This window comes from Nuphar pumila, chromosome 12 (assembly GCF_984573655.1).
Source record: "Nuphar pumila chromosome 12, dmNupPumi1.hap1.1, whole genome shotgun sequence".
Taxonomy (NCBI): domain Eukaryota; kingdom Viridiplantae; phylum Streptophyta; class Magnoliopsida; order Nymphaeales; family Nymphaeaceae; genus Nuphar; species Nuphar pumila.
This window is the reverse complement of record NC_143260.1, coordinates 35,998,289-36,056,525: the sequence shown is the minus strand read 5'-3', so window position 1 is coordinate 36,056,525 and position 58,237 is coordinate 35,998,289. Positions and strand designations below refer to the sequence as shown.

General features: G+C 35.8%; 3 protein-coding genes across 4 annotated transcripts in view; 2 read left to right on the top strand and 1 right to left on the bottom strand.

Moving 5' to 3' along the window:
* Positions 1 to 26,032: 26,032 nt before the first annotated feature.
* Positions 26,033 to 28,417, bottom strand: LOC149820688 (uncharacterized). The gene is made up of 5 exons (XM_089981844.1): positions 28,227 to 28,417; positions 27,332 to 27,425; positions 27,013 to 27,223; positions 26,309 to 26,490; positions 26,033 to 26,197 (listed from the first exon to the last, which is right to left on the bottom strand). Exons 1-5 carry the CDS (start codon positions 28,415 to 28,417, stop codon positions 26,033 to 26,035), a joined length of 843 nt encoding a protein of 280 aa, XP_089837970.1.
* Positions 28,418 to 31,219: 2,802 nt separating this feature from the next.
* Positions 31,220 to 36,731, top strand: LOC149820687 (universal stress protein PHOS34-like). Of its 2 annotated transcripts, XM_089982515.1 has the most exons (5): positions 31,220 to 31,605; positions 33,051 to 33,080; positions 33,164 to 33,267; positions 34,057 to 34,175; positions 36,431 to 36,731. In XM_089982515.1, the coding sequence occupies exons 1-5, from the start codon at positions 31,416 to 31,418 to the stop codon at positions 36,516 to 36,518; spliced, it is 531 nt and encodes a 176-aa protein (XP_089838641.1). In that variant the 5' UTR covers positions 31,220 to 31,415; the 3' UTR covers positions 36,519 to 36,731. The 2 variants fall into 2 exon arrangements, with proteins under 2 accessions (XP_089838641.1, XP_089838642.1); XM_089982516.1 differs by lacking the exon at positions 33,051 to 33,080 and having other exon boundaries at positions 31,224 to 31,605.
* Positions 36,732 to 42,533: 5,802 nt separating this feature from the next.
* Positions 42,534 to 58,237, top strand: part of LOC149820686 (dihydrolipoyl dehydrogenase 2, chloroplastic-like) — a 16,777-nt gene continuing 1,073 nt past the window's right edge. The window contains exons 1-13 of the mRNA XM_089981973.1: positions 42,534 to 42,935; positions 44,397 to 44,543; positions 44,887 to 45,021; positions 46,344 to 46,461; positions 49,494 to 49,618; positions 50,769 to 50,894; positions 50,993 to 51,073; positions 51,708 to 51,770; positions 51,860 to 51,934; positions 52,108 to 52,186; positions 56,013 to 56,113; positions 57,209 to 57,322; positions 57,950 to 58,063. Coding sequence (XP_089838099.1) covers positions 42,609 to 42,935; positions 44,397 to 44,543; positions 44,887 to 45,021; positions 46,344 to 46,461; positions 49,494 to 49,618; positions 50,769 to 50,894; positions 50,993 to 51,073; positions 51,708 to 51,770; positions 51,860 to 51,934; positions 52,108 to 52,186; positions 56,013 to 56,113; positions 57,209 to 57,322; positions 57,950 to 58,063 — 1,605 coding nt within the window. The 5' untranslated portion in view covers positions 42,534 to 42,608. The remainder of the gene's footprint in view (positions 42,936 to 44,396; positions 44,544 to 44,886; positions 45,022 to 46,343; positions 46,462 to 49,493; positions 49,619 to 50,768; positions 50,895 to 50,992; positions 51,074 to 51,707; positions 51,771 to 51,859; positions 51,935 to 52,107; positions 52,187 to 56,012; positions 56,114 to 57,208; positions 57,323 to 57,949; positions 58,064 to 58,237) is intronic.

Genomic DNA, 58,237 nt, shown 5'->3' with positions numbered 1-58,237 from the left:
TATTTAATTTTTTTAAGTAATGTCTACTAACTTTCTGAAAATATTTGTAGGCTTCGGATCGCTTCGCAACTACGGTGGAAGAAAATGATGCAAGGAAGGTGTGGCAGAAGGTGGCTGCCAATCGATTTGCAGACATGCTGCACAATATGAAGACTGCATCAAAAAAGCATATGGCGTAATAGATTATCCACTACAGTGGAAGGGCCATGGCCCTATTACTATCAGGAGAGATTATTGGGATGAAATATGCGATAAGTGGGCGGGAGATGCATTTCGAAATCGCTCTGCGAAGGCTGCACAAAATCGAGCGAAAATGCTCGAAGCCCATCTACACACAGGTGGATCTAAGACATTTGGGAGCCACCTGAAGAAAATGGTAACTCATCAATATATAATATTAATTTTATAAGTATTGTTGCAAACTTGTGAACTAAATCTTTTATTTTTTAACTTCGCAGAAAGCAGAAAAAAGAGGCATTGTACCATATAAGGATGTGTTTGTTGAAACACATAAACGGAAGACCACGGGAGTCTTCGTATCAGAGAAGGCAAGAACGACAATGGTATATATTTATTCTATTAATAATCATTGCAATATGCAAGTTATCATAATGTTATCATTAATTATTAATGCATACTTTAAACATTATTTTGTAGGAGGCATATGAGCAACATATGGTAGAGCGATATGGCGATGACGCTACTCAGCATCCATCATTTGATCTTGCAGGATGGGTGACTGCAGCAGGTGAACCCAAGAAAGGTCGCGTGTTCGGGTTTGTGAGTAATATGAACACTTCACAAGTTATTGCTTCTTCCAGTTACGGCTCACAGACTTCTTCCGCCGACATAAGCTCCAAGCAACAACCTATTCTTTCCGGTGATGATGTACGTTAGATCATTAAGGACACACTGAATGACTACTTTCATGACATCGTCACCCCCTTTCTCCGAGATGAGTTCAACAATTTTGTGCTGAACAGGGGATCTTCGATTGCAGGTCCCTCTCAGGTATAATCACATATTCAGTTTTTTGTCTGTCTTAGAACACATATGAGCATAATCGAATCACATATATAACTTTTTGCCTGCCTTAGAGCACATATGAGCATGATAGAATCACATATAGAGTTTTTTGCCTGCCTTAGAGACATATGAGCATGCTATAATCACATATAAAGTTTTTTGCCTGCCTTAGAGCACATATGAGCATGATAGAATCACATATAAAGTTTTTTTGACTGTCTTAGAACACATATGAACATGCTATAATCACATATTCAGTTTTTTGACTGCCTTAGAACACATATGAGCATGTTATAATCACATATTCAGTTTTTTGACTACCTTAAAACACATATGAGCATGCCAAAATCACATATAGAGTTTTTTTACTGCCTTAGAAGATATATCATTCATGATAGAATCACATATAAAGCTTTTTGCCTTGCCTGCCTTAGAGCACATATGAGCATGATAGAATCACATATAGAGTTTTTCTGTCTGCCTTAGAACACATATGAGCATGCTATAATCACATATTCAATTTTTTGACTACTTTAGCACACATATGAGCATGATCGAATCACATATATAGCTTTTTGTTTGCCTTAGAGCACATATGAGCATGGTAGAATCACATATAGAGTTTTTCTAGCTGCCTTAGAACTCATCTGAGCATGATATAATCGCATATAAAAAAAATTAATGCCTTAAAACACATATAATTCATGATAGAATCACATATAGAGTTTTTTTGCCTGCCTTAGAGCACATATGAGCATGATAGAATCACATATAAAGTTTTTTTATTGCCTTAGAACACATATGAGCACATGATAGATTCACATATAGTGTGTAATTTATTTCATTATATTTTGTTTATCAATACTGACAGTTCTTTTCTTGTGTAGGCTGCTAGCGATAATCAGCGTAGCGGAGCTGAAGGGACAGATAAAGGCAATGAACAAGAAGATGCACAAAATCTTGGCGATGATTAGAGAACTATGTTGAAGAAGTTCTATTTTTTTTGTTTCCAAATTGTAATTGTTGAATTGTAAATAATTAAACTTGTTAATTTTAAGGTGGAACGATTAATTGTTGTAGATTCCTTTTATATGAAATTTTATGTGTAGTTTGTTTTTTATTTACAGGAAATATAAATTGTACAGAAAATATAAATTGTACCGTTCTCGGTATTTAATTTTCAAATATTTTTTTTTTCGTGTTTGCGACGGATGTTTCCGTCGCTATGCATATAAATCTAGCGACGACTTAGCGACAGACGTAAATTCGTCGCCAAGCCGAGGTCGCCATTTAGTATTAGCGGATTGGCGATGGAATACATCGCTCATTATTCTGTCGCAATTAGCGACGAATTTATTCCGTCGCCAGTTAGCGTCGAAAAATCCGCGACGTAAGCATACCGTCGCCTCGTCATCGCTAATCCAGTTAGCGACGGAATGTGGTCGTTGCTAATCCACTGCTTTGTTGTGGTGATTCTTAACATCTGAAATTCTCTTTTAAGAAATATAATCCTGGCCTGAGAAACCTGTGAATATGTCTGAACTAGTCTGTCCCAAAGTTGCATGGTTGTACAGTCATCTGGAATTGCCACAAGCACCTCTTGTGACAACGTAGAGGTAATATAAGAAAATAATGCATGGTCTCTTTTCATCCAAGTTACAAATTCTGGATTTCTAACATATGCTGTGGTAGATGCTCCTTTATTGTCATTTTCTTCTCGTGAAATAAACTTTACAGAGACTGAAACAGATCCATCCAGATGTCCAGAAAGATCCTGACTCCTAATGAAAGGAATGATTTGCCTCTTTCAAGTCAGGGAATTGGAATTGTTTAGTTTTTCATACATGAGTTGACTAAGTAAGCTTGAAGAAAGACTAGACTGAGAATGAAATGAATCCATGTTTCACAATAATAAGAATATATCCAGCACACAACCCGATAATAGCTAAAGAAATCAGTATATCGAAAGGCAACTTTCAACCTCAAAGAAATTCCTGCAGCCTCTTACTCTTTTTTTTTTGCTGACAGAATAGTCATGTAGATGACTGAAGTGACTGGAATCTTCTCTCTTTTTTTCGCAGAATAGACTATATCAGGCTATGTGAAGGATAATAGACAATAAAAAAAAACTGAAACAAAATCCTACATCTGGTATCTAATTTAGATCAGATATTAAATTCTAATTAGATATGTAATTATCCAGATTTGAATAAAAAGGTAAGCACTAAGTACGAAAATTTAAAAAGAACACATAAGTAAAGCCCAGATCTGATATTGATTTAGAGTTGTTCAAAGATGAAAATAATGAAAATGTCAAATGGCAAATGAAGCTAGATCTGAATCTAATAAGATTTGATCAAGAAAGGATTAACGAGATTGATAGACAACCGATTATGTGATCAGATATGATTCTGATCAAATCTGATTAACAAGATGGTTTAGAACTAGGTCGAAAATTAAGAAGACAACACAAAATCTATTAATAACAGAGAAACGTAATCAAATCTGATCAAGAAGGTGATACAAAAATATTCTGGGAATTAAGGAGGCGAGACAGAATGGGTTAATGACAGAAAACGTGATCAGGTATGATCAAGGTTGAGAAGCAGAGAGATATTGGAAATCAATTTTCTGACTTGGAAGACTGAACGATCTTTCTAGACATACCTTTTGGAAGCAATCCCAGATCCAGCTCTAGCGTGGCTCTGATACCATGTTAGATTTTATAACATCCAAAGTTTTACTATGCGTGAAGGGTAAGGATCAGAGAGAGAGAGAAGGAATTGCAGAGAAATCCTTATTCCACACTACAGGAATCGACTGCTAATCTCCTCATTATATGTTGTTACTAATATAAAATTTTAGGGTACTAAGATACCCTTCTACAATAAAGATTAATTATATATGTCATTAATGAAAGGAATACATGATTACGGGTCTGGACCCTGGCCCGTGACCCGATATGATAAAAAACACGTCATGTCATTTTAGGGGGGGGGGGGGGGGGACATGGTGGCCCATCTCACTCTGTTCGTACCAGGGATGAAGGACATGAAATGGGGATGGAGGATGAAGGACATGAAACGGTGATGGATGCGGAGACAAAGGTTAAAATAAAAAATCGTGCGAAGATGGAGGCGGAGATGGACTTATGCTTTCCTTCACTCTGTCTTTGTCCTGATCCCCGCCTTGCCTTGCCCCACCCCGTCACCGATCCTTCTAAGGAATGGCAATGGACCGAGGAGAAACAGGGATGAATTCGGTTAGGACTATCAATAGGTTGTGTTTGTACTGGATACCTAACTCGAACCCAAATTCTCAAGTATGGGCATGAAAAGTGCCTAGCCAAATAATATTTAAGTCGACCCGAACCTGACTTAAATAATATTTTGGTTGGTTTTGGGTGTAAAAACCCATAAATTTTTTAAAATATTATGAATATAAATTTTATTTGAAATAATGGTTTGAATTTAGTTTGTATTTAATCTTAATTAATGTTAAATTAATGTTTAGATTTTAGTTAGAATTTAATTTAGTTTAGTGTTTTATTTTAAGTTAAATATTCATTTAAGTTGAATTTAAATTTGGGTTTAATTTAAAATTTAATTTGGAGTGGATTTAGATTGTTATAATTTTAATACCTGGGCCTAATAAATAAACTTTAATTTGAATTTAAATTGGTATATTGGACCCATAGGATGGGACACCTCGAACAACATCATTACTTTTTGGGTAAAATTTCAGTCGATCAGCTCACCGATTAAATCAGAGTGAACCTTGACATTTCTCATCTTGAGCGCATCAAGATCAACTATCTATATGTCCAAATTAGTGGTGATTTGAATGTTCTATAGTTGGCTGAAATTCATACCTAATTGTAGGCCAAAAATCAACATTTTTTGGCATTAATTATTTTTCTTAGTCAATCCATGTATATACAATTAAATCGAAGACCACTAAAATCTATATTTTGAGGGCTATTGAAGTAACTATTTAAACGTCAAATTCGATTGAGTCTTCATGTCTATAAATGTCTTGTAAGAATAGAGTTCTCATAGAGGTATGAGTCAACTTGTGATATAGATTCTAGAAAAATCTATAAAAAGAGAGGAGGAGACCCCTCACTCAATTTTGACCCTTACTTTCTCTCTCTACCCTCTTCTTCTTCTTCTTCAAACTTTAGGTTCAGACCTTCATTGGAGCTTGGAGGTGGGGTTATACATTCATTGGTGGTGAAGAAGTCCAACACCTAACGATTTATGAGATTTGCTTATTCTAGATGATTTTCAACTAGGATTTCATTGACTTGTGTGTATGCATAGCACCAAGGGTGCATATGTGTAAGATCCGCAAAATTTATGAAATCTTAAATAATGAAAAGGAAAATTTCACGTGGCAAAGTAAATTGATATTTAACTGATAATGTTGGTGTTTACGTATTATTTTGCTAATTTGAGTTTATTATCATTTATTGGTAAAATACTAAACATTTTTTATTAATTAAAAAGAAATTATTGCTAATTAACAAGCTATTGAGATAAATCATGATTAATTAGTAAATAAATTATTACATCCTATTCATAAGTGTAATTTTAGAATTTAACCTGATGTAAAGTTTATTTACACACTTTAAAATAAATATAGGTATGTAGAAATATATATATATATATATATATATATATATATATATATATATATATATATACACTCTTATTTAATTTGGATCCACATTGGGTTGGATCTCAACTAGATGTGGACTAAATCGGTTGGGGATCCAAAGGAGCCCTGTGAAATCCAAATTTTGGAAAGAGTCAGTGGGGCGTACTTCACCTCATCCCCTCTTTTATGGCTAAAGTACCCAAGGGAGAGTGAGAGTGACATTCGAATGGCCATGAGAGACTTCTTTTTTAGGAAAGCTCAAAATGAAAGTCCTCCCAAAAGGCTTTTCTCTTGCTTTTCGCTTTTTTTCCATTTTTATGTAAGCACAAAAGGGCTTCATAAGTAAACATTGTTGTATAATTTAACAAACTTAACACTACAAGAATTCTGAGGATTAGCGATGGACACTATCCGACGCTAATCTGTCATAAATCCATCGTTGAACTGTTTAGCAATGGCTTGGTGATGGATAACGTTCATCGCAATTTCTTGGTCGCTAATTAGCGGCAGAACTGATTGGTCGCTACTTTCATCACTAATTCACGATAGATTAGCGAATGTCATGATCCGTCGCTAAATATGCACTGATTTGGTTTTGCGATAGCTACATATCTGTCGCTAAAATTTAACAATGAATACGTATCCATCTCTAATATTTGTCACCAATTTAGCGATAGATTACATTTCGTCGCAAAACATCGGTTGATTCAATTTTTGAGACAGGTAAATGTTCGTCCCTAATTTATCGCTAAATTGGTGACGAATATTATTCATCGCTAAATACCGTCGCCATTTTGTGACTGAATTTCTTCAGAAAATCCATCGCTGAATATTAGCGATGGATAATATCCATTGCAAAATTTTTAAAAAATAAAACAATTTTGTTCGAAATATAAATATCGAGAAAAAATTTCTTGTTATACAATTTATATAACCTGTGTATAAAAAATAAAGTACACATAAAAAATATATATACAAAGTAGGTGAAACAAATTTAACACAAGTTATAAGTGAAGCAAATTTAACAACCCAGTATAATCCTTGCCAAGTTCTAATTAGTTATAAGTGAACATATACAAATAGTTTTGCTTGAAACAACAAGTACGTGAAATAAATTCAAGACATGAAGCTAATCCTCTCCAAGATTTGAAGCATCATCCTCTTCATTGTCTTGATCTGCCCCTCCATCCATGCCTCTATCAGCTCATCTACGCTGATCATCTCCAGCATCCTACAAGAGAACCGAAATGTTAGTATTGATAAACAAAATATAATGAAATAAATTATATGCAATACACCAAATCTAATACAATCAAAGTAACATTGTTGAATGACACATAGACTAGCAATAAAGTGAAGGACATTAACATAATTCAGAGGTTGTAAAAAACAATCATAGTGAAAAAATCATGCTTATATGTGTTCTAAGGTTGTCAAAAAACTTTCATAGTGATTCAATCATGCATATATGTGTTACAAGGCAGTCAAAAAATTTCATAGTGATTCAATCATGCATATTTGTGTTCTAAGGTTGTCAATTTTTTTTTTATAGTGATTCAATCATGTATATATATGTTCTAAGGCTGTCAAAAAAATTTCATATTGATTTAATCATTGATATATTTGTTCTATGGCAGACAAAAAAAATTCACAGTGATTCATTCATGCAGATATGTATTCTAAGGTTGTCAAAAAAATGCCATAGTGATTCAAGCATGCATATATGTTTTTTAAGGTTGTCAAATAAATTTCATAGTGATTCAATCATGTATATATGTGTTCTAAGGCTGTCATAGAAATTGTATAGTGATACGATCATGCATATATGTGTTCTAAAGGTGTCAAAAAAATTTATAGTGATTTAATCATGCATATATGTGTTCTAAGGTTGTCAAAAAACATTATAGTGATTCAATCGTGCATATATGTGTTCTAAGGGTGTCATAAATTTTTTATAGTGATTCAATCAAGCATATATGTGTTCTAAGGTTGTAAAAAAAAAATCATAGTGATTCAATCATGCATATATGTGTTTTAAGGTTGTCAAATAAAATTCATAGTGATTCAATCATGCATATTTGTGTTCTAAGGCTATCATAAAAATTGTATAATGATTCAATCATGCATATATGTGTTTTAAAGGTGTCAAAAAAATTTATACTGATTCAATCATGCATATATGCGTTCTAAGGTTGTCAAATAAAATTTATAGTGATTCAATCATACATATATGTAGTCTAAGGTTGTCAAAAAAAATTCATAGTGATTCAATCATGCATATATGTGTTCTAAGGTTCTAAAAACAAAATCATAGTGATAAAATCATGCTTATATGTGTTCTAAGGTTGTCATAAAAATTATATAGTGATGATGCATATATGTGTTCTAAAGGTGTCAAAAAATTTATAGTGATTCAATCACGCATATATGTGTTCTAAGGTTGTCAAAAAAAAAATTATAGTGATGAAATCATACATATATGTGGTCTAAGGTTTCCAAAAAACTTTCATAGTGATTCAATCATGCATATATGTGTTATAAGGCAGTCAAAAAAATTTCATAGCGATTCAAACATGCATATATGTGTTCTAAGGTTGTTAAAAAAAATTATAGTGATTCAATCATGCATATATGTGTTCTAAGGCTGCCAAACAAAATTTATACTGATTCAATCATTTATATATTTGTTTTAAGGCAGACAAAAAAAATTCATAGTGATTCAATCATGTAGATATGTATTCTAAGGTTGTCAAAAAAATGTCATAGTGATTCAAGCATGCATATATATTTTTTAAGGTTGTCAAATAAATTTTATAGTGATTCAATCATGCATACATGTGTTCTAAAGGTGTCAAAAAAATTTATAGTGATTCAATCATGCATATATGTATTCTAAGGTTTTCAAAAAAAATCATAGTGATTCAATCATGCATATATGCGTTATAAGAGTGTCATAAAAATTTTATAGTGATTCAATCATGCATATATGTGTTCAAAAGGTGTCAAAAAAATTTATAGTGATTCAATCATACATATATGTGTTCTAAGGTTGTCAAAACATTTCATAGTGATTCAATCATGCATATATGTGTTCTAAGGTTGTCAAATAAAATTCATCGTGATTCAATCATGCATATATGTGTTCTAAGGCTGTCATAAAAATTGTATAGTGATTCAATCATGCATATATGTGGTCTAAAGGTGTCAAAAAAATTTATAGTGATTCAATCATGCATATATGTGTTCTAAGGTTGTCAAATAAAATTTATAGTGATTCAATCATACATATATATGGTCTAAGATTGTCAAAAAAAATTCATAGTGATTCAATCATGCATGTATGTGTTCTAAGGTTGTTAAAAAAATTTTATAGTGATGAAATCATGCTTATATGTGTTCTAAGTTTGTCAAAAAACTTTCATAGTGATTCAATCATGCATATATGTAACATGAAACTTTAGATATGTATTGAAATAAATGTTATACATACCTGACAGACACCGAAATTTAAGTTGAAGGCAGACGAAGTTTCTCTGTCCCGAAAAAAGTTGCATAACTCATTATGGATAAGGTTGAGAATGACTTCATGTAAAAAGTCATGCATTGTGTCCTAAAGAAGCTGGCGGACACTATCCCAAGAAATAACAGGGTCAATCGGACGCTAGGAGTTGATGCTGGCGGGAGAACTCTGAGAGACCTGGCTACAGGTGACAACGACTGTTGTGATATTTATATTACTCTCAAACCTGAATACATGACCTTTTTTGGGTTCACCGGTTGAAGTCACCCATGTTGCAGGATCAAAAGCTGGATGTTGAGTGGAGACATCGTCATATCGCTCTACCATCTGTTGCTCGTATGACTCCTACAAAGTAATAATTATAATATAAATTAATAATTAAGAATTATAATATTTATGATAATGTAATTCATGATAACTTATATATTATAATATTTATTAATACAATAAATATATACCGTTGTTGCTCTCGCCTTTTCTGATACAAACACTCCCATGCTCTTACATTTATGTGTTTTAACAAACACAACCTTGTAAGGCACAGGCCTCCTTTTTCGGTTTCCTGCAAGGTTAAATGATAAAAAAATTAATTAGAAAGTATGCAGAAATACTTATAGATTTGACAATATATATATATATATTTATATATATGTATATATATATATATATTGACGAGTTACTATTTTCTTCTGATGACTCCCAAAAGTCCTAGAACCACCTGTGTGTAGATGCGTATCGGGCATCTTCGCTCAGTTTTGTGCAGTCTTTGCTGAGCAGTTTCAAAATTCATGGCTCGCCCACTTGTTGCACATTGCATCCCAATAATCTGACCTAATAGTAGAAGGGCCATGGCCCTTCCACTATAGTGGATCATCTATCCCACCAGCTGCTTTTATTGTTGCAGTCTTCATATTGTGAAGTATGTCGGCAAATCGACTGGCAGCCACCTTCTGTCATACTAGCCTCGCATCCTGCTCCTCATTCGCAGTCACGAAGCTATTCAAAGCCTAAAAATAATTTTAGAAAGTTAGTATACATGACTATAACAAAAAATTAAATATGAAACACATTAGCTATGATAAATGATTATATACCATGAATGAGGACCATAATCTGTCTAACACCTCCTTCGGGTACTCTTTTCATTGAGCGTCCTAGTGACTTCCTAATTTCTTGAATCACTTTTTGTGGCTCGAACCTCGTGCTGCATGTGAATTGATACACATTAACAATCGACTATCGATATACACTATTTATAAAATAAGTATTAGACAAGTGATAATGAAATACTTACGGTCGACTATCGATATACACTATTTGAATGAGTCATTGTATGTCAGACTGAGAAGGCCCAACATCCAGCATTGTCTCGTGATGTGTATGAGTAACTGATATAGGTGGGTCATGTGCAGGCGAAACATCATCTATAGAATAATGAGTTAAAAATTCACACAATCCACATTTAAACTAATCAAGTATACAATTATTTAAATGATATACCTATCAAAACATTACGTGAAGACGAAGGTTGAGACTGGCTATCACTGAGCTGAGATCCTATAAAGACGATTTACAAGTAACAGTTTTTATATCAACATATAAGTAAAAATATAATGAATGCTTATATTTAAATATAACACAAATACATCTACCTAATGTTGTCTCATAACTTCCACTTGGTCCTCGACCACTATGACCTCCACGAACCATATTCTAACAAATAAAAATGTTATTTGGATCAGTTACATAACTCTTAATCTTAGCATGAACATAACATATGCATGAAATATAAAGATTTAAAGGTCCTACATGAATCAATTTTATAACTATGCATGAATTGTGCATGTACATGCTAAGTATGCATAGAATGTAACATGATATGCAAGATATACTGTGCATATGAGAAAGTGATGTATGTATTACAAGATATATTTTACTAGCTTGATTTTGCTCAAATTTTGCTTTAATTTAAAAGTAAAAAATAAAACTCTTTATCTTGCTTCGATTGGCTAGTTACAACCTTGTCGATGAGAGCTGGGCCAAGCCCAGACTCAAAGACATTAGTCTAAAAATCGAGCCTCAAACGGTTTTTCTCCCAAACTTAGTCAAATTTTTGACAAAATATAAAAATAATTAAGTATGAAAATGTGTGACATTACATCCCTACCCTCCTTAAAAGAATTTTGTCCTCAAAATTTGAACATACCGAATAGGTGTGGGTAGTGTTGATGCATATCTGCCTCAGGTTTCCAAATGCACTCATCCAACTCGTGATGCTGCCTACGCCCTTTCATGAATGAAATTGTCCTACTCCACAGCATCTTCTCCTGACGATCCATAATCTCAACAGATTTTTTCTCCGTCGTCAAGTTAGGTTGTACCTCAACCGCCTTATAGTGAATCACATGTGAGGAGTCAGGTACATACTTTATCAATATCTTGATATAGAACACATTGTGGATTTGCGAAAACTGAGGAGGAAGTACCACTCGGTACGCGGTCTCCCCAACTCGACCAAGAACCTGAAAGGGTCTGACATACCGAGAACTCAACTTCTCCTTTCTCAACCGAAAGACACTCTTTGTAGGTGAGATCTGAACAAACACGTGATCGTCTGCCATAAAACTAAGCTCTCTATGTTGTTGATCGGCATAGCTCGTTTGCCTGCTCTGTGTTGTGACCAACCTTTATCGGATCAAATGCACTTGATCAGCATAATGCTGGATAATCTCTGGAGACTCCACAACTCTCACTCCAACCTTATTCCAGCACACAGAGGATCTACATGATCGACCATAGCTAGCTTCATACGAGGCCATATCAATACCAGCATAAAAGTTCTTGTTGTATGAAAACTCTGCAAGCTTCACATGATTGTTCCAATCACCTGCCCAATCCAAAGCACTCCTCTCAACATATCCTCAAGCATCTGGATCATATACTCTGACTGCCCATCCGTCTGTGGATGGAAAGTTGTGCTGAACTTCAACGTAGTGCCTAAGGCCTTGTATAATTGGCACCAGAATCGAAACATAAAACGTAGATCTCGATCTGATACTATCGAATGTGGCACCTTATAAAGTCTAACGATCTCATCCGCATAGAGATCGACCAAGCTTTGACTCATTTTGATCAAAAGAAAGTGGGCATCCATATTTAAAGTCCAATGATCCCAACTCATACCCAAGGCTTGGCTTGTATGCTGACACGGAAGAAACTTCGGGCACAAGGCACTTCCCACTCGTTGAAAGTTCATGGTCAATAAGCTGTGATTCTCGAATTAGACACAGACACAAATGGCGAACGGGGTTCTTAGCCTTTCCTTGAAAGAAGGGTGTTGGTCCATTGATTCTATTCAAATTTCATGGAGTAAGATTTTTTCTAGAATGGTTGTCAAGAAGGATAGCCTCATTGCTTGAACTATTTATGATGTTTTCTTGGATGTCAGCATCCATTTTGTGGAAGTTGGGTCATATCGTGGATGTACATAATGTTAGATGGTTGTCCTACTCCTTCACTTCGCTTATACTCTGCAAAGGTATAACCTTTTCTCCAACTCAATATCACTGCAATATTTTTTCTGAAATAAGTTACCTTGGGAACCCTACTAGACTTCGAGAATTCTTACCCGTTTTGTGTATCCATGGACAATGATAATAATAAAAAGAGAAACTTAAATGTGTATGCATCCTAACAGGGACATGCATAAGAAAAAAAAACTCTGATAAAAGATAATAATAATTTATTCATGCATTATACTAAAATCATGCATATTCCTCCTATGTATTAGATCATGCATATTTTCTTATTCTCTTAACTATAATAAATTGATGAATGCTTGATATTTGTTCTTTAATGCATGTTAAATGTCTTTATTGCTAAAATTTGTGGTCTCTATTATTTATTAAATTATTTTCTTATGCTTAATAATTGTTCTCTATTGCATGAATGGTTAATCGAAATATGAATTTATTATAATTGTATCCTTTTAAAATATTGCACAAATCTTATTTATATTTTTTTACTTATTTGTTTTATTAGAGGGATTCATACACAGGATTCTTTGGATTCTGACACCATACTTTTTGTATTTTTTGTAGCCTCAGATGCCTAGTGGGGTGGCTTGCTTTTGAGAGAAGTCATGATGGGACTACATGATTGCCTGACATATTCTTCTGGACAACGTGACTCTTTTTTTTCTTTATTTATAATTAATTTACTTATGTTTCAAACTATATGCATTGAAATAAATAAAGTTTGGTTTGCTTTGATATGAAAGATCAGTATAAGATCCCTTGTGGTGGTTGTATTTTAACTGTAACGCCCCAGGTCATTGGGAATGTTTCTGCACTTGTTTAAAAAAAATGTCACTTTTTCACGGGTATGAATTATAGTCGTTACAGGTTTGGTATCAGAGTTTCACATGAAAGTGGTGGTAGTATGAAGTCTAACAATCTCAAATAAAAGTTGTGGTCGTTACATGTTTGAGACTCTGATACCAAACCTATAACGACCCCAACTCATACCCTTTGAAAATGCATATTTTTTTTAAAAAATAATTGCGAAAATAATCTCAGAGATCGAGAACCTTTACAGTTCTATTCTTAATTGGATAACCAAACACACCACAAGGGATCTTACATTTATCACCCTAAACCATAAAAACTCATTATTTATTAATTATGAAAGAAAGAGTGTTTAAACAGTAATTACAAGAGACATATCAAAGTTATTTAAATAACATAAAAGTAAAAAAAAAACTGAGTCACATTGCCCCTTTGTAAAAATTGTCTAGCAATAGTATGGCACTCGTAACTCTCCAAAAAATGAGTCACTTCACTGATCTCCCGCGATTGCGAAAATCGTAAAATAGGGGTATCAGAAATCTGAGTAAATTCGGTATACAAATCCATTTAATAAAATAAATGAGCATAAAGAATACATATAAAAATTCATAAAATAATTAAAAAAAATACATTTATGACAATTTCATAATTTAGGCAATCATATAAGTGACATGAAACAATTGCTAAATAAGAGGAAACATCTTATATCAGCAGGAAACATTAACTAAGCATTAAAAACATACTATTATGCGAAAAAAAATCACATTTCATGCATTTATTTAAAACATATTTAACTAAGTAAATATATGTTAATGTACGTAAATATTTGCATGAGTGTTTACATGCTTTAATTGAAATGATTCATGAATAAAAACATGCATTGGTTCTCATGTATATTTGAATTGGTTCATGAATGAAAGTATGCATTGGGCATGATCATGTAAACACATGCATTAAAAAAGTGAATACATGCATTTTAATATTGTTGTTTCATGCACATCTCTGAATGAACATGCATGATTGTGCATTGAAAAGCATGCGATATGAAAAGAATATATTGGCATATTCCTAATGATTTTTGCATATGAATGTGTGGGTGATCAAAGTGGATCATCATGGGTTGTGGGATGCCTTGGGCCGGTGTGCTCATTGCTTTACTGCTTATGCATTGAAAAGATCATATTTGATATTATGGTTTTAATTGCACTATTATATTGTTGCCATGGGTGGTAGACCATGAAGTGTTGCGCATGCTGATTTGTGAGCTTATGTTTGCATGTTGATTTACAAATTTATAGAATTGATATTAACAAGATAAAAAAGAGAACAATATAATTAATGTTCCTTAAGCGAAAAGGTAATCTTGGGCTTTGCGGTTTAGAGACTGTGAGGATACTAAAACTTCGTGTGCGTTGTTGTTTCTCTTAAACCCGATATTGATGTTTTTTCTCCTGACCACGGTTTTAGGAAGAGTCCACCACTTTACCAGGGGGTGGTGTGTAGACACAACTATTGTTTTGATATACCAAGAAAGTGACACTTGTGGATGTTGATATCTTTAGTGGCCCGACATTAGATGTTAATTTCTAATGTTCTGATGAATAATGTAATTTTCTGATATTGAACGAGGACTAAGTTTGAAACTAAGTAATAAAATACAACTTGTTTACTAAGTGACCTTGAAAACCCTACTTGACCTCAAGAATTCTTACCCATTTTAAGTATCTACGAGCAATTGTAATAATAAAAAGAGGAACTTAAATGTGTATGCATCCTAATAGAGACATGCATAAGAAAAGAAAACTCTGATAAAAAATAGTAATAATTTATTCATGCATTACATTGAAATCATTCATATTCTTGCTACGTATTAGATCATGCATATTTTCTTTTTTCCTTAACTGTAATATAGTGGTGAATGCTTGATATTTGTTTCCTAATGCATGTTAAATATCTTTATTGCTAAAACTTGTGGTCTCTATTGTTTATTAAATTGTTCCCTCATGTTTAATAATTGTTATCTATTGCATGAATGGTTAATTGAATTATAAATTTGTCATAATTGTATCTCTCTAAAATATTGCATGAATCTTATTTATATTCTTTTTACTTATTTGTTTTATTAGAGGGATTCATACGCAGGATTCTTTGAATTCTAACCAAGGTTGTTAAATGCGATAGGGCGAAGCGAGACATTGGGCCTGTTATGAAGCGAGGTGTAAGCCTCAAGGCGTTGAAGAGTAAGCTTTATGATCAAAATAATAAAATATATAATATTAATAAAATAATAAAAATTTTAAATAAGAACTACTAATAAACGATAATATAAAATAAATACTACTTTCCTATAATTAATTCATATTATTCATTTTCGTATATGCATGCACATGTAAAGCACAATTAAGTTAGACTCATAGTGCAAGATAAAACAAGTTATATCTATAATCATGAAATCATATTGAATACATTTGGGGCCATCTCCAAATCGACTTGTTCTAGAAATACCTTCTATGCATAGAATTTTTGTTGTAATAATAGAGTTTAAATGCATAATTAATATAAAATAAGTTAATTCCTCAACTATTGTATAAAACTAGACCATGATAGAAATCAGTGTTTGGATCTTGTTATTCTAACATGTATGTAAGTTTTTACAAAGGTTAAAGCAACATCTTATAATGTAACAAAGTTTCAACTCTTATAAAATCGTATTTTACTTTAAAAAATCATAATTCAATAGTCAATTAGCTGATTCTTACTATTTTGACCATGCTATGGGTTGGGTATGACCCAATTTGGACCCGTTCTGAATTTGATAGGGTCAAGGTTTGGTAACAAAGAAATGAGTCTGATTAACTATTCAGGTCAGACCGATGAAGTTCAATATGGTTTATGAAATTTTATACCAAAATCAGATCCATCCCGAGTTCCATCCACAATTTTCAATGTAAAAAAATATTATTTTATCTGGTTTGGTTTATGTAATCCTTATCGGATCCAAGTATGGTCTTTTTTAAGAAATATTAGATCAGATTCGAATTTGAATATGATATCAACACTTCCTACTCGGATCCGAGTACAGACTCACCTGTAGAATGTGCATATTTTAAGTATTATATTTGCTGGAAGTAGCTTCTATTGGATCTGATATCTGATTTGGATCCGACCCACTTACACCCCACTTGAGAAAGCGATCGGGTGAGGCGGTGTCGCCCAACAGTACAAAGGAAAGCTTAACGATAATAAGGGAGAGTGCAAGAAAATAAAAGAAGGGTTTGTCCGCTACTCTCTCTCGCTCTTCGGGCCGAAGCCACCATCGTAGGAGAGAGACCTCTGCTAGAGATCGTCTCTCACCTGAGAGAGAGAGATCCACTGTCGGAGGCTCACACCAGACTTCCTCCATGGACCACCATTACTGGAGACATCCGCCAGAGAGAGAGAGAGAGAGAGAGAGAGAGAGAGAGAGAGAGAGAGAAATCCCTTTTTTCCCAAGTTCCTCGTTGCACCCTCTCTGCCCAGTATTGCTCCTCCATCACCAAACCACCGTCACCCTTATCAAACCTAGTTGTGTGTGAACCATCTTTCTCAAATCCCTCTTACCTTCTCCTATATCCACCTGGTATCTTTACCACCTTCCTCAAAACCCTCAATCACGGAGAAGGATGACTCCCATACCTAAAAGAAGATCGCCATGCCGTAGAATTTCATAGGTTTTGGCCGCCAGGGGTTTAAGCGATGAGGTTTGATTGACAAGTTTGGATAGTTCTTGATCGCTGGGTGACAAGGTTTTGATCGACAGGAGTTTGAGCGATGAGGGTTTAAGCATGTACGCCTTAGAAGCGAAGAGCGCCTCGATGTGAGGCATGCGCTTTACCCATATGAAGCATGCACTTTGAGCCTGCAAATGCTTCCCTACAGCGCCTCGGTTCCTTGTGCTTCACCTCTAAGGTGTATGCTTCAGGTACCAAGGCATTTGCCTCTAACAACACTGATTCTGATACCTTACTTTTTGTGTTTTTCGCAGCCACAAATGCCTAGTGGGGTGACTTGCTTTTGATAAGAGTCATGAGCGGACTACACGATTGCCTGACAGATTTTTTTGGACAGCGTGACTCTTCTTTTTGCTTTATTTATAATTTATTTACTTATGTTTCAAACTATATGCATTTGAATAAATAAAGTTTGGTTTGGTTTGGTATGAAAGATGTATATAAGATCCTCTGTGGTGGTGGTTGTGTTTTAACTGTAAGGCCTCAAGTCTATGAGAATGTTTCCGAACTTGTTAAAAAAAATGTGCAACTTTTTTACTGATATGAGTTGAGGTTGCTACAGGTTTGGTATTAGAGCTTCATATGAAAGTGGTGGTGGTATGAAGTCTAACAATGTCAAATAAAAGTTGGGGTCATTACAGGTTTGAGGCTCTGATACCAAACCTGTAACGACCCCAACTCATACTTCTTGAAAATGTATTTTTTTAAAAAAAATTAATTACGAAAATAATCTCAGAGATCCAGGGCCTTTACAGTTTCACTTCCAACTGGATCACCAAACACACTATAATGGATCTTACATTTATCACCCAAAACTATAGCAACTCATTATTTATTAATTATGAAAGAAAGAGTATTTAAACAATAATTGCAAGAGACATATTAGAGTTATTTAAATGACATAAAAGTAAAAAAGAAAAATTGAGTCACGCTGCCCCCTTAAAAAATTGTCTAGTAAAAGTGTAACACTTGTAGCTTTCTCAGAAATGAGTCACTTCACTGATCCGTTGCAGCTGCGAAAATCATAAAAGTAGGGGTATCAGAAATTTGAGTAAATTCTGTATACGAATATCTCTAATAAAATAAATAAGTATAAAGAATATAGATAAGAATTTATATAATAATTTAGAGAAAATGCATTTATGACAGTTTCATAATTTAGGCAATCATGTAAGTGACATGAAACAATTGCTAAATAAGAGGAAATATCTTATATCAATAGGGAACATTAACTAAGCATTAAAGATATGTTATTATGCGAAAAAAATATATTTTATTCATTCATCCATATATCATAAGTAAATATGCATGATCTAATGCATAGCAGAAATATGCATAACTTGAATGTAATGCATGAGTAAATTATTATCTTTTATTAGAGTTTTCTTTTCATATGCATGTTCCTATTGAATGCACACAATTAAGTTCATCTTTTTATTATGGTTGCCCACAAGTACACCAAACAGGTAAAATTTCTCGAGGTCAAGTATGGTTCCCAGAATAACTTAACACACAAGTTGTATTTTATTACTGAGTTCCAAACTTAACCCTCGATCAAATCTTGTTCAGAACATTAGACCTCCACATCTACTGTCGGGACACTAAGGACCTCCATATTCAATAGTGTCACTTTCTTGGTATACCAAAACAACAACTGTCTCTACATATCACCCTGAGGTAAAGTGACAGACTCTCCCTAAAACTGTGTAAAAAAAAAGAACTTTAATATCGGGTTCAAGGGTAATCAATAAAGTACACAGAGTTTTTGTATCCTCGTGATTTTCCTAAAACTGAAACTCTAAGATTCTTATTCTTTTGACGAGAGATCTCATAACGTATAATATACTATTCTTTTATTTATATTTGATTGTTACTATTTTATTTCTTTAATTTATAATTTAGCGTGTAAACCAAGGCAAAAGCTCACATATTATCCTACGAGAACCATCACGGGACTACCACCTACAAAAAAGCATAGAACGGTGCAATAGAGTGCAAACTATTAAATATAATTTTTGTGATGCATTTAAAATAAATAAAGAGGGAGCAATCCAAAGCTCGAGGCCCACCAAACTCATGATGATTTCTTTCGATCATCGATGCACCATATGCAAAAACCATAACATGCCGTATATGAAATAAATCACATACTTCGTAAATGAATATTCATGTATGCAAATTAGTATATCTTTAAGCATGTATTCAAATTCAAATATATGCATTCACATAACCATACCCAAAGCATGCTTCCATCTATAAACCAATCCAAGTAAACATGTGAACCAATGTATGCTTTTAATCCTGAATCAATTCAACTAAGCTTGTGAACATTTATGAATCAATCTCATTGAACATGTGATCAATACATAACAGTTTGTATAAGCCAAAAATATATTTATCACGTGTATGCTTATGCAGCTGAAACAATATTGCAATAACATATTGCTAACATGTGTCATAACGGGTCAAGACATGTGAAAGAATCTCGTTCTTAGCATGTATAAGAATCAATCAAAGCATAAGAGCAATTCTAACCTTAACATGAATCAAATTACATTCACACATATTCTGAAAATTTTTATGTGTGTATTGAATGCCATTTTTTTTTGCATTCAAGACTCCAAAGGATTCAAAAGAGCAAAAAAGAACGTGCAACCTTAATACACCCCTTTTAATGTAAATCCAAAGCATGATTTTTCGTTTAACATGGGATTGATCTTGCTTAGAAACTAACTAAAAAATACTCACACTGTAGATCGATGACTCATCCAATATATATATATATATATATATATATATATATATATATATATATATATATATATATATCTATATATATATATATATATATCAGCACATATATATATATATGTACATATACTTATATATAAATGTATTCTCAAACCAGATTTTGAAAGAGATGGAAATTCATTGGTTTTAACCATGGATCTTAGAGTAAATATGAATATTTACTTATGATATATGGATGAATGCATGAAATGTATTTTCTTTCGCATAATAGCATATCTTTAATGCTTAACCTGTAACGACCCCAACTCATACCCCTTGAAAATGTGTGATATTACATGTACAAACGGTGCACAGCGGAAGCGTGATGAGCCCATAACCCACAGGTCCCAAGATGAAAACCTGGCTCTGATACTAAACCTGTAACGACCTCATTGTACACCCTGCTGTCGTGATAAATTCAATTAGTATGAGTCATATATCAACTAGAGAGAATGTAGTCACTGGCATATATAAGGTTTGATATAATGCAATCAGTGATAAAACATATATCAACACACCTTACTTTTGTGTTTTTCATAGCCTCAGATGCCTAGTGGGGTGACTTGCTTTTGAGAGGAGTCATGAGAGGACTACACGATTGCCTGACAGATTCTTTTGGACAACATGACTCTTCTTTTTTCTTTATTTACAGTTTATTTATATATGTTTCAAACTATATATATTGGAATAAATAAAGTATAGTTTGGATTGGTATGAAAGATAAGTATAAGATCCCTTGTGGTGGTGGTTGTGTTTTAACTGTAAGACCTCAGGTCTCTAAGAATGTTTATGCACTTGTTTAAAAAAAAATTGTCACTTTTTCGCAGGTATGAGTTGGGGTTGTTACAGGTTTTGTATCAGAGCTTCACATGAAAGTGGTGGTGGTATGAAGTCTGACGATCTCAAATAAAAGTTAGGGTCAGGTAGGAGTGGCAATCAGGTCGGGTTGGCGGGTCAGAATACCTCAACACGAACACGATCCGTTTATTAAACAGGTCGGATGTGGCAAACACGAACACGACCCATTTATTAAATGGGTAACCCAACACGACATGGTTAACCTATTTAATAAACGGGTCGGGTCAACACGACACGATTATATCTCTCTGTTAAAAGATGTTGTATACAGGAAATAAGAAGGGGGGTTATTTTAAGTAAGAAGAAATTAAAAAGAGTTATACTTTTAGCTTAATTTGATGCTAAACAAAAACTAACTCATTTTTTTATATGAGAACATTTAATGTTATTGCTCTTAAGTCTACTGATTAACTTTTCACCTCTTTCTCTCTCTCACATTTAATGCTATTGCTCTTAAGTCTTGTCACCTTTGCAGGACGGGTTTTAAATATTTAAAAGTGTCGTGTATATTTAAAATTGGTCGACACGATTACCAGTTTGAATTACAAATGGGTTGCGGATTTAATCATTCCCGCCTAACCCGTTTATTAAACGAGTCAAACGGGTTGGCGGGTTGGCATACCCCTAACACGAACACGACCCGTTTAATAAACGAGTTAGGTAGGTCGACCCGTTTACGACACAAATTCGTTTAAGCCAAACCCTAACCCGGCTAAAAAGCGGGTTGGCGGGTCGAGTTGGTGGGTTGGGTCAGATTTTGCCACCCCTAATTATAGGTTTGAGGCTCTGATACCAAACCTGTAACGATCCCAACACATATCCCTTAAAAATGCAGAATTTTTTTTAAAATAATTACAGAAATAATCTCAGAGATCCAAGGCCTTTACAGTTCAACTCCCAATTGGATAACCAAACACACCATAAAGGATCTTATATTTATCACTCCAAACCACAGCAACTCATTATTTATTAATTATGAAAGAAAGAGTGTTTAAATAGTAATTGTAAGAGATGTATCAGAGTTATTATTTAAACAATTACTAAATAAGAGAAAACATCTTATATCATCAGGGAACATTAACTAAGCATTAAAAACATGCTATTATGCGAAAGAAAACATATTTCATGCATTCATCCATATATCATAAGTAAATATTCATGATCTAATGCATATCAGAAGTATGCATTTATTCAGTGCAATGTATGAGTAAATTATTATCTTTTATTAGAGTTTCTTTTTTTTATATGCATGTTCATATTAAATGCATACAATTAAGTTTCTCTTTTTATTACTGTTGTCCGCAGATACACAAAACAGGTAAAACTTTTTGAGGTCAAGTATGGTTCTCACGGTAACTTAGCACACAACTTGTATTTTATTACTAAGTTCTAAACTTAGTCCTCGACTGAATCACCTTCGGAATATTAGACCTTCATATTTAATGTTGGGACACTAAGGACATCAACATCTTATAGTGTCACTTTCTTGGTATACCAAAATAACAGCTGTGTCTACACACCACCCTCAGGTAAAGTGGCAAACTCTCCTTAAAATCATGGCCAAGAGAAAGAACCTCAATATCGGTTTCGGGGTAATCATTAATGCATATGGAGTTTTTGTATCCTCGTCGTCCCCCAAAACTGAAACTCTAAGATTCTCATTCTTTTGACGGGAGATCTCAGAACGTATATTACATTGTTCTTTTATTTTTATTTGATTATTATTATCCTATTTCTTTAATTTATAATTCAGCATGCAAACAAAGGCAAAAGCTCTCATATTCCCTCACGAGAACCATCACGAGACCACTGCCCTCAGAAAAGCATTGAACAATGCAATATATTAATGTAATTTTTGTGATGCATTTAAAATAAAGAAAGAAAGAGCAAATCAAGGTTCGAGGTCCACCTGACCCACGATGATTCATTTTGATCGCCAATGCACCATATGTAAAAATCATAGCAACGTGCAATATATGTAGTAAATCACATGCTTCCTAAACACCCATTCATATTTACAAATTTCAACCTATGCACATAAAACAAGATTACTTATAAGCATGTTCATATTCAATTCATATGATAGTGACAAATGAATACTTTCCTTTAATGCAAATATATATGTCAAATTAACAACGTGCATGTGTTGCAACATTCATGTGCATGTGTTCAATGATCATGTGCATGTACTTTTGTCTAACTATTCACTTATATGCTTGCATTTATGAGTGCTCAATTCAAAAATATGAACATTCATTCATATAACTACATTCGTGCAAAACATATTTATTCAATCAAGCCAATATACATGAGTCAACTATACATTATTGGATTAAGCATAACCCATCGATTCTAACACATGAGGCTTTTCATTCATAACCTATATCGAAAGACAACTTACATGCACACAACTAAGATATGGAAATTTGGAATACACACTAAAAGTCAAATTCCAAATTTAAAATTACATCAAGTCTTATATAAGATTTTCCTTAAAGTTGCATGTTCAAGCTTAGCCAACTTAATTGACTAGGGTTCAACCTTGATCCAATCGAACCCAAACAGACACCCGCCTATCAAAACAGTCTTTCTTTAAATTTTTAAACCTTTGTTTCAAAAATTTATATTTCACACTTCAACAAATTTTTTTTGCAGAACTTACACCCAGTCGACTGGGGTATCAAACAGGCCCAACCGACCCTAGTTGGTTGGGTCGGGTCAGACCTGACAGTGGACTGCCAAGCCTATCCCAGTCTTGCCCAAGACTGGACTAGGCCTGGCAGACCCCTGCCAGCTCAAGTTGGCCGAGCCAGCCAGTTGACCCTATCGGCTGGGCCTGACAACCCATACACAGACCCGACCTGGGCCTATGTGTGTGTTGTCAGGGCATGACATAACCCCAAAAGCTAAAAAAAAATACTTTTTAAAATTTTTTATTCTAAAATCGCTTTTTTTTTATGCTTGCCTACTCGAGCCCTCTCGGTTGGGCCCCCGTGTAAACAACAGGCCAAGCCAGGCCAGTTGAACCGATTCAGCTGGACCTGGTAGGCTTGTCAAGGCACTGACAGGTCAGACCAGACTTGGCCAGCCGAGCCCAACTCGACTGGTCCAATGACCCAACCTCGAGGCCTCGAAATATATATATATATATATATATATAATAAATTTTTTGATGACCCAACATGCGTGTACCTGCAACATCTTATGAACATAAGGAAGATGCATATACAGAGTTTTCAAAACATATACTTATGTATGTGTTCTTGCATACACATGAGCATAAACTTTTAATACCTATAATATGCATATTTAAACAACACATGTGAAAGCATACCCATACTAATAGCCCCACAAATATTCAGATTCACCACTATGCAATTTTTTTTTTAGAGGATGGATGCATACGTATGGAATATCTATCACATGCTTTCATGGGTCTCCTAACTAAACGATACATGAATCCAAAGGATATGGAATAACAACTGAATCATACGTATTTGGATTTATGATTGCATGTAAACAACCTTAATTCAACATCTTTTTATATATATCTAAATTAAACTACAACATGATCCATCCATATTTTCTCATATTATATAGATTTTCAGCAAAAATATTTCATGGAAATCTCACCCATATTCAATACCTCATCCGAATCAAGAGAGGAGACCCATACCTTTGTAATGATTGAAAGAGAACAAGAAAATAAAAGTTGGGTAGCTGGAGAAGATCCTTCTTTTTCTTCTTCCTCCTTCCTCTCTTTCCTCTTCTTTTCCTCTCTCTCTCTCCTCTTCCCCTCTTTCTTTCTTTTCCTTTCTTTCCCTTCTCTCTTTTTTTTTATATAAAGAGAGTGAGAGAGGGTGACGCCCCCCTTCTCTAGCCCTCTCTAAAAGGGTTGGATAAGGAGAGTTTCCAATATGTGAAACTCTCTTATTCTCTAGTTTTCAAAATTTTAAAAATTCCCATGTTGACTTTTTTTTTCTTCTTCAAAACTTTCTAAATCCTTTAGAAGTCTTTCTTAATTCCTTTTGGGGCTTCTTAGGTAGGTAGGACTCTTTTAAGAAGTCATACTCAATCCTAAACCCAATTTTCAGAATTAATAAAATTTAATTTAATAATCAATTAATTATTAATTATTTAGTAATTAATTAAATAAATTTTGAATTTCCAAAGTTAGTTTAATTACTCAAGGAGTCTTTTTAACCCTAACTAACTTTATTTTAAAGCTTTAAACTAAATTTAAAGGTACAATGTTTTTGGACATAGATTTTGATCCAAATCTAGATCCAAAAATCTAAACCCATATCCAAAATGAAATTGGATCGATGTCTGGATCAGACCTAAATTAATGTGGGTCTTGAATCAGATCCAAACCCATATTAATTTGGATCATAAGCATCGGATCCAACCTGTCCAACTTCGGATCCATTTCGATAAACTGCTCAATTTTTTAAAAACTGTGATTTTCAAGCCAACCAGAACTCAGATTCAGGAAAGTAAAGTATCGTTGCACTAAGAATTCTGAGATGCATCCAACGACATATTACACGAATATCAAATTCTGAATTTTGCCCAAAAATAACCTAAATTTCGCTTGAATTTAAAAGTAAAAAATAAAACTCTTTATCTCGCTTCGATTGGCTCGTTATGACCTTGTCAATGGGACCTGGGCCAAGCCCAGACTCAAAGACATCAGTCTAAAAATCGAGCCTCAAATGATTTTTCTCCCAAAATTAGCCAAATTTTTGACAAAATATAAAAATGATTAAGTATGGAAATGCATGATATTACATCCCTATACCCTTAAAAGAATTTCATCCTCGAAATTAGAAAGTACTGAATAAGTGTAGGTAGTGTTGACGCATATCCGCCTTAGGTTCCCAAGTGCACTCATCTAAGCCGTGATGCTGCCAGTATACTTTCACGAACGAAATCATCCTACTCTGCAATATCTTCTCCTGACAATCCATATTCTCAACAGGTCTCTCCTCCATCGTTAAGTTAGGTTATACCTTGATCGCTTCATAGTGAATCACATGTGAGGGGTCAGGTACATACTTCCTCTACATTGAGACATGTAACACATCATGGATCTGCAAAAACTGAGGAGGAAGTGTCACTCGGTACGCGGTCTCCCCAACTTGACTAAGAACCTCAAAGGGTCCGACATACCAAGGACTCAACTTCTCCTTCTTTCGGAACCAATTGACACTCTTTGTAGGCAAGATCTAGACAAACACGTGATCACCTACCGTAAAACTAAGCTCTCTACATCACTGATCGACATAGCTCTTCTGCTTGCTCTGCGCTACGACCAACCTCTATCGGATCAAACACACCTGGTCCGCATAATGCTGGATGATTTCTTGAGACTCCACAGCTCTCACTCCAACCTCATCCCAGCACACGGGAGATCTACATGGTCGACCGTACAGAGCTTCATATGGGGTCATACCAATATTGGCACAAAAGTTCTTGTTGTATGAAAACTCTGCAAGCTTCACATGTTTGTCCCAATTGCCTGCCCAATCCAAAACACACACTCTCAACATATCCTTAAACGTATGGATCGTACGCTCCGACTGCCCATTTGTCTGTGGATGAAAAGTTGTGTTGAACTTCAACGTAGTGCTTAAGGCCTTCTGCAACTAATGTCAGAATTAAGACATGAAACACGAATCTCGATCTGACACTATCGAACGTAGCACCCCATGAAGTCTAACGATCTCATCCACATAGAGATCGACCAAGCTCTGATTGATTCTGATCAGAAGAAAGTGGTCACTCTTCGTTAAACGATCCACTATCACCCAAATGGCTTCGCGCTATCGTCGGGTCTTAGGCAACCCTATGATGAAATCCATCGAGATATCATCTCATTTCCACTCTAGGATCTCAAGTAGCTGCAGAAGTTCATCAGGTCTCTGGTGCTCGATCTTCACCTGCTGACAGGTGAAACACCGGGACACGAACTCAACAATGTTCTGCTTCATCCCATTTCACCAATAGGTTTTCTGAAGATCTTTGAACATCTTGGTAGAACTAGGGTGAACAGAATATGTAGACCGGTGGGCTTTGCTCATCAGCTCCTCCCACGACACCTTTGGGACCCACCACCTGTCTCCAAACATGATGGTCCTGTCCCCTGCTCGACGAAACTGCACCTCTGGCTTCTGGGTACTCACGCATAACCTCTCAAAATCTGGATTAGTTGCCTGAAGCTCCTCGATCCATTCTATTATCTCTGGCTGTGCCTGCATTCCAACACAAAGGATGCATCTAGAGTCATCAACAAAAGGCTGTCATCTGACAAACTCCTCGACTAGATCCTAACTTTGTCTAATCAAACTAGCTATTGTGACTGACGTCTTTCTACTAAGTGCATCTGTCACCACATTCGCCTTACTAGGACGGTAAGTGATGGAGAAGTCGTAATCCTTCAGGAACTCCAACCACCTATGTTGCTTCAAATTCAAATCACGTTAAGTGAATATGTCCTTGAGGCTCTTGTGATCATATATGACCTCAAACTGTTTCCCATAAAAATAGTGGTGTCATATTTTCAACGCGAATACCACTACCACTAACTCTAAGTCATGTGTGGGGTAATTCTTCTCGTGCACCTTTAGCTATCGAGAAGCATACACTATGACCTTTCTGTGCTGCATAAGGACACAACTCAGTTCGATCCCCGAAGCATCGCTGTAAACAACGAAACTGCCTATCCTAGAAGGCAACATTAAAACTGGTGTCGTGATCAGCCTCTTCTTCAGCTTCTAGAAGCTATCCTCCCATCGAGGTGACCACTCGAACTTTACTCATTTCTGCAATAGTCGAGTCATCGGGGTAGCTATACGCGAGAAGTCTTGGATGAATCGATGGCAGTAGCCCTCCAATCTCAAAAAACTCCTGATATCAAGCACTGTCTTCGGCTGCCCCCAAGACAACACAACCTCCACTTTGGCTGGATCAACCTCCATGCCCATCTTGGATATCACGTGGCTGAAAAACATCACCCTATCAATCTAGAACTCACACTTTGAGAACTTAGCATAGTGTTGATATTTTCTCAGTGTTTGCAGTACGATCCGTAGATGCTCTTGATGTTCTTCCACACTCTCAGAGTATATAAGAATGTTATCGCTGAACACGATGATAAAGGAATTCAGCCACAAACTAAAGACCTGATTTATAAGGTCCATAAACGCTGCAGAGGCATTGGTGAGTCCAAAAAATATCACCAAGAACTAATAATACCCGTATCTAGACACGGTCTTCGGAATATCCTCCGACTTGATTCTTAACTGATGGTTTCCAGAACGAAGATTAATTTTTGAAAACACCTTTGCCTTTCTCAGTTGATCGAACAAATTATCGATCCTAGGCAATGGGTACTTGTTCTTCACCGTTACTTGGTTTAACATGCGGTAATCAATATAAAGTCGCATTGATCCATCCTTCTTCTTGACAAAGAGGGTCGGTGCACCTTAGGAAGATACACTTGACCTTATAAAGCCTTTGTCAATAAGCTTCTGCAACTGCTTTTTCAGCTCCACCAACTTTACATGTGCCATTTGATATAGAGCTCAAGAAACTGGTGTTGTACCAGGCACTAGCTCGATCGAGAACTCGATCTCTCGATGCGGTAGCAAACCTGATAAGTCCTCAAGAAAGACATTCGAGAACTCGCAAACAACGTCTAGTTGTTTCAACGGTGTCGCCTGACTGCCCTGCGCGGACACACTGACTAAGAACACCATACAACCTTGTTTGTGGTACTTGAAGATCTTCAAAGCTGAGACGATCTTTACCTCGTTTGCCGGTCTCGTCGAATGGTATAACAGCCCAGACAAATCGGGATGCTCTAAGATAACTTTCTAACATTATGTCTGGACAACCAGTCCATACCCAGAATGACATCATAAAACGTCATATTTAGTATAACCAAGTCAGCCACGTTTGTGGATATTTACTAAGTTAAATGTCATATGCTTTGATACTCTTACATCTAATATAGATGGATCATGTTGTAGATTAATTTAGATAAATATAAAAGGATGTTGAATTAAGGTTGTTTGCGTGCAATTATAAATCTAAACACATATGATTCAGTTGTTATTTCATATCCTTTACATTCATGTATTGTTTAGTTAGGAGACCCATGAAAGCATGTGATAGATATTCCATACAAATGCATCCATCATCTAAAAACAAATCTGCATTTTCAAGGAGTATGAGTTGGGGTCGTTACAGGCCCCGCTCTGCCTCGTCCCATTTGGACCGGGGATGGAGGACATGAAACAGGGATGGAGGTGGGGATGAAGGTTAAAATTAAAACCCGTGCGAGAATGAAGGTGGGGATGGAGGGTAGGATTTTGAGACAGGGTGGGGGTGGAGACCTTGTCCCATCCCTAATTATAGTCTATCTCTAGCAGGTCAGTTTCAATCTTGTGAACTTTTAGTGTTTGGTAATCAGATGAAACTATCCAACTGAAATGAGGGACAATTGGTTCATAAAGCAATTCAAGTTGGATTTGTTTCGTGGATTCCTCTTCTTGTAGAGACCATGGTGCCAGCAAGATTCAGCAACTTGTATTTTGATCATGAATTTGTACCTCGTAAATTATCTGATTCAACAAAATTTAAAGCATAGATTGTCAAAGGCTGGTAGTTTGAGCATGTCATTGTCAATTTGCTGAGCTCAACAGATTAAAACCATGCACTAATTCTGGCTAGCAAGATCCAGAATTCACTGCAGATCGGCCTTGAATCGTTTGGCCAACAATTCAGGTGAATCGGCCGATACTGATTCTCAAGTGAACAAAAATTAATTAAAAAATATTTTGTGTCAATCAGAATGTGACACGTGTTGAAATCATTAAAATAATATTAAAAATTAAATTTTAAGCATTTTTTACTTTTATTAAAAAATAGCTGATTCAGGTTAGTATCGAATCGGTTTTCTGTCAATAAGTATCGGACCATACAGGCCGATACTGACAACATTGTCCCTGGGGGCAAGGGGTGCGTCCGGTGGGACCCTTATAGGACCGGTTTGGAGATCCATCAGCTCCAGTGTATGCTCCTTGAGACACACGGATGCGGAGCGGTCAACCAAGACTAGGCCTACTTGGCTTAGGACTTCCCTAGCCCATGCTTGCGACCTTCGCGCACAGGGCACATGAGAAAACAAATCTAGCTTCACAACTGGCTTCAAATCCCTAACAAATAAAAAAATGCATCACAATAGCAAGCATCCCTAACAAAAGAATGCATAAAATATATATAAAAAGAGAAAAATGAATGAAAACTATGTATTTAAAATATGAACTATATATATATATATCATGTATAAATAACATGAAATGTTTTTACACGACCCAGCTGGTGTTCAGCCTATTTCATTTAGGGACGAGCCGAGCCACGAGCTCAATCCAATGGTAAATGAGCTGAGCCCGAACATGATTGGATCCAAATAGCCTGTGTCAAAAAGATCCAAAGGCGTTTGCAAACCTTTATAATAAAACATTACTTTTCTTAAGAATCAGTTATAGTCTTCTTTTTTTTTTTTGAAAAACTGTAAATGTGTTCCATTGAGATAAGGGTGAGCTCAGTCGTTACAAAGGAAGAAGGGACCATAGTGACAAATATCGTTAGATTTATGAAAAAATCTCGTGAAAATATAGTGAGAAATTACCTGAAAGTTAAAAACGGCAATTTTTTGTGATATTTTCAATTCTCATGATTTTTTTGTTAGAAGCATAAATATCTCATTTTAAAAGCAATAATTATGTTTTTATCACCAAAAAAATGTGTTTTTTTTATTCATTCATAAAAATCATTTTTTATAATTTTTATTATTTACCTAATTAGTTGCATGACAACTTGCTATTCTCTCATTAACCCCTAATTTCAGTCAAGCATTTATGCATTTTAAGATTGGGCTAAGCCAAACCCGATCTGCTTCACATTGGTTCGTGGAGCCAATGAGTCAGCTTATACTTGGCTTTGAAAAGTTGCACCCATTCAACATCTTCACTTAGAGTCAGCTACAGTTAGTCGAATAAACAGTAACTTAGACCGTCAGAGTAGAAAGTTTTCAAAATGTTTAGCCCAATCTTAAATACTCACAAAACTGAAGCTCCTATGTGTAAATTACCCACCTTCTACAGGCGCTTTATTTATTATAAATTTGCCACCATGACTTGTAAGCGTACGTGATGCATATCCGAAACCCATAAAGATCCTTCTGCAAAACCGCGACCCAAAACCAGTGCTACTCATAAAACCAGAAACCACGTTTGGTCTTCGATCCCTATAAAATCAGTCGCAACACTCTTTTCCTCCAAAGACACCCACCAACAGAGGGATCCAATCAATTATCGTCTTTTCCCACCAAGATTACCGGTTTTCAGGCAATAACTCACAGTGGTATCTGGTTTCCCGATGGCTGGTGCTAGCGTGAAGGAGAAGAAGATCATGGTGGCCGTCGACGAGAGCCAGGAGAGCAAGCACGCGCTCTCTTGGTGCCTAGAAAACCTGGTCTCCGACGCTGAAGCTCGAAATTCCAAAATTACTCTCGTCCTCTTGTACGCCAGGCCGCCTCCCCCGGCTTACACCGCCCTTGATGGAAGAGGTACGTATCTGTCATTTTGGAGAATCTGGAGGGCTTTTTATGTCTTTTGCACAGGGCTTCGTCTTCCGTAGTCCGGAATTTGGGCTCTGGAATTGGTACACAGATTTATCTGGAAATTATGTTTCCGGAAAATTCGAGAAATGCTCTGAGTTTTCAGGTTTTGGGAGTCCGACCGGGTGGGAATATTAAATCCTGGATATTGTGGAAGTACTGCAACAGTAAAACGCGTTTGGAAATATCCAAGTTTGGGGTTTCGATGGTAGGAATTCCAGTTCCTGGGAATTCAATTCAATGTCAAGAGCAGGGAAAGTAGGAAACCTGTTGATTCCAGAACGTCCCTTTATCCCTTCAGTTTGGAAAGGCTCCCGTGGGTGCTTTGTTAATGTGTGTTTGGATATGACAACTTATCCAGATAAATTGGATAAGTTGGGATATTGCAGTGGCAATATCCCAACTTATCCCGGGTTTCCGGATGCTTTGGAAAAATCTGGGAGGGTGTTTTCAACAATGTAAGTGTTATGTTAAGGTGTGTTTGGATATGCTCACTTATCCAGGTAAATTGGATAAGTTGGGATATCGTTATTATGAAGCACAATGCAGTATCCCAACTTATCCCGGGTTTCTGGATAAATTGGAAAAATCTGGAGGTGTTTTTTGTTTCTTGTTTTTTGGTGTTTTAAATAATACAAGTGTTCTGTTGGGTGTGTTGGGATATACCTATTTATCCAATTGGATAAGTTGGGATATCTCCATTGTGAAGCATAATGCAATATCCCAACTTATCCCCCGGGTTTCTGGATAAATTGGAAAAACCTTTGGGGGGGGGGGTGTTTCTTGTTTCTCTGTGTTTTCAATAATACAAATGTTCTGTTGGGTGTGTTGGGAATATACCCATTTATCCAGGTAAATTGGATAAGTTGGGATATCGCCATTGTGAAGCACAATGCAATATCCCAACTTATCCCGGGTTTCTGGATATTTAGAACAATCTGGGGAATTTTTATGCTTCTTGGTGTTTTCAATAATACAAGTGTTCTGTTGGTCGTGTTTGGATATACCCATATCCAGGTAAATTGGATAAGTTGGGATACCGCCATTGTGAAGCACAATGCAATATCCCAACTTATCCTGGGTTTCTGGATATTTAGAACAATTTGGTGAGTTTTTGTGTTTTTTATGGTGTTTTCAAAAATGAAATGTTCTGTTAAGGTGTGTTTGGATAATAGCTACTTATCCAGGTAATTTGGATAAGTTGGGATATCCCCATTATGAAGCACAATGCAATATCCCACCTTATCCTGGTTTCTGAATAAGTATGTGTTTGCTATCCAAGCACCAACGTAGGAAAATCTGGAGGAGGGTTTTTTGGGGGTATTTTCCAAAAAAAAAAAGAGAGGAAAGGAATGAGATAAAAAGGCTGATGTTGGTCCTGTTTGAGAATGCAGAGTCTCTGCGCAACTTGGTCAGGAACTCAGGTAGATTTTTTCAATGACGAAATTGGCCCGGGAAATAGGTAGAGGTTGTTGATGGTTTTGCTGTTGATTTTGATGCCCTCCAGGGATGTTTTCGCCAGAGATGGCTGCAATTATCGAGCGACATGGAAATGAAGTGGCGTCCTCAGTGATGGATAGTGCCAAAGCTTTGTGCAAAAACCTTCTCCATGTATGTATGAATTGTGCTGCCTTTTTTTTCGTTAGGTCACGATCAGGACCCTCCAAAAATTATAGTTTTAAGTGTTTTATGTTATATTTGAACCGTTAATTAGATGCGTTTATCATAGCCTTGGAGCTGTGTCTCCATATCCAAAGATGAGGGGCCAACCAAGAAGCAAAGCATTAAAAAGCTCGGTATAGTCTTTAAAAAACATGTTTTTGATTAAGTATCTTTATGCTTAGATGTGTATTTTAAAGAAGTGAAAAAATCAATAGTTGATATTGTATTAAAATTTGATGATAAAATCTTCACATTTTTACATCAAATCAATTCTAAACAGAACTTGTTTCTTAATACATAAGCAACGATAAACACATCTATCAGTTTAGATCTAGCATAAAACACTTAAAACTATTATTTTCGGAGGGTCCTAACGTGGCCTAACAAAAAAAAGAGGCAGCACAATCCCCGTTCCCACATGATGATATAAATTGTTGTTTTTTCTCTTTCCCCTATTTTATTGCCCTCCCTTGTTTTCAACACCCAACTTTATTAAAGTGCTGATTTTTATGGACACCAACTTTGAGGTTGAGGGGTTCTTTAAAAACTCTTTTAAATTGAATGTTGCTATATATTTTTACTCACAAAACTAAACAGACTTATTCTTATAAGAAAATGGGCTAATAAGATTGGCATAGCATGGCATGAGACACTGATCTTACACCTTTTTTGCATAAATCCATCTGGATTGCATTTTGGGAGTAAAGAAATGACGGGTTGTTTGGTTTGGTTGGTCAGGTGAAGGTGGAAGGGATAGTGGAGCGTGGGGATGCCAGGGATGTGATATGTGAGATGGTTGACAAGGTTGGTGCTGACATGTTGGTGGTTGGAAGCCATGGTTATGGAGCCATCAAGAGGTATGTTTTGTGTTGTCTCTTTAGTTCACCAAGCATGGCCACAATGTGATACATATATATATATATATATATATATATATATATATATATATATATATATATATATATATATAGAGAGAGAGAGAGAGAGAGAGAGAGAGAGAGAGAGAGAGAGAGAGTCACTAGAATATGAGAACTAATGTGTGAACCACAATTTTCATTTATTTTTTGTTCTTTTCTCTTGAATCTAACCGTACGGATGTGATATGCATGCTAGGTTTTATAAGAACTCGCTCATGAATCATCTGATTTTGATGCATAAACAAGATTTTTTTCTTTTAAATCAATGGCTTCATAAATATTAAAGCATTCAAAAATCACATTTTTACATCGAAAATACACAATCCAATGAGAACTAGAAATATGGAGTCACTAGAATATGAGAATTGAAATAGAACTAGAATATGAGAACTAGAAATATGGGCATTTCCAACACTTTTTACAAATCCAACCATGTGGATGTGCTTGGCATGGTGATTTTGCTAGGAATCAACCATTGGATCGTGTATTTTCGATGAAAAAAGTATGATTTTTGAATGCTTGAATATTTATGAAGCCATTGATTTTAAAGCCTTAAAAAGTCTCGTTTATGCAGCAAAATTGGACGATTCAAGAGCGGGTTCTTATAAAACCAAATAGAAAGAGTTAGATTCAAGAGAAAACAACAAAAATTCCATGAAAATAGCGGTTCACAGATTAGTTTTCATATTTTCAGTTCTAATATTCTAGTGATTATAGAGAGAGAGAGAGAGAGAAAGAGAGAGTTGTTAGAATATGCGAACTAGAAATATTGGCTGGCATTTCCAACATTTTTTTTTTGCAAATTCAACTCTGAGGATGTGCTTGGCATGGTGAATTTGCTAGGAATCAACCATTGGATCATCTATTTTTTATGAAAAAATGTGAATTTTGAATGCTTGAATATTTATGAACTAAAAAGCCTTAAAAAAATCTCCTTTATGCATCGAAATGGGATGATTCAAGAGCGGGTTCTTATAAAATCAAACATGAGAAATTCAAGAGAAAAAAACAAAAAATCCATGAAAATCGCAGTTCACACATTAGTTCTCGTGTTCTAGTGGCTATATATATATATATATATATATATATATATAGTGATGGGTAGGTGCCTGACATTTTTTTGTGTCTACCGAGCTTTGGAAAGATTGTTTCTATTTTTTTCTAAAATCTGACCATACAGACTTTTGGATCACCCGATTCTAACACTCAAGTTAGGTTTTTATAAAATTAAAAAATCAATGGTCTACAATTTTAAAAAATATTCAATGCTTAAAAATTCATTTTTCCCCTAAAAAAACATGATCCAAGTGTGATTTTCTGGCAAATCTATGTGCAGAACACATCTGTAAGGTCAGGTTTTTTAAAAAACAACCTGAAAACCCCCATCCAAGCTCGGTAGGCATGCTGTAGGCAAAAAAACATCAGGCACCTACCCATTTCTCTCTCTCTTATATATATATATATATATATAGAGAGAGAGAGAGAGAGAGAGAGTCATTATAATATGATAACTAGAAATATGAGCATTTTAACATTTTTTTTGCAAATCCAACCATGTGAATGTGCTTGTCATGGTGTATTTGCTAGGAATCAACCATTGGATCGTCTCTTTTCAATGAAAAGATGTGATTTTTGAATGCTTGAATATTTATGAAGATTATGAGTCATTGATTTTAAAGCCTTAAAAAATATCGTTTATGCATCAAAATCGGATGATTCAAGAGCAGGTTCTTATAAAACCAGGCATGTAAATCACATCTGCACGGTTAGATTGAAGAGAAAAGAACAAAAAATCCTGTTCACACATTAGTTCTCATATTCTAGTGACTCTCTCTCTCTCTATATATATATACATATATAAGCTGGTAACAGTGGACGAGCAAGTCGTCCACAGTTGTCGGATTGCTATCTGCAGCGTGTTTTGTTTTGTAGAATGCACATTTAGTGGAGGTCGCAACCGCCGCTAAATGTGCATTTTCCACCCACAGCATTACCGGCGTTCCACCCCTAATTCTTTTTTTCCGCAAATCCAACTCTCTCTCTCTCTCTATATATATATATATATATATATATATATATGTGTGTGTGTGTGTGTGTGTGTGTTTTGACAACGTTGTGCGTGCATATGTGGGATTTTTGCTGGTTTTGGTTGGTGATAGTTTTGTTGACAATGGTTGGTTGGAAATGCATTGCAGGGCTTTCCTAGGGAGCGTAAGTGATCACTGTGCCCAAAAAGCAAAGTGCGCGGTTCTCATTGTGAAGCGCCCGAGGCAACAAGCCTAGCAATGTGTGCTACTTAATCTAGAGAGAGAGAGGGAGACTGTGTGTATTTGATTATGTAATATATAGGATTATAGACTTATAGTCTGCTGTGAGAGAGAGAGAGAGAGAGAATAATTCCAAATTCCCAATTTCATAGGAGGGATTGGGAGCAGGATTGGTGTCCCGTCTTCTTCTTGTACATTGTGTTTCTTGGAGTTCTTTTGGTTATGATTTTCATATTACTGATTATTTCCTCTAATTTTATTTTTATTTTTTCATTTTACGCGTGATACGTTGACCCTTAGTTAGCAAGGCTTATAGAAATTGAAGAAAATTAAAAAGATTTGTTTGGTAATACGATTAGCCGGCTTGGATCAGTTGACCGGTCATGGGGCAACTGGTTTTGACTTCTGATCTTTTGAGTTCAGGAGCTAGTGAGTTGTATTAATCATGGGACCTAGTGGTCGTAGGATGGTGAAAAGTCGAAACAAAAACGTCCATGGTTTCCTGACCTTGTGGTTGCAAAACCATGGGACCTACTCGATGTAGGTTCGAGGAAGGTCTAACAATAGATCATGGCCTCCATTTTCTTTTTAATTATAAAAAAGACCTCGTCTCTTACTTCACATTGGATGGCCTTCAGTTGATAAAACCTTTGAGGTCTCTTCTACCCATTTGAGATTACATCCACTTGGACCTTGTAGCAAGGGATGCCACTTGTGTGTTTCAAACTTGTGACATCCCTTCAACTTGCTGACATTCATAAGTCACCCCTATCAGATGAGCATTGCTCTTGTGGTCAGGTGATGCATGATCTTTTGTTACTATGCTCTTTGGTAGAGATTCAATTGTGAACTTGAAAGAAAAGTTACCAAAGGGTGGCTCCGCTTGTCTGGTAGTAGCAGCTAGTGCAGGTTACCTTGTGTTGGGACGTTGCAAGTTCAAATCCCAATGGTATTGTTGTATTACCGGTAGGAGTCTGTCTAACCCCATATTGCCTTTAAAAAAAATCTAGAAAGAAAAGTTTCACACGTTTGATAAGGCGATAAATAAAACCTCATTAAGTCTTATGGATTCACAAAAAAGGAAAAAAAAAAAAGAAAACTTTGGGGGGGGGCAAAAGAACTTGTTTATTTGAAGAGGAATGCTTTTTTGAAACTACATACTTTTCAGAAAAAAGTTACATGATCAAATTTAATGGATTCAAAACATTCGGGTCCTTTTCCTTCATTTAGGCCAACGTTTTGCATTTAATTGCAAAAAATGGGCTTTGAATTACTGAGTTTTCTGATATTTTTTTTTATAGGCAAGCTGGGGTTAGGCAGACCCTACCAGTTATACAATGGTAGCATTGGGATTGGAACTTGCAATGTTCCAACACAAGCTGAGTTTTCTGATGACTCAAAGATTTCTTAAAAACAGACTTACAAAGACCTTAGAGTAACCTCCAACTTTGAGGTTATTGTCAAATCCGAAAAATGCAGTTTGGTGCTATCATATACCTTCGGCTAAAATCACGAGCTGGAGATAAGCATACTCAAGCTACTGGCATCCTCTATGGGGTAAACCACCGCCTCTCAGGCCTTCCTGACTGATTCGACCACAGAGGCCAACTATAGGCAATAACTTCTGCCAAACACAGTTTACAACTTTCATTGTAGTATCCTCTCCAAAGTGAAATTGTTCTTTAGACTTGAACAATGCATATTCACATTCATAGAAAAGAGAATGTAGTCAATGTACTATGGTCATTTGATTCTACTGAACCTAACTTTAACTTAAGTGGACAATGGTAAGGATTGGTTCCTGTTAGGCACTTTTCAGAAAAATCAAACGCCCATATCAGAAATTTCATAAATGGAGGCTCTTTTTTGGGATTAAGATAAAAGTTTGGCACCTAATCGAATTTTTTCTCAAAATGAAACCAGTGTCATCAATCTCGTTCTTATGATCACGGATGCTCTTAATTGTGCTGGAACGAGACTAGGGGTTTGTAGGCATGAGTTAAGCTAGGATCCACTTAGGTGGATCTTATTGGATCCAACCTCAGATTCAGATCAGTATGTTTGAATGTGACTGCTATTGGAATCACGTCACAAAAAGTGAGTCGGACCTGCTTGACTTATGAATGCATCTGATTTTTGAGGGGTGGATCCAGTTTTACATGGAGGCTGTTCACCCCCAAATATCCATTAGTCATCATGACTTGAAGGGGGTGCAAAAGATCTTTTTGGGGTTTTAGTTATGTCTCTCCTTTTAGAGGAACTTCATTTATGCAAACAGATGATGGCCTATATGAAAAAGAAAAGAATTTCATGTTCTTCCTTTCATTTTCGTGAAAGGAAGAATAGGGAAATCTTATTGATTGTTGCTTTCTGTTTTTTTGTTTTGAAAGGCAAGCTGGGGTTGAGTAGACTCCTACCAATTATACAACTATATCATTGGGTTTTGAACCTATAACGTCCCAACACAAGGTGACGTGCACTAGCTGTTTCTACCAGACAATGGGAGCCCTCATTGGTTGATTGTTGCTTTCTCTAGACTTCCGAAAAAGCACAAAAAGAAAGGTTCAAATGGTACGATCCCTTTATAATCCATTTCATTTCATTAGGGATGATCGTGTAGTTCTTGGGTTTGTGAAGATGTGTTGTTAAGTGCTTCATTTTCTTCATTAAAGCTGAAACTTATATATATATATATATATGGTTAATCAAACATTAAATTGGTTGTCTTTAACATTAGATGAACTAAAATGCTCTTAAAATAATAGTATTTTTGAAGATGCAACATGCAAAGTTAATTTTTTGAATAGGTGTTTGACTTTTCAATTCCTTGGAGACCTATAATGCCCAAAATAAGTAACCATGCACTTAGAAAAAAGATATCCTTTCAAGAATATTTTATTTATTTTAATAAAAATTGAATGCATGTAATATTAAATATAATTAATTTAATTTAATTTAATACCGCATATATATATATATATATATATATATATATATATATATATATACACACACTGATTAAGCTAAACGTTGCATGTATCAGTTGATTTTATTTATAGGAGGTCTGAATCAGACCCTAATCAAATTTAAAACAGGCCAATCAGATTTGATTTGACAATATTGTTTCTAACACAAGATTGACACGGACTTGTACTTTGGAGTTGCATACCTAAGTATTTTGATAGGAGCTAGATTCAAAGCCTGATCCAAGACTGATGGACCCAAATCCGATGAGTCCCGATCGGGGCACAAAATTTGTTCATTAAGCACCCAATTGCCCTCCATCAAGCCCCTGATCTTTTCACAAATCCGACCCCCTTTACACCCCCACAAAAATACACTGAAAGTTCTTTCAATGATTGCACCTAGGGATGGCAGTGGAGTGGGGTGGGGCGGGGCGGGGGACAAGGTCTCCACCCCCGCCCCGCCTCAAGATTAGAACCTCCATCCCCGGCGGGGATGGATTTTAACCTCCACCCCCGCCTTCATCCCCGTTTCATGTCCTCTATCCCCGGTTCAAACGAGGATGAGGCGGGGCGGGGATATTGCGGGGAAAAGTGACGGGGATGAGGCGAGGATTGTGGCGGGAATGAGGCGAGGAGGGGTGGGGAAAAGTGTACGTCCATCTCCGCCTCCATCCCTGAACGGGGATGGATTTTAACCTTTGTCCTTGCCTCCTTCCTCGGTCCAAACGGGGTGAGGCGGGGCCCCGCTTTCCCCCGGTCCACTGCCATCCCTAATTGCACCTGATTCGCTCTAAAAACCCGAAAGAGAAAACGGTGAAGGCCATTTATGAAAATCCTAAATGTGTGCATGGGCTCATATGTCTTTTTACAGTAATAGAGAGAGCAGGTTATCCGACTTCGTTAACTCCGTCCCCACGGCGGAGCTGCCAAGGCTGCATGACTCATACCGCTTCCAATCTGTCCCTCTCTCGGCGTTAAACTACCTAAATGCCACTCCCTGATTAGTTTGAATTTCTCCCCATCACAATCTAATTATGTCTATGAGATTATGCACCTTGGTTCAATTAGTCCCAACAAAACATTCAATAAATTTTAACTCGTATGGGCCTAAATCCAACTAGACATAAATTGGATCTATCTAAATCCAAAGAAACTACTGCTGTTACAAAATAATGCGGGCCATATCTAGATCTAAATTTCAACCCGCTTGCACCTCTCATCATCATTGTCATGCATTATCCCAGTTGTACTGAACAAGTAGAAGTATATTGTGCCCCAAAAGGGTTTGGAATAGTGGAATTAGGGATGGCAGTGGGGCGGGGCGGGGGACAAGGTCTCCACCCCCGCCCCGCCTCAAGATTTTATCCTCTACCCCCGCCTTCATCCCCGCTTCATGTCCTCCATCCCCGGTTCAAACGGGGATGAGGCAGGGCAGGGATATTGCGGGGAAAAGTGGTTGGGGTGGGGATGGGGCGGGGAAAAGTGCAAGTCCATCCCCGGACGGGAATGGATTTTAACCTTCGTCCCCGCTTTCATCCCCGTTTCATACCCTTCATCCACGGTCCAAACGGGGCGAGGCGGGGCAGGGCCCCACTTTCCCCCGGTCCACTGCCATCCCTAAGTGGAATGGGACCCAAGCAGTCTAAGTTCAAATCTCATGGACCTCACTCATTGCTCAAGCCATTGATCCAAAGCTCGAGTACGGTCTGTGCCATTTTTCTTCTCTACCATGACAAATTAATTGATTTAACATAGACATCACTCTTTTCTTTGTCCTTCCCGATCCCAAGCACCCTTTTTCATTCATAGAGAAATCCAATCATCAAAATCAATAAAAAGGCCATCATTGATCAAGATCGAACAACTTTGTAACCTTTTTTTTTTTTTGGATTTTCAACCTTACATATATGATGTACATGGTCAATTTAGTTTGAATTGATGTTTGGATAATCAATTTGGATGATGAGCATGTTTTTTCAGCAATGCCAATATCAACGGTTACAATGCACCAAAACTTATTAAAAAAGAAAAAAGAAAAAAGAAAAAAGAAAAAAGAATATAAGAGTTTGATCCTTGACTAATGGGGCCATGTTGAACTCATTTATGGAGTCAGGTTGAATCACACAACTTACACCATGGGATCCTAAGTCTTTTGTTTTTATATATATTTACATGAAAAAACCACCCCCATGATTGGAGACCTAGTTGCACTGGCTGCATGCCGAGATCCTACGTCGTTTGTACATACAAATGATTATAGCAAATGTTTTGGTTTATGAAATGCATAAGCTTAATCCTAAGCTAAGGCTGAGCTTTCCGTGATGAACTTGGCTTGGTGACCACTTAATTGCCCTTGTAGCGTGATCAACCATTCTTCTAGTTCTAGACCTCTAGTTGGGGATGGCCATTGTGCCGGCCTAGCCCAGTTCATATTCTGGCCCAAGCCCAGCTCGATTAGGGCTTGACCCAGTTGTAGTCGGGCTCAAGCCAAGTCCTTTAGGCCCAACCTAGTTAACGGGCCAGGCTTGTTGAGCCCTATGCATTTTGCACATGGGCTTGACCTGTTTTGAGCCCTCGATGGTCACACTTCTAGTGCATTAAACGATTAATCTGCTTCTCTGTGACAAATATAGTGAGATTATAAAAAAATCTCGTCTATATATTGCGAGAAATTGCCTGAAAGTTTAAAAAAGTAATTTCTCGCAAGATTTTCAAACTGTGACAAATATTGCAATATTTATATTTAAAAAAAAAATATTTATCATAAAAACTCCTAAGATTTTTATTTTTAAATGTATTTTATTTATATTTTTTAATTTATTTTTTGTTTCCGAGATTTTGCCGAAAAGAATGCGAAATTTATGAAAATTTTCAAAATCTCCCGAGTTTTTTTGACTGCCGAGATTTTGCCGTTTTTATGATATGCTTTGGGCCGGGTGGCACGTTACGCAATTTTATAAAGAAACAAGGGCGTTTCGCTACTGACATCCATCACTCTCGATTCCCACCTCACACCTCACCCTGCCTTTAAATACCGCATCCCTCTCCGTCAGTTCCTCGTCACACGCTCTCTCCCCTTCACTCTCACTTGGCCTAATTTTCCTGCGAACTGCCCGCTTTCTTTCTACCCGAACGAGAGAATGCATGCGTCGATCTCCCTCTCCTCCTCCTCCTCCTCCTCTTCTTCCTCCTTCATATCAGTCAGATCCGATCTTCCGGATCGATCTCTCCGTTGCGGCGTCAATCGGCCGCTCGATCTTCGTTTCTGCGGTCTCCGGAGAGAAATCCACGGATTGTCCGCTTCTACCCGACCTAGAGCGCTAAAATTCGCTTATAATCGCCTGGATACCTCCGCTAGGGCATCTGCGTCGCCGAATGGAGGTGTCGCGAAGGGATTCGACTACGATCTCATCATCATTGGTGCCGGAGTAGGCGGCCATGGCGCGGCGATCCATGCGGTCGAGAAGGTATGGATTTCACGGAGGAGAGGGTTTCAATTCGTTTCAGTGCTTTTCCTGTTTCTCTGCGTGCGAATTATGATTTTGTTGTAGCGGAATTGGTAATGTGAGAGCTTTTGGACCGCGAGTTTCGGTTTTGGGTTGATTTGTTTTGATTGGTGTCAGTTTTCGAGTGATTTGTGTGAAATTGTCTTCTACAACGCGAGAGTTTAGAAACTCTGGAAACTGTTTTGAAGTAGGAAGGTGAGAAGATGAGTTGTCGTGAATCTTTTAGTTATTTCTTTTTCCAATTTCGGATTCTAAGCATTAGAATTAGAATGGACGAATGGTGAATGTAGTATTCATTTGATTCTTTGGTCTCCTGATAGCCGGAGTTGGAGGTGAACGAGTTGGCGAATGTGCTATAGCTATTGAAACTGTATATATTTTAGGTTCTTTTTACTGTTAGATGATGCATTTTGCAGATTTAGTGGCCGTTTTTAGTCGTTTAGATTGTACCTTAGGTGTTTGATCAATGCTGTGGTTTCTTGGCGTTGACATAACATTATTTTCTTTCTCTTTACCTTTCTATTCTTTTTTCCTTTTCTGATAGCCAAGCTGTGGGAATTTCCCGTAGGTTTGAACTCGGTCCCATCATATTCGATCTGATCACTTATCTTTTCTTGTAGAACCTGTATATTTTTTGTTTTTTATAGAACTTCCAGCTGAATATTTACCAAGTATTTGCATGATATACCAAGTAATTGTTGCTAGTTTAGAAGAAAGAGATAGAACTGATACAAGAAGGGCACAAGCCGAACAAGCACTCTCAGAGATCATCCCAGATTCCAAGGATGAATTGTTCTATAAAGACGACCCATTGCATTGTTTCCGCCTTCAGAAATCAAGAAAATATCTCAAACTTATAAAGAAACAGTGGAGAGAACGAATATATGGATATTACATGAAATGTTTTATATTTTTATGTACTGTGGACTATGATCTTTTATATGGATTTCAGATTTGCTTGAATATTAAGACTGTGCTTTAATTATTTATAATTGTGTTTGTTGACTCTATTCTGTTGTATATTTACCACATTATTTAGCTCTATTTATAATCAACATGATGTGAATTTTTTTCAATTTTTATGTTTATGGTGTGTAAATTTACGATATTTACTGTGTTATGTACGGTTCTATTTTCAAGCAACTGCAATAGTAGTTACAATACGTATTTTTCAACATTGAGTATACCAGTGAATGAGACTCTTAGCTATTTAACTAAGACACAAGAATCATGAACCTCTCTCTCTCTCTCTCTCTCTCTCTCTCTATTCACACACACTTGACGCAGACTCACACACCATATCTGTCTAGGTATTTTACACACTACATGTGCAAGATGTTCTGTCCCTTTCATAATTTAGTGGCCACATATTCCATTTTTGAGGCACTGAAGTTCTAATATAAAGGAATATTTTTGTCACAGGGTTTGAAAACTGCCATCATTGAGGGTGATGTGGTTGGAGGAACTTGTGTGAATCGAGGTTGTGTTCCATCTAAGGCTCTTCTTGCTGTCAGTGGTCGGATGCGTGAATTTCAAAGTGCAAATCATTTGAAGAGTTTAGGTCTTCAGGTAACTAAATATCGCAACTTCTTATGTTTTGCATGCTCTTTGCACAATAAACTTATGGCCTGTCAGGAAGACATTTTATGTTTTTTTGGTTTTCTGTTGAATGTTCTGTTCTTACTCAAGCCCATTCTTTACATTTTCATATCTCTTATGTGCCAACTTTTTTGGGGAAGATTCACTTGTTTAATATGCCTGCTTTTATCTACAATGTGCTTATCTTAGAACCATTTTCCTGTTAGTGATTTTCAACATTGCTAAATTCTCTCTCTCTCTCTTTCTCTCTCTCTCTCTCTCTCTCTCTCTCTCTCTCTCTCTCTCTCTCTCTCTCTTTACATGCACACACCAGGTCTCAGCACCACGTTATGACAGGCAAGCAGTAGCTGATCATGCAAACAATCTTGCTTCAACAATACGTGGTAACTTGACAAATTCATTAAAGGCTATGGGGGTTGACATTCTGACAGGCGTTGGGAGCATTGTGGTAAGTCAAAGATTCTATTAATTCTGTTGGCAAAGGGCATGCTGTAATTTAGGCATTTATGAAATCAGTTTTGGAGCAGTATCATATCTTGTGCTGCATTGATTCAACAAGAGCTAGAAAGCAGGAACCATTCAACTAATTTATATTCAACATCTTAAAGTGAGTACTCATTGGCTCATCTGGGACACAGTTGATTTATGCAAGAATCATCTATCTCAAATAGGATTTGCACCATTTTCTTTTCTAAACAAACCCATATTTCACTGGTTATGCTCTCTTGGACATGGTTGACTTTAATTAAATCAAGCAACACCGAGCTGACTTAAGGGCTCATGGGTGTTCTCTTTTCAGTCTTATCTTTATTTGGGTGATCCTTGAACTGAAGTTCACCTTCTATTAATTAGATTTATCCTTTCAATCAGCAAGATTCAATAGGGTCACAGAAAGTTGGGACAATGCTCATAAAATACATCGAAATATCTGACAAATCAAGCTGTCTTTCATGGCTTAAGCCAATTGAATTGACTCAAATTGCAAAATTTTCCAATCAGTAAGCTGTTTTTGATCTGAATTGGTTTTTCTATAATGGTTAATGCTATTGTTAGAAGACATTCTACTCTCAGTCTTTGTTTTTTGGTACCTCAACTTCAGATACCGTCAGTTCTTCTCACTGTTAATTTGACTACTAAATCTTAGCTGTTGGAATCCTCTTGATAACTGGGATCAGGATGCTATGTTCAACAGGCAGATCTTTTGTCATTCAAACTCTTCCATAATAGTTAAATTTTGGACTCTCTTTGCTTCTCTTTCTTTTGGTTATGCCTATCCTATTGTGTAGAAAACAAGCATGATTGTTCCAAAATCATTCTCTTTTATTGCAATATAACTGTGGCTGTTTTCTGATCTTCCAGAAGAATGTCCTTGATAGTTGCATATTCCAAAATATTATGCACGACCAACTTAAATTGTTGATTATATTTTTCATTACATGCTACTTTGTAGTAAACGGTTGCATATGGTGATATTTCCAAGATTATTCCCTTCATCTATTTTTTGTATTTCTGGTTGTTTGATTCGAGGTGAAATGCTAGTTAACCTTGTAAGTTGCAATAGGAATTGAAATGGCATTCATGAAAGTGACAAAATAAGGGTCTATTTTAGTGATAGAATTGATACGTTGTGCTTTTCATGTTGGTATTTGTCTATTTTTTTGTTGTTGTAATGAAGGAGATATGTACGAGAATGCTTGTGTATTTTCTGTTGAAATCTGAAACGATATTTATGTTTTCTTTTCTATTTTAACTCATTGAAATGCATATCAGGGCCCACAAAAGGTAAAATATGGAAAAGCTGGATTTCCTGACAACATAGTAACAGCGAAGGACATAATTATTGCTACTGGTTCTGTTCCCTTTGTTCCCAATGGCATTGAAATTGATGGTAAGTGCTTTTTTGTCTTGTAGCACCATTTATGGTATACATAATTTCTTGCTGTCTGCATTTTAAGTTTAATTCTATGGTGGCAAGTCAAGGCAGAGTTACCGGAAGCTTCTTAGGTAGGTGGGAAGCTCGCTTCCCGAAAACTCGCTTCGGAAGCTCGATACTCCTCGCTTCTAAAACTTCATGGGAAGCTCGATACTCCTCACTTCTAAAACTTCATGGGAAGCTCGATTCCCCCATGCTTCTTTTATGCTTCTCATACACATGGTCTATGCACACTATATACTTTTCTCACGTTTCTTTTCATCTTTTTCATGTATTTTCTCTCACGGTTTCACTCACTTTCCATGTACTTTCTTTAAATTGGTAACCATCATTGTTAGATTTTAACAAAAAATTTAACTCTTTTACAGAAAAATCATGAAATATAAGAATGATCAATTTTATTTTAGTTTTTATTTGTTTCTTTTTTTATTCCATATTGCTTCATTTTTTATTCATATTTTTCTTTTAAATTGAAACTGCGTTTCCCGCTTCGTATAAATTTAAAAATTCGTCGCTTCTCGCTTCCGCTTCCCGTATTGTTTCCCGCTTCCGCTTCCTAGTTTGGCAACCTTGAGTCAAAGTCTCTTTATGCAAAAATTATATGGTTTCCCTTTGTTGATGTGGCAAATGAAAGCATGCCTATTTGAAGACTATATGGCTTTCATGTGCCACTAAAGATGGGGAAAACCAGAATTCATGTTGTTTATATGAAGCTTTTTTCCAGTGAATGACTGGTTCTAGTACATATGTTATTGGATTTTTTTTTCATATCTGAAATGTTAATAAGATTGATTTGATGTAATTATTGCTGCAAAAAACATTGCACACAACATGGAAATTATTTGTGCTAGCATACTTTTGCTTTAACCTGTGTCGAGTGTATTTTACGTGCAATCTTTCATTGTACAGTCTTATCAGCTCTGATTGGTTGACCTTCAAGTGCCTTCAAGACAAAATATCTGCTTTTCAAATACCATATACCCTCAAATACTAGAAAACTAACTCATTTTCAAATTGTAAATCACATATATTCGATTGAAAAAATAGTATTTCTTGGGCTTCAACTTTTTTGTAGTTTCATGAAATATATAAATTAATGAAACAATTAAATAGAGGTCCCCCAGGATTTCACAAGCCTGGTTTTGGGTTAAAAATCAGGTTTATGAAACCTGGTTGCGTCATCCCAATGGTGAAAAAAACCAAGTTATTTTGCTAAACCTTGTTTTTTTTTGTTGCCTAGCTGGGGTTAGGCAGAACCCCCACCAGTTTAAAACGGAAGCATTATAACGAATGTAGATCTGGAAACCATTCAGGAGGTTTGTCTTTCAAGATCCTATCAGTCAATAAAACAAAGACGGAGCCAAGAAGTTATTCTCCTTCTCCATGTGCCAGCAATTAAATCTGTGGAACTGGTGACAAAGATCAAGCAGCTCAGAAGATTTCTGTTGGGGAACAGCCGTCCCCTCAATCAACCTGTTACAAAGCTAACTGTGTCCTTGAAGCTCAACCATTACTTTATGCTGAGTTAGGATAAGACAGAGGATATACGGAAGGACCATCCAAGCTCTAGACATCCTAGTACTCCCTCTAACCAGCCAACCAATAAACAATTAATGACCTTCAGAATTTCTAACCGTGAATCCTGTGCTTCACTTATTCTTTAATATGCTAAAAACATTCACTTTCAACCACCCTTCAGTTGGAGCTATCCATCACCCTGTGTAAAGCCAGTTACGCACAATGCAAGGATATGAATTCTTTCAGATATCCATTATGAATTCTTTCAGATATCCATGACAATAAACCAAACCTCATTCAAACAGGTTAATAACCTGGTTTTGGATGTCATCCAAACAGTGGGTTAGTCAGTGACAATGGCAAGAATTTGTAATGAAATCAAAATGTACACAAAAGGGTGCCTCTAATGGGCTACAAGAGTACAATGTATGCCCAAATACAAAAGCCTCTAATGGGCAAAATACAATAAGCCACAAAGGGCTAACACAAACCACTCACAAAGAGGGCAAGAGAGCACAAATATAAAAAATATACATTTTATAAATGCTTAAGGGAAGCATGATAATACAAGAGGGAGCAAAACCCCCTTTTTATAAGCATTTACAAGTTTCTTAGAGACCGTGGGAAATAGAGCCAGAGATCCCAACGACTCTTTGGGCATTTTTGAATAGTGCCCTCAAACAAAAAATATAATACAAAAAACAGAAAAATAAAAAATGAAATTACAAAAAGGCTGCTGTGCCCCTAATGGGCACAGCCTATTACACAACAGTGAAGATATATATATATATATATATATATATATATATATATATATATATATATATATATATATATATATATATATATATATATATTAACAGAATTAGCATGCTGACTATTTTATAGATTTTGCGCATGTACATGGCTTCTGATAGCAACATGCCTTCAATTTTTATTGGAAGAATCTCTATCTAATTGATATTCTCTTCATCCTTCAGTTCGTGCTAATTCTGGTGCAATCTCAAGAATATTATGGTTATCTATGTGCTTGGAAACTCTATCACTAATATCGCTGTTTCATGAAAATTTTGAAATTGTCAAGTCAAAACACCATATCTTGAAACATCACCAAATTCGAATGTGTTCATGTAATAACTGTGATGTTATAGCTCCATTTTCCAACAACCTGGAATCTTAAACAACAAAAGGAAACCTTTTCAAAAAAATTTCACCACTTTTCTTTAATTATGGCATCCAGGGAAAGTAATTTTTTTAATAAACTCCTGAAAATTTCCCTTTTCTTACTGCTGGGAGATTCTTGGGCCATTACAACATAGTGTGAGAAGCTCAGGTCAAAATTGTTTGTGTTATATCATGTCTTGAAGAACTTAAAGGCTTTTATCTAAAGTATCACTATCAATCATGGTGCCATTTTTCTTTACCGTATTGAGGCTAAAGGAGATATCTAATTCTGTTGATTGTTGCAGGGAAGACGGTATTTACTAGTGATCATGCACTAAAGCTGGAGTGGGTCCCCGACTGGATAGCTATTGTAGGAAGTGGTTATATCGGTCTTGAATTCAGTGATGTTTACACAGCTCTTGGAAGCGAGGTAATCACTGCAAATATTTAATGGCATAACTTAGTTTGCAAGTTTGGAACTTGTATGGATTTGGGATTACCATTTGGTGGTAGGTTGGCAGTATGAGCATTGTCAAGAGTGCAGCACTGCTGCAGTTTGAGTTGGTTATGATTTATGGTTTGAGGATACTGCAGGCCTATGGGCCTAATTATATTGGTCATCCTTTTTCTTGTCCTAATGAACGTAAGATAAAAAGGTCGGTGTTTACCAATGCATCTCAATACAAATGAACACATACCTCTCTTAAATTCTTAATACATACACAAAACTGGTCTGTTGATGCAGCTTGCAGTATCCATCTTCTGAAGAGAGTCTTCACCTTCCTACTCGATTTCCTGTCTCTGCCTAAAATTTGTTGTTTTTGGTTGTTGTTCTGGGATATCAAGGTTTGCTGAAAAGAGTTGTCAAACTTCTCACCTAGGCTTTAAGAGTTAAGAAACTGTGCATGCATCTCCTGATCCCTCTTGCTTGAATTTTGTCTATTTTTCCATTGGTTTTAGTAGCATCATGAAACTTCTGAAAGATGATCCATGATGTTCCTTGTGGTGCATAGATACAGTGTGCAGCTGGATTGTGTGTGTGTGTGTGTGTGTGGAGAGAGAGAGAGAGAGAGAGAGAGAGAGAGAGAGAGACGATATATATTATACAATATGTATGTATGTGGCAGCACGTGGAAGCACCCAGCCCCAGCACATAGAAGTGTCAGTCTTGCCAGAGGTACACGGGGCATTTTGAAGTACTGATGTTATATAGATGCTGCTTATAGCTACGTTGGCATAATCAACATAGGTGGATATTTCTGGAAACTTTGATAAAAGAAAAATCTGCTGCAGTTTAAAAAAGTGTTGGCTGGAGTATGATCCATTGTGCTGGTCATATATTCTATTCACTACTTTGAAGGATTAAAGAGCAAACACTGTGATATTTTACACATTCATATTTCACGTCAGTTTGTTTAGCAAAGCTGTCTACAGTATCAAATTGTTCATGCTTTTATTTATGTAATTGCTGAAAGTACAATGTGCCCATTAAAGTTTTGATTGTCTAAGTTCGCTAAGTGCTGTCAATTTTGAGATGTTTTTTGAATGCTAACTGATGCTGCACTGCCTCTTGATCATAGGTTACTTTTGTTGAAGCCCTTGACCAACTTATGCCTGCATTTGATCCTGACATAAGAAAGCTTGCTCAAAGAGTATTGATCAATACACGAAAAATTGACTTTTACACTGGCTTGTTTGTTAAGAAGGTACTCGACTGCCCTTTAGTACATCTTGATTTTCCCTTAAGAGAGAGATTGAAATTTCGTAAGTTTCTGTTCATGTTATTTTTCTCTGCCTATCATAGATCACTCCAGCAAAAGATGGCAAGCCAGTCATCATTGAGCTTATTGATGCAAAGACAAAGGAACCAAAAGATACTTTAGAGGTAATTTTGCTCTGAGTTTTTTACTATCTGGAACCACTTGGAGCCTTTAGGGGAAAATCTAAGGCTCTTATCTGGTCAGACAAAGGCCAACTAGCTTTGGTCCAAGTCCAGGCGAAACATTATGGCACATGTACCAGGTCTGTGTGCGGATCAACAGGTGGTCTCAGGCCATGTCATGGCTAGGTATAAATTATGAGCAAAACCTGTCCTAATCAGATCATTATCATTATTAAAGCCTTATCCCATGAGATTGGCTTTGCAAATCCTGTTTCTCCATTCCTTCCTATGTAGAGTTGCATTATCTTGTAAAAATTTTGTTTGGATCTGATGTAGATGTGTGTCTGTGTTCCACAGCCAAAAAAAAAACACAGCTTGCATCCCGTCAGATTTCCAATTAAGTAAGCTTACTGTGTCTATTACGGGGAACCCATGGCCAATTGTTATCTGGTTGGTCAAAACATGATCTATAGCCATGGAAAATGTGAAGTATAAAGTTGGTATTTAAGCCTCCGAGGCTCCAACACAATATGATATTCTTCATGTTTTGAAGGACATCTAAATAAGTTTTGATGAGTTGAAATTGCTTGAAATTGTGGGTTTTCTTTATGCTACAACATATGGGTTGTTTTTGCAGGTAGATGCGGCACTAATTGCAACTGGAAGGGCTCCATTCACGAAAGGCCTTGGACTGGAAAATGTAAATCAATAGACTCCTTTTATCATGCATAAAGGGCCAATCTGCTGGTGATAAAGCAGTTTTCATTCAAAATTGCTTGCTTTCTACAGATTAATGTGGCGACACAGCGTGGATTTGTTCCTGTTGATGATCTCATGCAAGTGATCGATCAAGATGGAAATCTGGTGTGTGTCAAGCACCTTTTTTTATCTTCGGAATTAGATGTGTCTTGAGGGATCTGAAGCTTTATATTGAGAATATTGCCTGGCCATCCTAGATCAGGGGGTTTGAGTTGTTATTAGTGAATGGTCGCTCCAACTAGCATTTTTCAACTTTTTTTTTTCCTTGCCATTTTTAGGTTCCTCACTTGTATTGTATTGGAGATGCCAATGGGAAGATGATGCTTGCTCATGCTGCTAGTGCTCAAGGGATCTCAGGTATCCGCCTCAGTGCTCTTGAGTCTTATTTAAGCTACTATGGGCATATTTGTAATGAAATAGCGGAAAATGCAAAAACAATGCCACTAAGGGCTTACAAGATCACAATCACAATGTGAGCAAGCACACGTCCACTATTGGACAATACAATAGCCAACAAACGGTAACAATACAAGCACTAAGTGTATATAAAACATCAAAGAACTAAATAGAAAAACACAAAACATAAAAAATATTGATCTTTATTGAGCATAAATGCTTAAGAGAAACATTAAGAAAAATGGGGACAATTAGACCTATTATATACAAAAGGACTCAAGTCATAGAGCCATTGGGAGCTCCCATAGGAGTCATTGAGAGCTCCCAATGGTCATAAATGTAATCGCGTGCTCCCAACGATTCTATGGTCCCAATGATCATAAAACCCCACATTGCAATAAAGGAAAAATAAAATAAAATAAAAAAGCAAAATTGTTTCTAGTGGACAACATCTATTACAAAAGACAAAAATACCCCTAAAAGGTATTACCTATTACATCATTATAAATGACATATATATACACACATATATATGAATATATATGTATGTATATATGTACAATATGAAACAAATATATATGTATGATAATAAATACATATATATACATATACAACTTAACACTCTCCCTCAAACTTATGGTGTAATATACCGAAAGTTTAAAAATACAACAAAGATTTAATGGGAAGGATTCAAGTCTCCAAGTGTCTTCATGAAAAATCTCCGTCTTTATCACATAGAGAATTTTGCAAATACAAGTCTTCAAATGTCTTTATTGGTGATCATCCTGAGACGCCTTCATCGACTATCTCCATCTTCATGACATAATGCATCAAAGATATCCTTTCGAGCTTATAGAGAGAACAAACCAAAAGATTTCAATTACATAAGGAAGATATCCTAGCCTAATAGTTATAAATTTTTTAAAACCAATATATTTTAAAACAAGAATAAAATTTTCAAACAAAGTAGTAATAAGTTTTAGAAATGTTATATAATTAATAAGAACGATAAGAGGAGTATTCCTCAAGGATCAATTTTTATGAAATCAAACCATAATTTATAATTTTAAAATCAATATATTTTTCAAGAAAAAATAACATTGATCATAAGAAAATTTGATCATTAAGGGACATATAAATCATTAAAACGAGATAAACAATTATGCATAAATAATATCCTAAGCATTTCAAATAACATGCATATAAAATATAACAAGTCAAAAAGAGGCCTCAAGAAAAGATGAGCTAATTAAATTCATGCATGCAATAATATGAACAAGCTAATTAATATGAAATACACACATGTATGTATCATGCAATCAAAGCATATTTAATGCATATAAAACGACAATAAAAAAATAACTATTTTTATCAATAAAATGCATGAATTTAATGTAAAGAATCAAGTAGCCTTTAATTACAAACCAAAGTGTCTATCAATATCAAGTGGACAACACAAAAGTGTTTACTTAAGGAACTCACTCTCAAAAACCCATAAAGGGGCACACACAAGAAGGCTCACAATATAAAGAATAATTTTTTTATTAAACATCACAAGTATGCAAAAATATTTGAAATTTTTATCCATAAACATCTTCCATACAAGAAAAAAAAAATAAGTAGTAAAAGTTTAGAAATTTCAAGGAGAGATTTTAAAAATCCCACATAACAAAGATAATGATATTTGCAAATAAACACCAATTTGCGAAAAATATGAAGAGATTTAAATTCTCACAAATATCAAGAAATGATATTTTGCAAACTTCATCAATAGTTTGACCACCACAAACAATTACCTCATTAGGCCTCTAAACTTCAAAAATCAAGTATTATCGACTAAAACAAGAGCATAATCACCATAACAATAAAGGGCTAAAAATCACACAAAAGTGTGAATAAACATCTTTTGTCTATATATAATGACATTCAAAACAAGTGTATCAAAGTAAGAGTATAACAATGATGCCACTAATAGGCTAAAAACATATAAATGTGTGAATAAACATCTCTTGTCTACATACAATGACACTCAAAACAAGTCTGTAACTAGATCTGTAGTATAACCAATAGGTGCACATAACTCACTACATTGAAACATAACATCCCTTGTCTACATATAATGACACTTAAAACAAGTGTATCAGTGACTAAGAATAAGAGTATAAGAATGCCTCTAATGGGCAAAAACTACATACAAAGGTGTGAATAAACATCTTTTGTCTACTTATAATGACACTTAGATAAGAGGCATAATAGGAAAAAACACCCGAGGTAAGAAAGCTTGTAATGGAAACAAGCTAATGTTGCAAAAAATATCAATCTTTTGAAACACTATGGTTTCAAAAACAGATAGTCATCACAGATACTCATAATTATAAGCATTCATAATAAAGTCAATGGCCAAAAATAAATAAATGATTCAACACACTTACACGATCAAAGATTACATAACTGTCAATTAAAGCTAAACTGCAAGTTGACAATCTAAACTAACATAAAACGAGGTGCACACAACTCACCGCAACAAATATCTCTAACAATAACAAGGCCAAAAAAAATGATGCATTATATAAAAATTTGTGATGGACAACACAAATGCTACAAAAAGACAATAAATACTCATGAAAATCAATTTCCAAATAAGTGAGTTCATATATAAGAACTGATTTGAAAGAACAAAGTTTCAAATCAAATCCTAATAACGGTAGATGAAAATTTTGAATGAATATAGTGCAATCATATGCATAATCAAGATAACAATTAGTGTAATAAAATGCAATGCAATCATTTGCAATATCAATATAAGCAAGCTATATAAAGAGATCTCAATTTAGATTGCAAGTCTATCATGAGACAATCAATGCCATATAACATTAAAGAAGGCTATATAGAAAATCTAGTAGATACACAAGTTACAACTAACCATGGATACTCATAAAGAGATAAAACAAATGCATGTATATGCAATAATCTAAATAACTTAAAGCCATGTATCTTATACAAAAGATATGCATAGGAACATATTTAAGCATATCAAGTGATAGATTAAGGCACTAAGGGTACAATATAAAAATTTATATTTTATAAATGCAATGAATCAAGAGTCTTTTAATCAAGAATACACATGTCCACCAAAGATCTAAGTGAACAAGCACGTCCAACAATAATGGACAAGTACTAAAGTGAACCATGAGGGAAACACTTATGACATCCATAATGAGCAAGCACAAAGAAGTTTTTCACGGTTCTCAACTTAATATTTTATTAAAAACTAAATATGCAACATAATATTTAAATCTCATGCAAAATAATGCCATGAGACTAAGAAAATAACACGTATAAGACATCAAAAAACTAAATAGAAAAACACAAAACATAAAAAATATTCATCTTTATTGAACATAAATGCTTAAGAGAAGCATTAAGAAAAATGAGGACAAGTAGACCCATTATATACAAAAGGACCCAAGGCATAAAGCCATTGGGAGCTCCCATCATAGGAGTCATTGGGAGCTCTCAACGGTCATAAATGTGACCGTTGGGGCTCCCAACGACTCTATGGTCTCAATGACCATAAAGCCCCTACAATGTAATAAAGAAAAAATAAAAAATAAAATAAGAAAAACAAAAAAGCAAAACTGTCCCTAGTGGACATCATCTATTCCATAAAGACAAAAATACCCTTAGAAGATATTACCTATTACATCATTATAAATGACATATATATATATATATATGTACAACTTAACAATATTAACATTCTCCCTGTCTAAACACTTTCTTGCAGTTGTTGAGCAAGTTTGTGGAAAGGATAATGTTCTCAACCATATGAGCATCCCAGCTGCTTGCTTCACCCATCCAGAGATCAGTATGGTTGGCTTGACTGAGGTACAGATTTATTGTTTACTTTTCAGATTTCTGCTGAACAACTGATTGCATTTTGGACTTGTCCAAGTAGGGTGTGCAGGTAATGACTGATTCTCATGTGCAGCCTCAAGGTGTGCGACTTTCCATACTGAGGTCTGGGTCTTGGTGTATCCAGCTAAGGACCCCACCTTTTTCCCAGTCTGTTATGGACTAAATTCACACTGCACACTGCATATGTATCAACAAATAAATCATGAAATATGCAATATATAAACAACATATATTATGTGTGCACATGATCATAATCCATATGTGCATGTGTTTGCCATGGTGCATGAACAACACATTTATGATAAAAATAAGCTCGAAAGTATTACAAAAAAAACATTATTTTTGCTGATTCAGTGCATCAGAATTTTGTTATTTGTCGATCATTTAATGTTTGTCTTCAAAGCAAGCACAAAAAATCTGCCAAACTTTTTGTGAGAAGATCAGGCTGAGCCTGTTAATAGCTCAGCTTGAGCTCACTCATTTGAAAATTGAACCAAACTCAAGCCTCAAAATAGGTTCATTAAAAGCTCTATATCGTATGATACCACAAAAGCAAAGTTTAGTAGCAGTTATGACTGCCACTAAAAGTTGTTCAGGATCCGACAGCCAGCATCCATCCACGCCTTGTCCGCATGGACTGGGATTTTCACTCTCTCTCTCTCTCTCTCTCTCTCACACACACACACACACACACACACACATACATATATATATATATATATATATATGTTATTCATCAATTATACTTATTTATCAACTTGTGCTTGCCTCCCAAGATGAGTTGTTGGATAAGTTTGTTTCCAAGCCTAATAGTTCATGTGAACATGCTGCTTACATTCATTGTTGTCTGTGAGGTTTTAGCTTTTGCTCTTTTATGTATTAGTATCCTTTTAGTAGGATTTTGGTGAGCTGCTGAGTACTATAAGTTTTCCATCAGTAGCAAAGTTTGAGTTATTCAACCTTTCTTTTATTATCTGTCAACTGTGTTTCTTGCATATTTTATTGTCAAGTTAGCCTGATCATCTTAGCTGATATTGTTTTCTACTTTTTATCCCCGATATCTAGCCAAGTGCAAGAGAGAAAGCTGAAAAAGAAGGTTTTGAAATAAGTGTGGTAAAGACGAGTTTTAAGGCCAACACTAAGGCTCTTGCAGAAAATGAAGGGGAGGGGCTTGCTAAGGTGAATTTTCCATCTTGTTCTCTTTGCATGATATAATCTATTGAGAGATACAATCCTTTGAGCTGTGCAATATGAGGCTGAGTTGATACTTCCACATGGTCATTCCACTGGATCTTGGAGTGACATAAATTGGGCATACCTATAAATCACATCTTTTTTCTCTATATGACAAAGTCCTCTCATGCCCTCGGTATGAGTAGAACCGTAGGAGACTTTTCTATTTTCAACTGCAATATTTTCGTGTGATCTGTTTCTTTGACAACTATCACTTCGTGTTCAGAAAATTTTGCTAATAATAATTGGATTTCCTTCTCTATTTTTATGTATTATTTCCGTTTCTCACAAAATTCCTTTGACATTCTTGAGAAGAAAACAAAAAAGGGATAAAAAACTTTTGATATTATTTAGAAAAACTTTCACCACTGAATATGTCAACTTTTGTAGGCATACTTGACTATAGGAATGTTCTTGCACATCTTTTCTTAGCATCTTTCTGTTTATTTTGCATGTCATGTTATAGCATGTTTACATATCACTTTTGGGTTCGAGAATATAATTTGGTTTCGAGATGGTTCTCATCGTAAAAACATACTAAAGATTAATACTGCCTTTACAAATGTCATGCAGTTGATATACCGACCAGATACTGGAGAGATTCTTGGAGTTCATATTTTGGGACTGCATGCTGCAGATCTGATCCATGAAGCATCAAATGCAATAGCCATGGGGACACGTATTCAGGTAAACTAGTATTTTAAATTCTGTGGTTGCTTCAATCTGTGAAACATGGGCCAACAATGGTTGGATGTCAACCTCCGTTGGGAATCCACAATTTTGGAAGAGGACTCAAGATTATGAGAAAAACTTAAATGTTATACTGTGAAGCATGAAAAAGAAATATACAAAAAGGTCTCT

Excerpts from the sequence above, each read along its gene's own strand:
- LOC149820687 (XM_089982515.1), top strand. The coding sequence starts at position 31,416 with ATGGCTGGTGCTAGCGTGAAGGAGAAGAAGATCATGGTGGCCGTCGAC. Across the intron at positions 31,606-33,050 it reads CACCGCCCTTGATGGAAGAG|AGTCTCTGCGCAACTTGGTC; the intron begins GTACGTATCTGT and ends TTGAGAATGCAG. Across the intron at positions 34,176-36,430 it reads GGTTATGGAGCCATCAAGAG|GGCTTTCCTAGGGAGCGTAA; the intron begins GTATGTTTTGTG and ends AATGCATTGCAG.
- LOC149820688 (XM_089981844.1), bottom strand. The coding sequence starts at position 28,417 with ATGCGACTTTATATTGATTACCGCATGTTAAACCAAGTAACGGTGAAG. Across the intron at positions 26,491-27,012 it reads TACATATTCTGTTCACCCTA|GCAATTGGGACAAACATGTG; the intron begins GTTCTACCAAGA and ends TGGATTGGGCAG. Across the intron at positions 26,198-26,308 it reads TCCAGCATTATGCGGACCAG|ATCTTGCCTACAAAGAGTGT; the intron begins GTGTGTTTGATC and ends GTGTTTGTCTAG.